Here is a 72089-nt window from a genome sequence, read left to right as displayed (position 1 = left end):
TTAGAAAACGCTTTTTAAAGGGCCTGAGAGTTTGCCCGCCCCCCCTCCCCCCCCTACAGAAACCCAAGCAGGGACTACGGGCCTGTCCCCGCCCGAGTCCCCGTTACGCTGGGCGGACGGCGTGGCCGGGTCCCCTCCGCTCGCTCCTCACCTCCCGGGAGGCCGCGAGCCGCCCCGCGGCAGCGACGCCGAACACCAGGCAGGCGGGGCTGGGGCTCTCCAGAAACTCCGCCAGGACCCGCCGGCGGTCCTCGCTCTCCAAGTGCTGGCGCCACTTCTCCGCCGGGAGCCCCAGCATCTGCTCCAGGCGGCCGCCGAGGAAGCGCACCCGCGCGTCTTGGGCGAAACTCCGAGCTCTCCTGGCCGCCGCCTCCTCCTCTTCTTCCTCCTCCTCCTCCTCCTCCTCCAGCTCCAGCACTCCCGCCGCCTCCAGGCCGGCGCCCGGGGTTAGGCGAAGGATCGGGGTTTCTCGCTCTCCTCGCGCCTCCCGAGCGACCCCCGGGGCTGCCATCGGGCACGTCCAGGAGACGCGGGGCTGGCCGGCTACCCGCGCGCCCCTGCCCAGCCCCAGGAGGGCGAGGACACCCCTCCGCAGAGGCGCCCCTGGAGGCTCCCAACTCCTCCCGTGACCACCGAGCGCGCGCCCGCCCGTCCCCACCTGCGGCTACTGGGCAGCCGGCGTCGGCGCGCAGTGAGCCCGGCGGGAGGCCCGGACCCAGGTTGAGCTGCGCGTCCCGTTTCCCGGGAGACGGAGTCCCCGCCCCGTCCCGCTGGGGGCGGAGTGAGCGCGGAGGGGAGGGGCTTCGGGCTCTGGGCCTCAAACCCGACGCGGGAGAGGCGTGTCCTCGGCTTCTCCGCCCACTGGGAGTCCCCGCGCTGCCAGTGAGGACGAGTCACAGCCCCGCACGGATTAACTGCTGAGGTTTAAGCAGTACCATCTTGGGTGGAGTTGATTGCGCTTCACAGGTGTTGAGTGTTTTACAAATGGAAGGCAAGACACCCCTCCAGCAAAAAGGGGACACCTGGCGGGATTGTGGTGGTCTCACCATACGCTGTGGCCCAGGTTTACCTGTAAAAACGTCAACCTCCACGCCTCCCATAAGACCTATGAAGGAGTGTTGCCCTCCATAATCCATTTTATAACTGGTTATTGATAAACAGGTGTTTCCAGCAAGATTCAGAGCCTCAACAATTTTTCTTTGGGGGGTGTTAATTGTCTCTTGTAGACACCTACCTACACGCTTTTCTAGTTATGTGATCAGAATCTTGAATTAATACGGGCTCCTGGAAAGCCTTTATGGTGCTGGGGCTCCAGGGGCTAGTTGCATGTCTGGGAATCCGTGCAGACACCTCACAGCGCTGCTTATTCCAGCTTTGCGTCCCCGACCCCCGAGTAACAGGAATTCTGTAAATAAGAGTTGTATTAAATTGAAAGTGAAAAATGACTTTCAGATTCAGCAGAAAAAGTTAGAAAGTAGTGCAAATATTAAGGTACAAGTTTCAAAAAGCTACATAAGTAACTCCAAATATAGAATGGACATGTCAAAGTCCCATTAAGCTCAGTATTGAGGAAACCAACAAGATGGAGAAGTTGGTTCCAACGAGAATTAGAAAGAGATTTATAGGCAGTGGAGAAAGTCTGTTGGAAGAAGATTGCTAAGCTAGAAAAATACTTTTTAATGTCCTCAAGGACGATAAAATCTTAACTTTCTGGAGGGGGTTCTTTTTTGGAATAATTTATATTTCAGAAATATAATCTACATCTGTAGTGAACAAAAATAAAAATATTACTTCACAGAGTCTGGCTCCGTAATTAATAGTAGATAACAAGTCAAGAAAGGTACATTTCCCTACATAATTAAGTAATCCTTTGGTGGACCAGTTAAACAATGTTAAAATGTGACACTGAAAAGACATGCTGCCTTTCTTTTACCCGATTCCCACATTTTCAATACTTCTCCTTAATAATAGGTAACATTTATTAAGTACCAATCAACAAGGGCCATGTACTGTGCTGAGTTCATTTATTTGCTCCACAAATATTTACTGAATGCCAACTAAGTGCCTAGCACTGCTGTCGATGCTGGAACTACACCAGGAAAAGGCAGACCAGGTTCCTTTTAATCCAGGTATAAGCTGGGTTTGTACTGGCCAGGCTGGCGCTAGACCAACTGGGCCTGCATTCCACCTCTGCTAGGTACTAAGTGTATGTGACCTCAGTCAGCGACCTGCCTTCTCGGTGCCTTGGTTTCCTTATCTGGAACAGGAATGCTATCTTACTATCATATTGTACACTTTCAATTTACACAATGTTATGTCAGTTATATCCCATCTAAAGGCCCTGCACTGGTGGGGTCCCTTGACCTGGCCTGCGGACAGACATCCCCCAAGGGGTCCTGGATTGTGAGAGGGCACAGGCCAGGCCAATGGACCCCACTGGTGCACAATTGGGGCCTGAGAGGGACTGTGGGAGGGCTCCAGGGCATGTCCGGTCTGTCTCAGTCCCGATCACCTGGACCCCAGCAGCAAGCTAACCTACTGGTCAGAGTGTCTGCCCCCTGGTGGTCAGTGCATGTCATAGTGACTGGTCCAAAGGTTGAACGAACAGTTGGACACAGCATATTAGGCTTTTATTATATAGGATAAAGCTGGAAAAATATTTTAATATAGTGTCTCATCTGGGTAGTGAGATGAGTATCTGAGGGGGTGAAGGGACAGTAAAAAGGATAGAATCAATGGGTTCTGAGACTGAGAGAGGTTAAATAACTTTATTCAGTCTCTCCTCTGGGAAAGTAGACTCCTGCTGAATACCTCCAAGGATGAATTCAGACGTAGCCCTCAGGTCCAGCCTCACATGTAAGAGGAGCGGATGATTTCCAGTCTCCATAAAAAGCTTCCTCAACCGTTTGCTATGCCTAAAACCCCCTCAACCATTGCTCCCATCACACAATTCCTCCGTGAGGGTCAATGATCCAATTGCACACGTCTTCACATTTGATGAACAGGAGATTTAAAAGAACAGGAAGGTCTCTGGTAATAAAGGAGAAAAGAGCGCCCTGGGGAGAAGAGTAAAGGGCAGCAGCAGAGGAGATGGACAGTCACTTCACCGTGTGTGTGTGTGTGTGTGTGTGTGTGTGTGTGTGTGTGTGTGTTCCAGCACAGGGCATAGTCCGAGGAGGCTGTGCACTCCAGGGCAGTGCACAGAAAACCCATCTCACAGCGGCCTACACTGAAGACGGTTGTCATCTCACATGACAGGTCTGGTTGTAGTGAAGTCGGCGGTTGGTTAATTCAATGACTCGGGGACGAGACTTGCTCACATCTCTTTTCTGTGGTCTCAAGAGCTCAGTGAGTTTCTATTCATGGTTGCTGAGTGGTAATGATGCTTTCTGGCACTCCGTGTAGGTGACAATGTTCAGAGGCAAGAACAGGGAACGTCTTCATTTTTGAGCGGAGCAAACTTTCCAAAACCTCCCGGGAGTCTTCCCCTTACACCTGACTGCCTAGAATTACATATCGTGCCCATGTCTCAGCCTTGCATTTGTCAAGGGAGATGAGACCTCCCAGGTGAGCTTTGCTTCTCAAGATCCAGCACCAGCCTCCTCTTGCGGATATGGCCACTAGGAGGAGCCTGCGCAACCTCTGGGCTCTGTTCCTGAGGGAAAAGGGGGGGAGCATGTCCATTGACGGGTATTTCTCTCAGATGCCCCCACTACATATAAACTAACATGATTTCCCATGAATTACAAGCCTTGATTACCTTTTTTAAAAAGTGTGGCTAAACATTAAAGGGACTTTATTCTTGAACAAGCCCTTGACTGAAGTCAACTTAAGATTTTGAAAGGAGAAAAAGAAAAACATGTGATTTGAGGAATTTTATTACCTAGATCTCAGAGATATCCAGACACAGAAACAAGGGGATGAAGGGCAACTGCGACAGGGAGCTGCTGTTTAGGTCCTCAGACACGTCACAGGGTCGGCAGAGAAGGGTGACATGCCACTGAAAACACATCCATGCAAGTCACAGGAAGGAAGGTCAATGGGAAGGTCAAGCCCATTCAAAGCAAAAAGAAGGAGCTCTTACCATTTGCAGCAGCATGGATGGACCTGGAGAGTATTATGGGAAGCGAAATAAGCCAGTCAAAGACAAGTACCATGTGATTTCACTCATATGTGGAATCTAATGAATAAAATAAGCTGATGAACAAATAGATCCAGAGACACAGAAGCATGGAACAGACTGACAAATTTCAGAGGGAAGGTGGGGATGGGATTAACTGGGGAATTATATGCATACTAGAGGCCCGATGAATGCAATTTGTGCAAGAGTAGGCCTTCCTTCCTCCGGCTGCCGGCACCAGCTTCCCTCTGGCACCCGGCACCCGGGCTTCCCTCGTAGCCCCAGCTTCATCTGGAAGGTCTAATTAGCATATTATGCTTTTATTATTATAGATATGCATAGCCCATGGACACTGACAATAGAGTGGTGAAGGCCTGGGAAGGGAGGGTGGGGGGGTTCAATGGGAAAAACAAACAAACAAATGTAATACTTTCAACAATAAAGATAAAATGTTTAAAAAGACCACTCAAAGCAGACATACAACAGTTATGTTTTCTTTCCACTGTTGGTTTTGACTTTTTTTTTTTTTTTTAAAAAGGGGGACCTAAAGCATCTTTGCAGAGAATGAGCATGAATTTAAGAATTAAAGGGGGAAATGCTGTAGAAAAACCAATGGATTTGCAGAAAAGCATAATTTTGCAATACAGGGTGAGGCAAAAGTAGGTTTACAGTTGTTCATGTAGAAAATACTGCAATAATTAATAATACAAGAATAAACTGTGTTTTGCATACTCACACCTGTAAGCCTACTTCTCCCCCTCCCCCTCCCCCTGTATTTAGAGAGAAAATACCGAGGTGCACTGGGAAGGACTGACAGAGGCCGGGAGCCAGACAGCAGCACCACAGGCTCTCGAGAGGAAATCCTCACCCACCACTCGGTCTCATCTCTTCCTGTACAAGTCTCTGTGCTCTACTGTGCATTGTAGTGATTTGCATAGCTTTCTTGCGTTTCCTTATTGGTAACTCAGCCCTTTGGAGGCAGGCACTATAAGGGACCGTGCCATTTTTAAAAATATATATATTTCTTTATTGATTTCAGAGAGGAAGGGAGAGGGAGAGAGAGATAGAAACATCAATGATGAGAGAGAATCATTGATTGGCTGCCTCCTGCACACCCCCTATTGGGGATCGAGCCCGCAACCCAGGCATGTGCCCTTGGCCAGAATCGAACTTGGGACCCTTCAGTCCGCAGGCTGACACTCTATCCACTGAGCCAAGCTGGCTAGGGCGGGACCGTGCCATTTTTTAAAATCCCCGGCAGCATCAAGCCTAGACCTCTAGCAATATTTTTGCTCAAATATTTGTTGAATTGAAAAAAGCCCTCTGATGGAAGGAGACTTGGCTTGGGATGGTGAACACACACACACACACACACACACACACACAATATACAGATGATGTGTTATAGAATTGTGTACCTCAAATTTATGTAATTTTAGTAACCAATGTCACCCCAATAAATTTTTTAAAAGGGAAAAAAGAAAAGCCCTTCTAAAAAAAAGAATGCCAGGAAGAAAAGGACTTCTGTGACCCAAGCAATTTCAGTCAGGGAAAGAGTTAGAGCCTCTGAAGGGAGACGGGGAAAAGAAATCTATAAAAAGAGACTAATTAAATTACAGGCGATCAGAACAAGAAGGAAGCTTTATTTTAGATGCACTAGTTCCAGAGAAGAAGATTTAGAGATTAAATAAATTCATCGAAAGAACATGGGAGTTAAGTTGTAGGGGGTACAAGCACAATCATTTGTGAATCTTCCCTGAATTGTTATTAAACACTAGAGGCCCAATACACGAAATTCACGCAAGGGGCTTGGCCCCTGCCGCGGCGGTGGCTGCCCACTGCGGCTTTGTCCGGAAGGTTGTCCAGAAGGATGTCTGGTCTAATTAGCATATTACACTTTTATTATTATAGATTATTATTTCTATTCCTGCTTGTTAAACCTTACCTTGACACCAGAAATGAGGAGCCAGCAGAGAAGGTGCTCAGAGTCCCACAGGTGGGAACTAAGTGAAGATTAGAGGTCCCTCCCAGAGTGAAGGCATCACCCATATATGTAATTAAGCATTGCATCTGTCTAGTGTCAACAGTTTACTAAGCCCTTTCACAGGTGATGGCCGAGTTAGTGGAGATATTTGAGGAGAACAGTGTCTCCTTTTTCTTTTATATTTAATTATATAGTACATCCTTTATATTTACATTATACCCCATTGTAACATCACAAAAGTTTCTTCCTAAGCCAGTAAGCACTATTTGCATTCTTGCTTTTCTAGCTAAATGTATATTTATATTCCTAACGTGCTGGTAGTGAATTGTTCCAGGATATAGGGAACCACACATAGCTGGAATATTCCCACATCTCCAAGGATTAGCATGTCCCCTTTACGGCCCAAGTCCTGCCAGCACCAAGAAGCCCCCACCACTGTCCCGGCATTCCCAGCCCCTTACAAGGAGGGCATGCCTCTTTGTGACACAGGAAGGGTGGCCTGGGCTGGGGAAGGTTAGGGTTACTAAAGCATCCCTTCAGATCACACCAGGGGTCTTTCCCTACAGCTACCCAAGCCCTTCACTCCCCACGTACACTGAGGGGGCAATCTGGTAATTCCCTGTGAACCTCAGTAGTTTTGTCCTGAAATGGTCAACGAAACTGCAATTGGCAAGATCAAAGTCTTGGTGAAGAAAGGGGGTTGATGGAAGCAGAAGGGAAATAGCAAACATAGCTCGACGTGTATCTCATCGATTCTATGCTGCACATCTTTTCACACTTCAGCATCTCTGAAACTGGGGTGTGTCTTACATTTGTGGTCTGCAGAGAGGCATGTCCGTTGTGGTTATTACTGCTCATACATCTGCAGCGAAACTTGCAGAACAGAATGTCACTGGCATGGAGGAAATCCCTAGACATAATAGAGGAGCATTTGATTAAGAAGTGCTGCATCATTCTGCTCTTAATGGCATAAATGGCGTTGGTTGAAAATTAATGACTCCTGGTGTAGTAGTCATCTCTTGCTGCATAACAAATAACTCCCAAAACCTAGTAGCTAGAAACAACAAACATTAGCTCACAGACTTCCTGTTGGTCAAAAATCTGGCAGTGGCTTAGCTGGGTGCTCTGGCCCCGGGTCCCTCATCAGATTGAAGTTAAGATAGGGTCTGGGGCTGTAGTCACCTGAACGCTTGCCTGGGCTAGAAGATCCACTTCAAGCCCACTTAGGTGGCAGTTGTCCAAAGGTCAGCTAGTCTCCGCAGTCGCACACTGTTGCATCCACTCCACTTGATTCTGTTCATTAGACGCAAGTCATGTGTCCACACACAAGAGGAGGGGAATCAGGCTTTCCTATCCAAGGGGGAGAGGATCAAAGAATTTATGGACATAGTTTTAAAACCACCACTCGTGGGCAAAAACATGATTGAAAAGTTAGTCACTGCATGGGGCTTAATTCTACAAGGTTATCTTCCTGCTGACATAATTATAGAAAGTGAGAGGAAGCAACTACAGTACAAAACCAGAGTAAGTTATACATTTAATTCTGACTTTTGAACTTGTAATTAGAAATATATGATGCTTCACCAAACACACCACACACATTTCACACATACATATATGAATCTCACAAATAAGTTAAAATAAAACATAAAGCTTCAAGACATAGTTCAGTTAAAGGTATAACCATATACAATATTTCTGAATTGAGTTAGAATCTTTTTCCAGTGAGCTTATTGTTTGCCTTGAAATTGTTTCCCTCACAGCAGTTTTCAAACTCATCAGGTTGACCAAACACTTGGAGATCATGATGGGCTTTACACAGCACCGTGAATTACTGATGTATTTAATTCCAACATAAAATTATATAAGCTAGGAATGATTTTACCAGCAGAAAATAGAACTTTATTATGGCTTCTACATCTCAAAAAATAACGCCACCAATAAAATATTTATTAAACCACATTTCATAGCAGGACAATAAATAACACAATTTGAGCCAAGCCAACCTTCTAGCAAGGCATGATTCAAAGACTAATGAATGTTTGAGACAACTGCTCAAGTTTAATTTCCTCCTCTTCCCTGTAATTTGCTTTTGTGTGATCTTCGCTCCCAGCGTCTGACTTCCTGGCTCTCTGACTCTGACTTGAAACCTGTTCATCTTCAATTGGCCCAACACGATCTGAGCTTGGGCTCCTCCCTGTAACTGCATGCTTAATGCACTTCTGCCTCTGCAAGGCCAGCCCCAGGAGCAGGGCAAGGGGATCGCCAAGTGCCCCGGAAACCTAGGGATGCAAGGAGGCAGGGTTAGTGCAGAAAAGAGGAACAGAGTCCTTTGTGCCTAAACCTGGCACAATAGATGCTCAATAAATGTACTGACTGACTGAACAACAGGATCTCCAAAGGCAAGCGTGGAAACGAAAGGGGCAAATTGGATTAAGTACAGGATCCGAAGCCAAGGTAAGAAAGTCAAATGGACAAGAAGGCTGGAAGAGAGCAGGATCTAGCCAGAGGTGCCTCTGAGTCCTGGCAGGACACTGAGCCAGTTTGGCTGATCTGTTTGTATCCTATCTTATTCCACAAAGAATCTGAAAAGCTAAGTGAAAGTAGCGTAGAGCTCATAAACGTAGAACAGCCTATTATTCTTTTCTGAACCAAGGCTAAGAGGAAGTTGCCTAGAATAAGAAAACCTTTGTACACCAAATTGGACATTTTCTTTTTTGTGACTGTAATTTGGTAGGAAGCTGAACACACAGTTGTACTTTATCCCTGTAAACTTGAGTCTGTTGATGATTTCAAATACAGAAAGTCATTCTCACATACATCCACAAAGTTATTGAACCACACGTGAGCAACTGTTTTTCAGTAACCGGGTTGCTTGGCTCACTCATTTGGTTGTTTGCTATCACTTTGAGGTAGGCAAGTTGGAGTTGGAATTAACATTTCAAAATTAGAAAATAACTAAGATTTGAAACCTCAATTTTGCTTGGCATTAGGGAAAAATAACCATCAGTTTTGAGATAGAGCACCCCAAACTAGCTCATAGACAGGCAGATAGTTTGAGAAAAATACACAAGTTTGGATCAAGAAATCCCCACTGAAATGTCTCCCTTATTTCTTTTCATACATTGAAAAGTATTCTTGCCTTTTCCCCCCAAAGCATTTGCACTTTGGACCAGCTGGGAAATATTCCATGCCCTCCATCTTTTGGGTTTCTGCTGAACATTATTGTCAGGGGCATGATAGAGTTCTCTTATTTGATCCTCTTAACAGACCTGTGAGTTACTATCCCTATTGTGAGTAGGCCTTGGCCCTCCAATGCAAGGACCACAGGGCCCACAGGTGCTGCTCTACTTCCACCTCTTCCCTTTCTCCTGCTCACCTCCATGTTGGTCCCTCTAACAGCGGTTCTCAACCTGTGGGTTGGGACCCCTTTGGGGTCGAGCGACCCTTTCACAGGGGTCGCCTAAGACCATCCTGCATATCAGATATTACATTACGATTCATAACAGTAGCAACATTACAGTTATGAAGTAGCAACGAAAATAATTTTATGGTTGGGGGTCACCACAACATGAGGAACTGTATTAAAGGGTCGTGGCATTAGGAAGGTTGAGAACCACTCTAGAGTCTGTTGTGCTGCAATCATGGTCCAGCCTTGGGCTCCTCCCTTTTGCTGGATTCCTCTTCCCCCTTGGACACTGATTTGCAGTGCTTGCTCCTCACTTCAGGGTTGGCTCAGACATCACTGCTGGAGGCTTTCCTGAGCACGCCCACCACCTTTGTCCTACCTGTGCTCCCTTTGAACTCTGAGGGCAGGGATAGGGACTTTTGTCTTATTCTTAGTCTATGTCTGACACCTGGTACAAAGTACACCCTTAATATTTGCTCGAGTGGAAACTCAAACTACCAACCGACTAGTCATTGCTATCGTTAAGTCCTGTAGCAAATCAATGTCCAGAAATAGGAGGGCTACATAAAAATGTAGTTTAATGAAGACTATTGGTACAAGTCTTTATACAGAATTGGTCATAGGCTATGGGTGCACATTTAGGCCTGTTTTTTTTAAAGCTTTTTCAGTAGCTTTAAAAACAAGATAGTTTTATTTTGAAATTTGAACTTCTTAATCCAACTCAAATGTTATGTTGCTACATATCTAAAATGTGATACATAGCATATATATTATCTATATAAGTGTACTTAATTCTATTAAAATATAGGGAACAAAAACCCCTGTTATGCTTCTATTGAACAAAATTTTAAAGTGCCACCATTATGCACTGGGGGAAACACAGCTATATGTTTCCTTGAAAATAATTATTCTGGTAAAATATTTTGTTTCTATGGAACATTTCAAATATAGACTCATGTGAAAATTTTGTTTGACAGCCACCCAATTTTCCTGGCTGACTTCACTGGGGAAAGGACAATGCACCGTGATTTTTTTTTATACATAAAAATTTGGAGTATATATTAATATTCTGAGATCTTCATTAATTGGAACATATTTTACTTCCAGGAAAAATTATCCAACATTTGACAAACTATTACCTTAGACAAAAATAAAGCCCTCCCTCCCTCCCTCCCTCCCTCCCTCCCTTCTTTGTTAAGTTCCTTGGCACTCTCAGGTATCCAAAAATTAAATTACTTCATTGCCAACTGATACCAAGAGGAACACAGCCTAAGGCCTATACCAATTAGCAAATCTTTAAAAAAAAAAAAAAGGAAATATATGCCTTAGAAATCCTGTTATGCAATTAAAAGTTAGCTGTGTGTATACCAACAGATATTACTCCTTGAGCAGTAAATACGTGATTCAGATGTTTTGAATAAAGTATTTCACGATTCTTGCATCTTAAGTTTCTCCACCCCTTTAAGAATCTGAACTTTTAAGTACAAATAACAAACAAGCTATACTTTTTTTCTGATTTCTTGAAGTTATCTTTGTTGAAGATAATAGTTTGTCAAATGTAGGATAATTATGAATGGCATTCTAAACCACACATTATATTAGCGTTGCTTTTAGCACAGCTTTGACATTCCTGTCAATAGTTTTATATCAATAATCTTATATATATATAAAAGCCCAAGCAACTGTTACTATGGACTGACTGGTCGATATGATGCACACTGACCACCAGGGGGCAGGCCCTCAATGCAGGAACTGCCCCCAGCCTGCAGGCCCTGATTGCCAATGGGGCCTGCCAGTCAACCTCCTGGTCACCCTCCTCCTCCCCTGCCAGCAGGCCCTGATCAGCCAATTGGGTCTGAGCCCTGGGCTGGGACTGGGAATCGGGTGTGGGTGGCAGCAGATGCAGGCAGCAAGGGAAGGAGGCGGCGGGGAACCTGATTGGCCCTGATTGCTGGCCAGGCCTACGGACCCCATCCATGCACAGATTTCATGCACCAGGCCTCTAGTCTATGATAAAACAAAAAGCATCACTCTCAGTTTTGTTCATGGTTATGTGGTTCTCAGAATTCCAAGAATCAAACTGGCTTTACTAAATTAAAAACAAAACAGCCTGGCCAGAGTGGCTCAGTGGTTGAGCATTGACCTATGAACCAGAAGGTCACAGTTTGATTCCAATTCCCAGTCGGGGCACATGCCCGAGTTGTGGGCTCCATCCCCGGTGTGGGGCATGCAGGAGGCAGCCAATCAATGATTTTCTCTCAACACTGATGTTTCTCTCTCCCTTACTCTCTAAAATCAAAATATATATATATATAAAAAACCACAAAATGTTAAAACTTTCTAATTGCATTATCCCTCCCTTTTATACAAGATCATCCTGATGCTTCCAAATGTACATTTTTTTCAGGTATACAACTTTAGTTTTCACACATCTTTAAAAACCTTACTGCTTCTTCACCAAAGTTGTTATAACATAGTTATTATATCAGTAAGGTTCTTCATGAGATTTGCAGGACCCTCCCAGGAGGAAAAGACAACAGCCTTTGCATACAGATTTTTGTAGCATCTCTGTGGCATACCTTGCTTCTTAGTGTATCTGTGACCTTAAATTATGTTTTAATTAGTTTTCAGTTTTAGCACTTCCTACAATTTCCTAAAATTCATTGCTCAAAAGTATTTAAGTTAAAAAGTGTCCCTAAATCAAATTTTAATTCCCATAAATGTCTACAGCAATGGTTACAAATTAGCATGAAATCTGAACTGGTGCGCTCTGGCAGTCTGTTCAGAGAAATGGGGACCAGATCTTAACATCAGGAATTATGAAGAGCTGCCAATACGTTTTCTAGTGAGAAGCATCTTCTTCCCAGTGTTCATTGTGATAAGAAGGTTGATAGTTCAAAGAATTTATTGCTGCTTTACGGTATACATTATTAAATGAAGAAACATGTTAAACTCAAGGGAATTTTTATAGGTTACTTGCAATTGTTATTGCAGGCAACAACTTGTACATGATTTTATTTCCAAATCCACAAAAAACAAAATTTATACAAATCAGCACTGTAAAAATGTCAATTACAGCCCCAGAGGCTTTGCTGGCAGAATATTTAACAGGATTTTTTTCTGAAGTCATCTTTTTTTTTTTTCCATTTTCTTTTTTTTTTTTTTTTCTTTTTTTTTTTTTTTTACAAAAAAAATTTACAAGTGAAATGTTACTACAAAACTTTTTATAAGGAATTTTTGCAAAACATTTACTGTTTTAAAATCATTATGTAGATTTAATACCCTATGCTGCACATCAATTTATGTGGGATGACAACTTAGTGACATGCATAAAAAAAAAACACCACAAGGCATTAAAATGAAGACTTAAATACAAATATTGTTGCAATAAAACAGTTATAAAATTGAAAAATAGGACCTAAACATCATGCTTATCTAAGTTTGACAAATTAACTTTTTCTCCTAGATTACACACTTTTATTACTGCTCTCATGAGAGTGTGATAAATAATGACTTAACATCAAGTTCTAATGTAATCAGCAACACATACACAAACCTAACCAAAGAAAGTATATTGTAAGAAAAAACTATTCTAACACTGGAGTTCTACCATGATAAATACATAGTTTTGCACTGATAATTACAATAAAGAAAAGTATTATAACAGTGGCAAAGGGAATGAACAGTGAAATGTCATTAAACAAGACTCTACTGCACATCTGTGCCCTATTACTTATAACAGCTATATCCCACTGAGTCAAATAAAGGACACTGAAATTTACGATTCTTATAAGAGAAAAGTGGATTCAGAATGGTATGCAGAAAAGACTGTCAGAATATTTCTAATTTCAGTGGTGAAATGTGCACCTGCTAACACAAATTAATATATTTTATATGCTATAAAGCTATCCAGACTCAGTTTGTTAAATTTATAATAGGCCTCATTGTTGATTAAAAAATAACTTCCATTTCTGAAGAGCATACATAGGTATGCATTAAAACTGGTTCATGGAATAATGGTGCAGAGAGCTCATACTTGGTATTATCAACAAAAAGTGTCACTCTGAGAAAACATGATTCAAACATTAAGAAAGTTTCTTTGCATAAAAAAAATTATAGCACTGATTGTGTAGCATAATGATAAAATATATATTTGATGTTTCAGCTCCTATATAATAAAATTAAAATTAACACTACCAAATGCTCCTCTGTACCAAACGAAACAAACTGATTCTGATGTTTTAAAGCCAGATACATCAGCTGTTTAAGAGTACATTAAATAAAATATACAAAACAATTTACAAAATCCAACTAAAATTTAAAGACTTTGTTACAAGTCTACAAAAGCTTTAAGAAACTTGAAATTTATAACCACAGTGTAAAATTTTTTCCTTTAATCTCAAAGCTTTTTTATACAAACTGAAAGCACAAAAGACCTTCAGTTTTATATAACGCTACAAAGGGCTGGCCTAAAGTGTACATAGTGTAAACAGTGATCATTACAGTATTTCTCCTTCATCAAAAATACAAGAAATATCACAATTTTGGAAGAGAATTCGCATGAGTAGTACTTTTCCTGAAATAATAGGGGACGCACAAGAAAACATGTACCTATATTCAAAGAGTCCCTAAACTGATGATGTTAGTAAACCAAGCAGTTAAAAACTTCAGTTTTCAAATGGTCAATTCCAATTCCATTATGATTCTGTGTAAATACATTTTTAAAATAGCAAATATCTTACTAATATTTAGGCTATCGATATATTCCAAATATTTTTCATATGAAACTTTTGGCCATCTTTCCTATAAAACCCTCGCATAAACAACAAAATACATTTTCCTTTAGTCATTTACTTAACTAAAAATGGTTCCAATTTTTAAAAAATAATTTTTGCTTCATAGTATCACACCTGTTACATTTTGTTAGGCTGCCTTTTTAGGGACAATTCAGTTACTGACATAACATAAAAACATTACTGTGTTATAAATTCTTAATCAGCCTTCTAACACAGTATATATAAAATAGGATTGGCAAATTTTTAGTAGAGAGGAAAACGGAAATTATAATGTAATTACAAGATAATTTTCTGCTGGACTTAAAAAAATTTTTTTGATAACTCTTTCTTTGGCTACCAAGTCAAAGCATAAAGAATTTTGCACACTGTCAACATAACTCATATTTACAGAATATGAAACTACAGACTGACTTATACTCTATGCAAATATTTCCTATATAAACATTTAAAATGAATTTTGTGGTACAACCCAGGGTTAGGAATATAATCAATCCTAACTTCAAAACCTTATATATTGTTGTCTCATTTTTCTGAAGCCATTATGAGTTTTGTTTCAATCATTTGTCACCCCCAGTATTTTCCTAAGGTTTTAATCTAAAGTTTAACCTATACTTTAGCTCTAAGTTCCTCTTGTGTCTCCAAATGGAGAAAGTAATTAAACTTCACTGATTGTCTGCATACACACTACTATAATGTAGTGGTAATAAAGATCTGAGATGCATCTCAGATTACTTTTTTGGAACTTTTCTAATTCAACTGTTGAAGAATTTCTAACATTTAGAAAAGACGGCCAAAACTATTTTCAGTTGATTTTCCAAAAATCAAACTAAGAAAATAAAGTATTTTCCCTACCGTCAGTTAACTATCTTGTTTTCTGTGCTATAGAAAAAAGAAAAAAAAAAGGATCCATATAAATTATTAGTGACTGGAAAGTATTTCAAAGAAAACAAATCCAATTAAGGTCCAGCCTGCAAACTACTAAGGTCTGTCTTTCTAAACATGTTAACACATGATGTTAAAAGAGGGGAAGATTCAGTTTAAACAATATGTGACACATTTCCAAATAACTAAAACTTATAGTGTGAAGGAAATACTTTTCTGTTTCCAGTACATCCATTTGATTTTTGTATTTTTAAAATTCAACACTTCACATGTTGACCCCAAATCTTGGAATACTTAAAGAAGCCAAGAATGAAAACATGATTTCCTACTCTGTAATCCACTTGACCAGCCCATTTCCAGATTTTCAAAGGTGTGTAAACTTAAGTGCAGCACGAGAGGTCTCTGTTATAAATAACTTTTCAGAATTCTTCCATGTTGGCCGAAACATTGGGAGTTGCTGGGTTTGAATCTTGAGAAATGGCTGCAACTGTGACAATTCTTGGGGAGCCAAGCACCTCTGTAACAGATGAGTCCAGTTCTCCCGAGGTAACAATGGCAAGAGCTGTCCCACCACCTTTTTTATTCTGATGCGTTTTGACATGTTTGGAGAGGTGATCACTCCGCATAAATCTTTTAGAACATTCTGGGCATTCAAATCTCTTTTCACCTAAACAAAAAAAAAAGCAAATAAACAATAATTCATTTTATTCAAATAAAATTATAATGTTAAATGATTTCTCTTCTGATCACACTACACTGTGTTTAACTTTTGACTAGTTGCAAAATACTTTATTTTTATTTTAAAACTAGAGGCCTGGTGCACAAAATTCGTGCAGGGGGTGTGTGTCCCTCAGCCCGGACTGCATCCTCTTACAATCCGGGACCACTGGTTCCTAACTATTCGCCTGCCTGCCTGATCACCACTAACACCTCTGCCTGCCTGACTGATCGCCCCTAACTGCCTCTGCCTGCCTGCCTCATCGCCCCTAACCACTCACTCGCCTGCCTGCCTCATCGCCCTGGTCTCTGGTCATTCTGGTCGTTCCACCTTTTCAGTCACTTGGCTTTTATTATATAGGATATAATCAAACAAGCAATGCAACACAATACAGAAGAAACAGCATGTGACTGGGAATAAGAGACACAAGTTAAAGTCCTAGTTTTGCTAAGAACTGGAAGAAAAAGCTGAAGCAAATAAAATAACCACTCTGGGCTTCAGCCCCATCTATGAAACAAGAGGGTTTCTAACAGATGATCTCAAAAATCTTTTCCTGATATCATAATATATAGTGTTCAAGGCATGTCTACTCTTCCTTAAAAATTCCTGTCTAGGTTTTGGTTATAATGCCAAAAAGCATGAAAATACCTTAGAACTACTTCAAATAAAATCACTTAATAATTTAATGGTATATTGAGTTTCCTCACAAGGCAAAAACAAGAGTTAGGCAAATACTCAATTTAAACTAATAGAGTTTTTAGGTTTCCAAAGAATCAGACTGTCAGATTCTGGCACACAAAGTGATCCTTAAATATGCTCTCTTTAACATATAAGGCAGTTCTACTGGAACTATTCACATCTATATTCTGGAATAAAAACTAACTTGCCCTGGCCAGTGTTCTCAGTGGTTAGAGTGTCAGGTCATGGGTTTGATTCCCAGTCAAGGGCACCTACCTTCGTTGCAGGTTTAATCCCAAACCCTGGTCAGGGCACATGAGGGAGGCAACCAATTGATGTGTCTCTCTCACATCAATATTTCTCTCTCCTTCCACTCTATCTTAAATCAATGGAAAAATATCCTCAAGTGAGGATTAACAAAACCCCTCTCCCCTACACACAAAAACACAACTAAATGTTACCAAAAGAAAAAACCTATTTCGATTTTATGTATAATAGATGAGGCACATAAAAAATTGATTAATTGGTATACCGTAATGTCCATGATGGATCAACTACTATCTTCTGTCCTTCCTTCTAAAATTGTTACTTAAGGGCCCTAGCTGGTTTGGCTCAGTGGATAGAGCGTCGGCCTGTTGACTGAAAGGTACCCGGATTTGATTCCGGTCAAGGGCACATGCCTGGGTTACAGGCTTGATCCCCAGTAGGGGGCATGCAGGAAGCTGCCAATCAATGATTCTCTCTTATTGATGTTTCTATCTCTCCCTCTCTCTTCCTCTCTCTGAAATCAATAAAAATATACATATATATGTGTGTGTGTGTGTGTGTGTGTGTGTGTATGTGTGTGTGTGTTTGTGTGTGTGTGTGTGTGTGTGTGTATATATATATACATACATATACACACATACATTAAAAAAATTGTTACTTAAGGGAATGAAAGTTTTCTCAGTCTGACAGTAGAACTTTGATAATAAAGTTCAGTTCAACTGACTCCTTTTCTTGGCCCTACTTTTGACTAACCAATAGAAAATCTATAGGTTCAAGTTTGTCCATGTCAAATATTTTTCCCTCTTCTTTATAAGTTTGCTTTTTTAAAAAATTGCATTTGCAGTATCTCATTAAACTTTTCTTTCTCTTTCAGTCTTGAAAAATTAAATAAAAGGATAAATAAATGGTTTATACAAAATTCTCAAAGAGATTAAAAATAAAAGCGGTTAAGCTTTAGGGTAAAGTCACTTGCACTGACAAATGCTGACACCTAGGCAAGGATGAAAAACAAGTAAATGAGGATTTAATTTTAGGATCAATTCTGAACTCCTTTTACCTTTCAAGTTTCTCATTTGCTTTCAAAAGAAAAATCCTGTGTACAATTTTTAAAGCTGAAAATAAATCTTAAATATATTGTTTTACATTTTCATTTTATTGATTTTAAGTTAAGGCTCCAGAAATTAATTTTCATGGGAATCATACAATTTATTAATATCAGAGCAGGATTCAAGGCACCCAATTTCTAGTTTGAGCTTTCTGTGCTACATGACCAGAGTGCAACTAGAGACTGCTGTTCTTTTATAGCAACAATGGCCAAGCATAATCAGAAAAATCAGATGGCACGATATCATTCAGTAATCACTAAATCAACTGGGTGATCAATCACACACAGTGGCTGTTTAATAAATATTTGTTAGCTGTGATGCTCATGAATTCAGTCACTTTTCAACGAATATTTGTAAAACACTTGCGATGTGCCAGGCACTGATGAGACAAAAATGAACAAGTGAAAATCTCTGACTTTAAGAAGCTTTCGTTTCATTTGAAAACATGTGGAGCTATGGTTAAGCTTCAATTAAGACAGAAATCCCCACCTACTCCATGGCAAACTGTAAGGTAAATGGGAAATGATGGTGACATGGTTTGTGTGGGCACTGTCAGGGCTGTCCATTCCTAAGTGGTGTGGGTGTTCAATTAATTTCAAGTAATGAAAATCTGACCAGAATCTCAAAATAAGTAAACTATGTTGTACAATTAAACTATCACTAAAGAAATGACATTTTAGTTTATTATCCTTTTCCACAGAAGTGTTTTTTCTATGGTGTCAGACAATTTCTAAATTTCCTACCCTTAGCAAACATTATCTTAAGGAGGTACAGAGTTCTTGTACTAATTACACATACTGCAATATCTTTTAAATTATTTAATTATTCTTAGTAGGTTAATATTTTTGGTAATTAATGTAATTACTTATCAAAACTATTGATTGGGTAGGTAGAATGGTAACCCGAATATGTCCTAGAACTTGTGAGTATATTTTATTATATGGCAACTAAAGTTACAGAGGTTAACAGGGGAAGATTATTCTCAAATACCTAAGTGGGCCCATCCTAATCACATGGCTCTTAAAAGCCGAGAGACCTTTCTTTAGCTGGAGTCAGAGAGATGTAGCAGAAATCAGACAGATTAGGAGCTGAGAGGGACTGGACCTGCTGTTGGTGAAGGGGGGGGCATATGAAAAGTATAAGAAGGAATGTTAGCAGCCTCCAGAGCAAACCCACCAGCCCCCCGTTGACAGCCAGCAACGAAACAGGGACCCCCATCCTACAATAACAAAAGCTGAATTTACCTGACAGTGTGAATGATTTTGGAAACAAATTCTTCCCCTGAGCCTTCTTTAAGGAACACATCCCAGCTGACACCTTGATTTTGACTTTGTGAGATGCTAGCTAAGCAGGCACAGGCAGAACTTACTCGAACTTCGGACATAAAAAAACTGGTACAATAAATGTGTGTAGTTTTAGGTTATTAAATTTGTATTTTGTTATGGCAACAGGAAACTAATAGTTATATAAAATATAACTTTAAAAAATTAAATTTTAGCTGATATTTAGTTCAAGATCTGTGGAATATCTTCATTAAAAGAACACAAAGCATTTTAAGGACAAATTCAAAATTTTGTTTCCTAAGAGAGCGGTTTGCAACTGGTATTTCATGGCATACTATTTAGTCAGGGGCACTGATCTCTTTTTCCTTAGATTGTTTAAAAAAAAAAAAAAAGACAACAGCCAACACAATAGCCATCCAGCATGAGGAAATCCAATTTATACCTTTCTCTTTTTTTGTCAGATTGGCAGATATTTCTTGGTATACTGCAAAATTTTAGTAATTAGTTATCTGTGCCGTGAGATGAAAAAGGTTGAAAAATGCTTCTCTAAGAAAATCTCAAAAACATAATCCAAACAATTTTGGTTTAATAAACTGACTTCAGAAAACACAATTGCTTCTTTGCCTAGATTACTAAGAGAAGGCCATGCTGTATTACATGATCATTAAAATATAGTAGAGTTTTTTAAGATAATTTAAGTAGATAATTCATATTTAGAAACATTAGATCAGTGGTTGGCAAACTGCGCCTCCCGAGCCACATGCGGCTCTTTGGCCCCTTGAGTGTGGCAACAAAATTTCAATTGCACTGTGTGTGGGCACCCGCACGTGGTATTCTGTGGAAGAGCCACACTCAAGGGGCCGCAGTTTGCCGACCACTGCATTAGATGACTCCTTAACATGATATTCTTAACAGTAATTTTTCTCAGAAAACACTTGGTTAGTTTTCTAATGGAATTGTAGATTTGAGGGATGCATGAAATAAATCAGATCTTTTAAGCCAGCGGTTCTCAACCTGTGGGTCGCGACCCCTTTGGCGATCAAACAACCCTTTCACAGGGGTCGCCTAAGACCATCCTGCATATCAGATATCTACATTACAATTCATAACAGTAGCAGCATTACAGTTATAAAGTAGCAACGAAAATAATTTTATGGTTGGGTCACAACATGAGGAACTGTATTTAAAGGGCCAGAAGGTTGAGAACCACTGTGTAAGCCTTATTTATTGGAAGTTAACCATTAAGAGCCAATTATAGCTGTCACAGTTCTGCCTATAACCTGGTTTTTAAAATGTTACCCTCAAACCTAAGCTAATACAATGTATAAAACATTTTATGAATTAGTAATGTTATTTCTAAATTTGTCATTCAATAACATACTTCCATATTTATATATTAAAATTAATTTCAGGGGCAAACTAGGGAACTGTATTCGTTATCTGGGGCTTCTGTAAGAAAATACCACAAACTGGGTGGCTTAAAACAAGAGATAGTTATTCTCTCACAGTTCTCTCTTTTGGAGGCAGATGTCCAAAATCAAGGTCTCAGTGGGGCAGTGTTCCCACCAGAGGCTCTAGAGAAGCATCCTTTGCTTGCCTCATCCTAGCCTTCTGGTAACGTCTGGCAATCCTTGGCACTCATTGGCTTGAAGCTGCATCTCTCCAATCTGCCTCTGTCCTCACACAGCCTTTCTTGTATCTCTCTGTCTTCTCCCCTTTTTATATGGTCATCAGTCATTGGCTTGAAGGCCCATTAGGTCCTAAAATCTAGGCATAGTATCACTTCATCTTTCCAAATAAAGCCACATTCAGATACCAGGGTTAGGACTTTTACAGAAATCATTTTTTTTATTTGTTCTAAGAAACCATTATTCAAACTAAGAGACTTGTAGTCTCTGGATTCCTCCAACCCTCCCCTCCAATATCCTCAACCCACCAATCCCTACTGAATACTCTTACCTACCCAGCCTAGAATATCTAAACTCATCTTTTCATGAGTATACTCTCCTCTATGATTACCTGTGGGTAAAAGTAAATTAAAAGGGGAAGGGATGAGCATTTGAGTGAAGTCATGAGGCTTAAATTTTCTTGGAAGGAAATGACTAAGAGTAAGATGAGGCTGAGTGGAAGTTACAAAGAAAATAAGACTTAAGTTTTAGGTAATTACTAAAGCTGACAAAAAAGAATAAGATTAATAGACTGTTCTGAGAGACTGGTTGAGATATAAGTCCATGAATTTATAGGAACATTAGTTTGCATAGTAATTTTTTATTTCCTCCGTCAGCAATGATCTAGTCAAATATAGAAGCCCTTCTGTCATAAATGTGTTTTTTAACCCCTAGAGTGCCGGGGAGTGCAATCGCGCTCCTCCTGCAGTGTCACTATTAGATGCTAGTAGTTCACTCTCCTCCTGCAGTGTCACTATTAGATGCTAGTAGTTTACTCTTTATTGACAGATGGCACCTAAGTGCAGATTTCCTAAACTGCTGTAAAATCAGCAAAAATGCCTTGGCAATTTTAGCATAGTTCCTAGGATATTGGTTGGCACCCAAAGGGTTAAAAAGCTATCTTATCTATAGTTAAAAGCTAATAGTTTTAACTATCATCTGTAAGTAGATGACCACATCAAGATCCAGACTTCTCAACTCAATTGTGAACCATAGGCAGCATCATTCAATATGACATAAACAGAACTTATCAACTCTTTCTAATCCATATAATTCTTCAGAAATAAAGAGGGGAAACAAAATCCAAAGGCATGAAAGAGGTAATGCCAATAAAGATGGTGACCTCCAAAAATTCACTCCTCTATGAAAATAATCAGAAAACGAAACAAAAACTATCAAAACCAACCCTTTCTGACTCTGGAAATTAAATAAGGTTTGCAATAACTCAGGGAGTGTTTTTTAAAGAAAAATGGCTGAATCTTGCTTGACTAGAACAGAATTCTTTGTGGTGTTTTAATTTGCTTAACTCCATTTTCTACTTCCCGGCAGCCTGGTAGCCACCAGAGAGAACAGAACAGAACAGAATGGAGTTCCTTCAAATTCTCATTCCCAAAGAATGATCATTATTTGATCTGTCTGGTGGTTCTTTGGAAGACCCCATGTAAAAGACTTGCATTTAACTTACTTGGAGGTAGCCCAATGTGAAAAGTCTTATTCAGGGTGGAGACAGGCATGTGTTTGTTAAAACCAGTTATAGGTAAATGTTTTAACTTCATGATGACAGAGGTAATGAATAATATTTAGGACACGCAATAAATTAACTAAAAGCCTAAAAGCAAAAGCTGGGAGATAAGGTATTCATAGGAGTATTGAAAAGTTCTGACATACTCCCTGGAATCTAGACAGCTACATACATGCTTAGGGCAATAAAGGCCCAAAATAGCCAAACTCTTACCTGTGCCTAACCTTTGAGGCTCTGCATAAGCAGAAAGTGAACTCTAAGGCAGAGTTGTCAACTGTCTGGCTGAGTGTTGAATGGTGCCCCAACATTCACACAGAGCCCCTCAGCAACGAAAATATTTATTGGTCTCAGGTATTTAAAGAAAAAATATTTGAAGGAATGATACTTAAAAACTTCTGAAATTTGATGAAAAACACTACCTTACACATCCAAGAAGTTCAATCAACTCCAAGTAAATTAAATGCAAAGAGATTCACAGTGAGACACATAATAATAAAAATGTTTAAAGTAAAAAACAAAGAGAGAATCTAGAGATTCTCTAGAGAAGTGACATCACCTACAAGGGATTATGGATAACAGTAACTGCTGATTTTCATCATAGATCATGGAAGCCAGAAACCAGTGGGATAATATATTCAAAGAGATTGAAGAAAAAAACCTGTCAACTAAGAATTCTATTTACAGCAAAACTATCTTTCAGAAATAAGAAATTAAGATATTCCCAGTTTAATAAAAACAAAAACATTTCCCACAGCAGATTGCATCTATAAGAAATACCAGGCTGAAATGAAAAGGTGATGGTAACTTAAATCCATATGAAGAAATAAAGAACACCAGGTAAGGTAATATATAATTATGAAAGTCAGTATAAATGCATTTCTGATTTATAACTCATTTGGTCTCCTATCTGGTTTAAAACACAACTGCACAAAGCAATAATTTTAAACCTATGTTGATGGGTACACAATATACAAAGATGTAACTGGTGAAAGTAACAGCAGATGGAAAGGCAGAGCTATATAAGAGAAAAATTTGTGTATACTATTGAAATAAAATTGGTATTAATCCAGACTACGTTGTTATAAAGTGTAAATTATAACCCCAAAGCAGGCAACCACTAAGAAAATAACTAAAGGTGGAGCTATTATTCTGGATAATTGAGTCAATTCTCTGGATGGTAAGAAAACAAAAACTAATAAAAAACCACCAATAATCTTAATTCAACTCTCTTTTCATCTACTTAGATACTGAAAAACAAAAAAGGGCCACAAAAAACTGGAATTCATCTTGTAAAATAAAATATAAGCAAATGAAGTAAATTCCAGATCATGTAATTATGCTGATGGAGTTGACAAAAGGTAGAAATATGAGTTAAAAAATTTTAAACATCTTTCATATAACTGCTGAAGTGAATTCTATTTAATTTCCATTATTTCCAATATGATAGCTAATTATCACTAAAATTTTCATGTAAGCACTGAAAAAATAAGTAGAATATACAAGTCCAAAAAGAAACCAACTAACCTGTATGGGTTCTTCTATGTCTCTGAAGCTCATCACTCCTTGTGAATCTTTTACCACAAAACATCCAGTTGCACACAAAAGGCCTTTCTCCAGTATGCCAGCGAAGATGTGCTCGTAAGTGAGATGTTTTGCCATAAACTTTTCCACATCCTTCAATATGACAGATGTGCTGTTTCTTTTTTCCGGGTTCATTACTGCCTCTAACAGAAACAAAAACCAAACATAATTACACTCCCAAATACCAAGCTTATAATTATGGGAAAGTAAAAGGGAATCAAAGTAATTAAATGATGCTCTTCTGCTCTAGCCTGTTTGGCTCAGCAGATAGAGCATCAGCTTGTGGACTGAAGGGTCCCAGGTTCAATTCTGATCAAGGGCATGTAACTCGGTTGCAGGTTCTATCCCCAGGGAACTCCGTTCTTCCACCCAATCCCAACTCCTGAGAGTGCCTTGGATAGGGCAAGATGAAAACACTGGGGTTTAGATCGCCCTTGACCCAACTCACCTGTAGTTCATAAATCAGAGGTCCCAGGCCATGAGAGGCAAACCAAGAAAACCTGAGTTACTGATGCCCCCCTGCCAACAAGCACTCAGCTCCTAGAGCAAGGATGCCACTGAGAGAAAGGTGCCACTCACTGTCTCAACCCCCACTATGACACAAAGATTTTGGCTAGAGGGAAAGCATACCATAAAAAGAGAGCTCCAAATACCACTATGACACAAAGATTTTGGCTAGAGGGAAAGCATACCATAAAAAGAGAGCTCCAAATACCCCCACACCTGCCCCAAATTGACTTTGAGAAGTTCTTAAAAGCAGTGGAGATTACTGCAAAAGGCAACTGGGAACAGACTAATAAATTCATTGGAGAAACAGGATAAACTATAGGCTGGCTTAGGTTGTTAGACAGAAACCAGAAAAAAGATAGCTGGGAGGAGCCCTCCAGAGTCAGAATAAATCTCAAACACAGACCTAGTGAGTGACCTAGCACTTAAAGGAATAAAACTAAAAAAAAAAAAAAAAAAAAAGACCGTACCCTTTTATGTAATGATGTTTACTTTGAATTTATATTAGTTCACACAAACACTCCATCCATGCTTTTGTTCCGGCCCTCCAGTCCAATTTAAGAACCCATTGTGGCCCTCCAGTCAAAAAGTTTGCCCACCCCTGGATTAGACTGTGGAGAAATACATGCTCCAGGGCATTGTTGAATACAACAGAGCAATCAACTGGCAATTAGTTGAACTTAATAGCTGGGGGTGGTCAGGGAAAAGAGACAATCAAAAGATCCCTGCCAAAACTACTGTCATCCCAGAGTCACCATCAGAATACTCAAGTCTGGATCCACTGAGGAGGGTTTCTAAAATAGCTGTCGCCAACTGGCTGTCGGTGAGGTCCGAAAGGTTGGCGACCACTGCTCTAAAAGAATCCAGCCAGTCCCTAAATAAATAAGCAAACAACAATAACAAGCTGGGGGAGGGGAAGGGCAGGGGCAGTAAGAGTTGCTACAATATATTACCTAAACTATCTAGTTCCCAACAAAAAATTATGAGATATGCCCAAAACAAAAAACACAAAACAAGAAAGTATGACCCATATACCAGAAACAAACAAAAAAATAGAGAAACTTCCTGTGAGAGTAATCAGATTTAACAAAACTTCAAAATAGCAATTATAAATATGTTGAAAGAACTAAAGGACACCATGATTAAAGAAGCATAATGACAATGTCACATCAAATAGAGAATATTGATAAACAAAAATGATTCAAGAAAAATCAATTAGAAATTCTAGAGATGAAAATTACAACTGAAATGAAAAATTCACTAGAGGTACTTAAGAGAAGGAAGAAATTGAGAAGTAGAACATAGATCAACAGAGATTATGCAATCCAAAAACAGAAAAAAAAAGAACAAAGAAAAATTAGCAGTGTCACAGAAATCTGGGACACCAACATACAGTAGGGGTGGGCATAAAAGGGGTGGACAAGGAGGACAGAAGGGGGCAGGAAAGAGGAGAGGAGAGAGTAGAAAAAAATATTTAAAGAAATAATGGCTGAAAAGTAATTGAAAAACATTAATCTACACATGCAGGAAGCTCAACAAACTCCAAGTATGATAAATGCAGAGATCTACAAATAAGATACTTTATACCAAAATCTTGAAACCCAACCATAAGGACAAAAATCTTGAAAGCAGCAACAGAAAAATGACTCATCATTTACAAGGGAACCCCACTAAGATTAAAGGCTGATTTCTCAACAGAAACAAGTTTAGACAGCAGTAGGAAAACATATTCAGAGTGTTCCAAGAAGAAAACTCAAACAAGAATCTTATATCCAGCAAAGCTATCTTTAAAAAATAAAGGTGAAATAAAGATATTCCCAGATAAACAAAAACTGACAGAATTTGCAAGTTAGCAGACCTGCTGTGCAAAAAATACTAAAGAAAGTTGTTCAAGCTGAAGGCAAATGATCTCCAAAAGTAATTCTATTGCACACAAAGAAAAGAGCACCAGCAATGGTAATTATGTGATTATAGAGAACACTATAACTGCATATTTCTTCTTACCTAATTTAAAAAGCAATCTACTTATATAAAAACCCTGGGTGTAACATCACATCCAGAAGCTCGACCAACTGGAAGGAAGTCAGTCCTGCAGGGGTCGTCTTGGAAACGGCTTCGCCCTCCCCCAGCTGTTTCCTGGAGGGTGAGGTTTCAGGCAGAAACCCGCCATCGGAGCGGAGCGTGAAAGTACTGAGTTCTGGGTTGCCTTGCAAAGGGCTGCACCCTCCCCGAGCTGTTTCCCCGCAAGGCCTGAGGGAAGAACCCACCCTCGGAGCGCCAGGAGTGTGCAGCAGCAGTCAGTCCTGGGTTGCTGAGGTGGAGGCCAGAACTCTGGTAGAACTCTGGGTCTGGCCCAACAGGGGGCATGGCCGCCTTCAAACCAGACCCTGACAGTAGGGAGGAGGCAGCCCCATTCCTCACAGAATCTGCTGTTGGATAGCTTGCTGTCAGGGGCCTGCCAGCCAGGAACCCCATATTCACCTGCACCCTGGACCCTGACAGGAGGAAGGAGGGAGCCCCATTCCTCACGGAATCAACAGGTGGCCAGCTTGCTGTCAGGGGCCTGCCAGCTAGGAATCCTATTCACCTGCATATCTGTATAAAGTTTTAATACATTATATTAGAGGTTGTGGTGGTACTGTTTTACTCACAGCGTCTACAGGAATTGCTGCAAATTTACTTCTTGGTGGAAGCACCTTTCATTCCCAATATAAATTACCGATTCCATTAAATGAAACTTCAATTTCTAGACTCAATATAAAGAGTGAAGTTGCTAAAACTATTAAAAAGGCCCAACTTCTCATTACTGATGAGTGCACCATGGCATCCAGTCATGCTATAAACGCCATAGACAGATTACTAAGAGAAATTATGAGTCTCAATGTTGTATTTGGTGGGAAAGTTCTCCTTCTTGGAGGGGATTTTCGACAATGTCTCAGTATTGTACCGCATGCTATGTGATCAGCCATAGTACAAATGAGTTTAAAGTACTGCAATGTTTGGGGATGTTTCAGAAAGCTGTCTCTTACAATAAATATGAGATCAGAGGATTCTGCTTATAGTGGATGGTTAGTAAAACTTGGAGATGGCAAACTTGATAGCAGTTTTCATTTAGGAATGGATATTATTGAAATCCCCTGTGAAATGATTTGTAATGGATTTATTACTGAAGCTACCTTTGGACAGTATTAAAAATATATCTAAACGTGCAATTCTTTGTCCAAAAAATGAGCATGTTCAAAAATTAAATGAAGAAATTTTGGATATACTTGATGGAGATTTCACACATATTTGAGTGATGATTCCATTCATTCCACAGATGATGCTGAAAAGGAAAATTTTCCCATCGAATTCCTTAATAGTATTATTCCTTCAGGAATGCCGTGTCATAAATTAAAATTGAAAGTGGGTGCAATCATCATGCTATTGAGAAATCTCAATAGTAAATGGGGTCTTTGTGATGGTACCAGATTTAGTATCAAAAGATTACGACCTAACATTATCGAAGCTGAAGTATTAATAGGATCTGCAGAGGGAGAGGTTGTTCTGATTCCAAGAATTAATTTGTCCCCATCTGACACTGGCCTCCCATTTAAAATGACTCGATGACGGTTTCCCGTGATGCCAGCATTTGTGATGACTATTAATAAATCACAAGGACAAACTCTAGACAGAGTTGGCATATTCCTACCTGAACCCGTTTTCGCACATGGTCAGTTATATGTTGCTTTCTCTCAAGTTTGAAGAGTGTGTGACCTTACAGTTAAAAGTTCTAAATACTTCATCATAAGGGAAATTAGTCAAGCACTCTGAAAGTGTTTTCACTCTTAATGTGGTGTACAGGGAGATATTAGAATAAGTTTAATCACTTTGTCAGTCATTGTTTGCATCACTGTTGTTTTTATATCATGGTTTTGTTGTTTTCATATCATGTTTTTGTCGTTTTTATATCATGCCTCTGTTGTTGTTATATCCTTTTGTTACTGTTTATTTATTAATAAATTTATATATTATTTTCATATACATTTTACTAATTTCCTTTCATCTCTCACACTTCTATTATAGAGAAAGGGCAAATAGCAATATTAAAATATCTCCGCTAATTAATTCTCTTTTAATGTGCACGAATTTCGTGCACCGGGCTACTAGTTTTATAAATAATATGTATAAAATGTATTATCAAACCTACAACATCACAGAAATGCAATACATGTAATATATTTGCCAAAAAAACACACACACAAAGAAACAAACAAAGGAAAAACAGCACAAAGGAGATGGATGAGAGCAAAGCTGTACTGGGCTAAGGAAATGACCCCAGATGGAAACTCAAGTTCACAGAAACAAATACAGGGAATTAGAAGAATACAGTTAACATAGCAAAACCTATACATACTTGCTTGTGTTCTCTCCACTTCTTTAAATGAAGTAAAGTTATATAAAATAATAATTATAACAATATATTGTTGAGTTTGTAGCATTTATACAATGTGTAAGAATAATACCACAAAAAGAAGCAAAAGGAGCCCTAACCGGTTTGGCTCAGTAGATAGAACGTCGGCCTGTGGACTGAAAGGTCCCAGGTTCAATTCCAGTCAAGGGCATGTACCTTGGTTGCGGGCACATCCCCAGTAGGGAGTGTGTGCAGGAGGCAGCTGATCGATGTTTCTCTCTTATCGATGTTTCTAACTCTCTATCCCTCTCCCTTCCTCTCTGTAAAACATCAATAAAATATATTTTAAAAAAATAAAAATAAAAACTTTTGTGCTTCAAATGACAATATCAAGGAAGTTAAAGGACAACTCACAGACTGGGAGAAAATGTTTACAAATCACGTATTTGATAAGGGATTTGTATCTAGAATATATAAAGAACCATTACAAAATAATAATAAAAAGAAATAAAATGAACAAAAGATAATAGATATTTCTCCAAATATACAATACACAAATTGCCTCCAAGCACATGAAAACATACCTATGTCATAAGTCATCAGGGAAATACAAATCAAAAGCACACTGAAATACCACGTCACACCCACTAGGTTGGCTATAATAAAAAAGTCAGATTATAACAAGTGTTGGCAATAATGTAGAGAAATCAAAACCCTCATCTAGTGCTGGTGGGAACATAAAATGATTCAGCCACATTGGAAAACATTCTGACAGTTCTTCAAATGGTTAGACTACAGTCACCATATGAACCAGTAATTCCATTCCTAGGCATATACCTAAGAGAAATGAAAACATATGTCTACACAAAAAGTTGTATAAGAATGTTTACAGCAAAAAAAAAAAGAAAGGAAGGAAGGAAGGAAGGAAGGAAGGAAGGAAGGAAGGTTGGTTCATAGCAGCAGAAGAGCCTATGGGTGGAAAATGCCAAATGTCCATCAACTGATGAATGGATGAGTAAAAAATTGTATATATAGTACATACAATTAAATATTATTTGTTCGTTAAAGAGATTAAAGTGCTAATGCATGCTTTAATACAAAAAAACATTAGGCTAAGTGAATAAAACCAGTCACAAAAGACCATATATTATGTGACACATTATACGAATGTTCAGAATAAGCAAATCTATAAAGCTATAGTGGTCGCCTAGAGCTGGGAAGGGTGGGAATGAGGGGGGTAATGGCTAAAGAATACAGTGTTTCTTTAGGGGGTGACAAAAATGTGCTAAAATTAATTGTGGTGATGGATGGATGTGAGAATATTAAAAACTATTGAAATGTATACTTTAAATGACTGAATTGTATGGCATGTAAGTTTTATGTCAATAAAGTTATTTGAAGTTTTTACACGATAAATGAAAAAATCAAACAATTGCAAAAAAATGTAAGGTACAAGGTGCAGAACTATTCCTAGAACAGCTCAATTTAATCCCCTTCATACCAACACTATATCTCAACTCTGGACTACAAAGCTAGTGCTGTTCTAATGATCAAAGTACCCAACCAATGGCATGGCTTTAACTATTATATGCCTGCCAGAGAGGCAGAGTTGGAAATAGAGCATTTACCTTCCTTCTCCTTCCCTACAATTCGGACAGGAACAGGCAACTCTTCGAAGCCTCTTGCCAGGCTGTACCTCTTGATCAGAAGCTTGCTGGCCTTGCTGCAAATGCACTTGTGTGAGTTGGTCAGGACTAACAGCACCTATCGTTGCATTAGCAATTCCTCCAACGGCTACAGTTACAGGAGCTATTGTAGCTTGTTGGACTTTTACGCCATCTTGTCCTTGCTGCTGACCTAAAAGTGGGGAGGAAAAGAGTATTATGTTTTCTACTCGAGAAAGGAAAACAATAATTTCAATGTAAACATTATAAAACTACCATATTTTTTCTAATAGGTACAAACAGCAAAGGGGTTAATGGTTTATACTCTGCCAATGCTCCTAAAATAGAATATTTTTACTTCAGGCTGCCTCTATAGCTGGTTGGTGGGACTATGTACATAAATCATCTAACCCTCTTGTGGCTTAATTTCTCCATCTGTAAAATGAAGATAATAATACTTGCCACCTACCTACCTCACTGAAGTGCTGTGAGGATTCATGAGACATTATTTGAAAAGCACTTTGAGATCCTCAGATGAAAGATGCTATATAAATACAAAGCATTATTATTACCATTTCCACAGTAAGCAACATATCTCATTCACTCCAAGAAAATGAATGAAAAGTAACTTGACATTTTCTCATTCCTAAATACTTCAAATTAAGCAAATATCTCTTTATTGAAGTATTTTTAAATTATGCACATTGAGTTAAATAGTTTTTTTAATGTAAAAACACCTATGTTTAATACATACTATTACTATAATCATAAAACAGACTTTTAGGACATTGACTTTGTCCACTCATTTTCTATAGCTTAGACTTCACCTCTCAGGTTAGCACATATACCAATTTGGCTTCTTCACTTAGGGAAAAATATAAATAATACATACTTTGACGAAAAAAAAAGCTATTTACATGGCTTAAATTGATTCTTATGTGCATGTGAGTATGCTTTATAATTTTCCTTTCTTTCAACACAATCTACTTTCTCCCCATCTGGTGTGGGAATAGAAAGTATATAAATGGAAGAAAACACCTATTTATAAAGGAATGCTTCCTCAGAGAGTTGATGAGGATTAAAAAGTTAATTTTTACAAATCCCTTATCACAGTGCCCAGCACAGAATTGTTCATTACATGTTAGCTACTGTTACTACTGAATAAAATATGGTAGCAGAAATAAACATGTGCCTACTGGGTATAAAATAAAAGGGATTATTTTAAAGCTGCATACGTAGTATTTTAACCATGTTTTGGATTGGGACTATTGGCTATCTGGGTGTGCATGGGGTGGGGGGTGAGGCAAAGAAATTTAGATAATCCCATATCACACACAAAAGTAAAATGCAAACAGGTTTGTATAAAAAATAAAACACGTCAAACCCCAAAATCCTAAATGTAAAAAAACTAAAACAAACCAGAACAAAAAATATTAGAAGAAAATACAGAAGAACCACAGGGTCTTTTAAACAAAACCCCAAAACAAAAAACAAAAGGAAATAATGATAAACTTGACCATTATCAGAATTTTACATTTCTTAAAAGTATACAATTCTACCTATCAATCTTTAGATCAAAATCTGTGGAGTAATCTTTATTTTTGTTTCTTATCTGTCTCTCATGCCCTGCTGACTGCTCCTTCAAAATAGATCTAGGATCCAAGCATTTCTCCACCACTTCCAAGATACTGTTTTCTCTTACTTGATTACTACAACAGTTTCTTAACTGGTCTCCTTGCCACCACTGCCCTCCGTCCTCTATAAATTTATTCTTTAAAAACATTTTTTTAATTTATTGATTTGAGAGAGAGGAATAGAGAATGGGAAGAAGGGAGAAAGGGAGGAAGGAGGGGGACAGAGAAAAGAGAAGGGGAGAGGGAGAGGGAGAGGGAGAGGGAGAGGGAGAGGGAGAGAGACACACACTTGACCTGCTGTCCTACTCATTCATGCATTCATTGGTTGATTCTTGTATGTGCCCTGACTGGGGATCAAACTCACAACCTTGATATATTGGGATGACACTTCAACCAACTGAGCTACCCGGCCAGGACTGTAAGTTCATTCTTAACACAGTTCCCAGAAGACTTGTTCTAAAATGTAAGACATATCATGTCAGCTCTCTGCTTAAAACCCAACAGGTTCAAAATGTGTGTGTGTGTGTGTGTGTGCCTGTGTGTTTTTACACATAGCCTAGGAAATAAGGTCATCTACTAGAAATGATCAGGAAAAACAGAAATTGTTGATTTCTGTAATAAAAACCTGCCATCAAGGGCTGGAGAGACTTCTTACTGTTAATCACAATTCTTAACTGAGCCTATTTAGGTTTACTTATTTCCTCTACAGATTAAATTCAGTCTGTCTAAACCAGTGGTTCTCAACCTTCGTAATGCCGCGACCCTTTAATACAGTTCCTCATGTTGTGGTGACCCCAGCCACAAAATTATTTTCGTTGCTACTTCACAACTGTAATTTTGCTACTGTTATGAATCGTAATGTAAATATCTGATATGCAGGATGTATTTAAGTGATCCCTGTGAAAGGGTCGTTTGACCCCCAAAGGAGTTGCAACCCACAGGTTGAGAACCACTGGTCTAAACAAATGTCTAAGGATCTCTGAAGATATATACAGGAAAGAATATGTCTCTACATTGCCAATAAACACAGTATGCAGTAGACTTTGGTTTGCTTTATAATCTGACTTAAAACAAACAAGGAAGCTGTATATTCCTAAACAACCTATATAATAAAAGGCTAATATGCAAATTGATCAAATGGCAGAACGACTGGTTGCTATGACGCACACTGACCACCAGGGAGCAGACCCTCAATGCAGGAGCTGCCGCCTGGTGGTCAGTACGCTCCCACAGGGGGAGTGCTGCTCAGCCAGAAGCAGGGCTCACGGATGGCGAGTGCAGTGGTGGCAGTGGGAGCCTCTCCTGCCTTCGTGGCAGGCGGACATCCCCCAAGGGGGGCACTGGCTGGGCTGAGGGACCCCTCCCAGTGCATGAAATTTCATGCACCGGGCCTCTAGTAAAACGATAACCAGGTATATCTACAGCTAGGAAAATGGGGAGAAAAAATGGGAAGTGATGGTTAATCTGTCATAATAAGACTATGAAAAAGTCCTAAAATTAGATCATAGTGATAGTTGTACAACTCTGTCAATATAGTAAAGGCCACTGTAAACTTTAAAAATGGCTGTATTGTATGATATATGAATCATATCCCAATAAAGCTTTTTTTTTAAAGGTAACTATAAAAAAATTTCTACTTTTGTTGGTTCTAAATCTCAACTAATGGTTCTCAATAAGGTAATTTTGTCTTCCAGGGGATATTTGGCAATGTCTTAAAATATTTTTGATCATCACAACTTGGGAAACTACTACTGTTATTTAGTAGGCAGAGAGTAGGGATGCTGCAACACATCAACAATGCACAAAACAGGCCCTCAAAATAAAGACTTATCTGGCCTAAAATGTCAACATTAAAAAGCCCTGCTTAAGATGAATTTCCAAATAACTAATGATCATGGCTCTCATTTATTCACATAATTATAAATAACCTTAATTAATTTTGAAGTATATGAAAACTTATATGGTACATTTATATACCTATAAAAACTATAAACTACGTGACTGTGAATTAACACCTTTACAAACATAGTAATATAAATCTGGAACTAAGATTTGACAGTATGTCAGACATGACTTGCACAGTGTAATACAGTGGTAGTAAAAAGAATATCACAAGTTTGGAAATTATGTTTATTAATTATAAAATATTTCTTTAGCATAGTCAAAAAATGTAACTATGTGTTTTTCTACAGAACCATAAACTGAAAATATTTATAATAATAATAAAAGTGTAATATGCTAATTAGACCAGACGCCCTTCCAGACGAAGTCAGGGCTGCGAGGGAAGCCTGGGTCCCCGGTGCCGAGGGAAGCCAGTGCCGGCAGCTGGGGAAAGGAAGGCCTACTCTTGCACGAATTTCATGCATCATGCCTCTAGTTAAGACATAACTGAATGCTCTCTGTACTTTTTAAAAAGTACATTTTTTTTAATTTCAGAGAGGAAGAAAGAGATAGAAATATCAATGGTGAGAATCATTGACCAGCTGCTTCCTGCACGACCCCCACTGGGGATCAAGCCTGCAACTCAGGCATGTGCGCTGACTGGGAGTGGAACCATAACCTGGTTCATAGGTCGATGCTTAACCACTGAGCAACACCGGCCGGGATCTCTGCACTTCTTAAACGAAGGTGACCATATTAGCCAATGACTGCCAGAACTATTTACATAGCATGGGTCATGTTAATTTGTAAACCAATATTGAGTTACTGAGTAGGCACAACAGACAGTTTAGCAATCTACAGATTAAACAGAGCTTTGGGGTCAGGCAGATCTGTCTTTGCATTCTAATTCTCTCTGCAGTTTCTTTGAGGACCTGAAAGTGATGAGAATTAGCTGAGATAACATATGTATGTAATACAGCACAATATCTCGAATATGACAAATACTCAAGAGGAACGTTAACTCCAATACAAAGAAATTGCATAATTTATTAAGTATAAATACTTAATAAGAGCCATTCAGATTTCTACAAGTCTTAGATCTCTAGATGAGAATCTAGTGTACAAGTGAAATGTATTCATTCAAAAAACATTTCCTGAGTACCTGCTATGTAAGTTTGCTCAAAATCCACTTCACTGATATGGTTTGAAATGGCTGTAATTTAATTTGGAGATTTTTCTATCCATCGATCTACCTATAATGCTTTTTTTAAAAAGTAGTGCAATCATCACAGGGATTAGTTTTCCAAAAGTGTTACACCAAGATTTGAGGACATCGATAAAAAACAGCATGTAAAACTGTTTCTGACAAGAAAGAACATTAAATAGATTAAAATAGTCACTGCAAAAATAATGTTTCCCTAAAGAATTTTATATGTAGAATTGTAACAGTTTAATTTTAAGATGCTCTTCTTGAGAAAATCCAATGACATTTTTTAATGTTCAATATAGAATAAGAAAAGTGAATAGTAAGCATAATCATTATTTATCTAGAACTATAATTTTTAAGACACTATTAGAAGGCAGCAATATTCTAGTTATTAGAATAAACTCGACAGTACTGGATATAGCTTCCATCCTAAGAAAACTCATAATGACCACCATCAGGCACCATGTTAGGCCCTTTCAGACTTCACACAATAACCTGCTGACCTACCTCCTAATGCTCTGATCCCATGTTCACCAATTCATTTTGATTATTTCATTTGTCAAATACTTTGATACCAGAAACAGAAGACTAAGAGCATTCCAGTAATTGGAAAGATTTATGTCTTAGCTTATATTAAAAATAAAAAAACAACAAAAAAATATTCAGCCTCTTGTGAATGATTTTATAAATCAATTTGTCTACAATTTGAACTTGAAAACCAGTTGCTAAATTTTTAAAGCTAGAAACTAAATCATAGATCTATTTTGACCCTATCAAAGAACACTTTGGAGAAGCCTAATCTAACACAAGAAAACTACCTAACCATGTTAAATACAAATATTATACATACACACTTCAATAATGCAATAAAAATAATTTAATTTAAAAACAGGCCGACAACTTTCAAAGTTTATTTAAAAAAATAGTTTGCAAATTATGCAAAAACATACAAAACACGCATTGAGTCATTACAATTAAATGTGCCTGTATAAAAACTCTGAAAACATAGTGGTAGAAACTCCCAAATCAATGTCCCAGATATTGGCAATACCTTAGTGTCATGGGAAAGTTAACAGACCTCCACAAATGCTTAGTTTAAAAAATATGTATGACACTGGCTCTTATAAATATTTAAGTGTGTCTAAATCATCTTTTTCTAGAGCCCATGTTCCACAATCTTGTTAATTTTCTTAACTTGCACCAGTATTATTCCTACAATCTTATCATTGAAATAATGATAGAAATATCTGATGTTAGTTTGTAATAAAAGTTCATATTTTCCTCCAAAATTATTGGGTTATAGAATATTACTTGGCAATTCTCAGAATTACAAATTCACTGGCACACAAATAAAAGGACTCAATTTGTATATATTCTTCCTCCTCCTAATTTAGGAGGTTGACACACAAATAATCCAATGTATAAAGCTGCTCCAGTTTATGTATTCAGTACAATTTACTACAATAAGCATTTATTGAGTGCCTCCCATGGGTTAGGAATACGCATGAGTAAGGCAGGAATTGGGGAGAAAAGCTTAGTCAAAACAAAGGCATACACTCCTCTCTGACTTCCAGTCATTTCTATTTACTCTGGCCTTTATCCAGATTAAGGGTCACCCTTCTCAATTCTTTGTTCATATAGGGAAAAGTTTGTGTTGTAGAAATCCTCCCCAGTAGGCAAACAACAGACCCCAGAAGAATCAGAGTACTTCCTTGAAACAGAATTGCAATAAAACAAACAAATAAAAAAACAGCTTCTAATTTTCCCAGGTTCCATTCATTCTTTAATGAAGCATACTCATTTAAAAGGGTGGTTAAAAAAAAAAATCAAAGGAAAACCTGATTACTTCTATGTGGACTTTTAATACGTAGTTTTTTAAAATCTAAAGCTTATTCCAGTTATTTAGAGGTAAACGGAGTCACCATAGGTAGGCCTCAACTGATATGGCCTCTATCACAAACTTTATCCTACTTTAGGCTCTCTTGCTTCTTGAAAACAAAAAAAAAGTATTAAAGTTTTAATAACTTGAAATGTCTACTACTGGAAATCTATGAAGGTTCTGAGGAAGGGAAAAGTGCATAATCAAATCTGAGTTTTAGAAAAACTCTGGAATGTCAAGTATGTGACAGAAAAGCTAGAAGCAGAGAAGCCAATTAAGAAGCTATTTGACCTTCTAGATCAGTGGTTCTCAACCTTGGCTGCACATTAGAATCACCTGGGAATGAGGCCCAGCAATCAGGATTTTAAAAAGATTCCCAGGTGATTCTAATGTGCAGCCAAGGTTGAGAACCACTGTTCTAGATGATGAGGCGCAGAAAAATAATACTGACAATAGAAAGGAAAATCTGGATATAAGAATAATCTATATATATAAAAAGCCAGTGTCTGTGATGACCAGGACAACCAAACGACCGGTCACCATGAGGTGGCATTGACCTCTCGGTGCCTCTCCGCCCCAGCTTGTGAGCAGGGCGGGGCAGGGCTGGGGTCAGGTGAGTGGGCTGAACAGCTGACCTCTTGGTCACTGCCCTCAAGTTATGAAGGATCAGCAATAGTGAACAGGGTAATCGGGGTGGGTGGCGGGAGGACCTGGCTGGCTGTCAGGCTGTTGGGATCACCAGCTCATCCCTGGCTGCTCAGGGGCTCAGACCTGCAGAAAAGCAGGCACCGGTGACTTCACCTCCATGCGTGTGTGCCAGGCCAGTCGCTCATAGAACATGCTGCCCGCTCGGGGCTGCTCATGCCAGGGCGGGTAGGTTGTGGGCGCGCCCCGCAGCTTCCGTCAGCATCTCAAGCCCTAGCAGTGGTGGCAGCGGCGCCCGCATGAGCAGCCCCAAGCCCGCAGAGTGTTCCATCAGCGGCCGGCCAGTGCATGCACATGGAGGTGAAGTCGCCAGCGCCCATTTTCCCACAGGCCTGAGCCCCCCAGCAGCCGGGAATGAGCTAGTGATCCCAATGGCCTGACAGCCCTGCGGCGGAGGCAGCATTCGGCCTGGGGACTGTCGAACGGGCAGAAAATGGAGGCTAAGCCTAGGGACCCTACCTGCACAATTTTGTGCCCTGGGCCCTGGGCCTCTAGTTATAACATAAGTAGCTGCTGGTATTTAGCGAAAACTTTTCTGTGTTATATGCACTGTGCAAACCACTTTACATGTACTATGCCACTAAAGTAACACCATTATTTCTACTGTATAGATGAGAACACTCATATCTAGAGAAATGCTTGATCAAGATTTAAGTGACAAAACCAAGAATTGAAGTGAGGTCTAATTTCAAGGTTCAGGTATAAAACTATAAACGTTAAAATCACAATTATAAAGATGAAATCAGATAAGAATGCTGGTCTGGGTCACAAGGAGGACGGTGAGCCATTGACTGAGACAAAGGAACCCAGGAGGGGAAGCAGCTTTGGAAACAAAAATCAGTTCTACACTCAAGGCGTTTCCTAATAAGCCCCAGCTCAATCTCTGTGATCAATTAGAACTCTCCACCTCCAAGAGGTAGGCTTGGCACTGCCTCTTCTCTGACCATTGTCATTTCACCTTCTGTCATTCCTCTTCCCAACACTTGTGAATGTCATTTTCATCAGCACCTTGTCTTCTAGCCTATTGACTGGAAACATTCTCAATCCAGCAATCCTCTTCTGGCTTCATTTGGCATTCTTTGCTAATCCCTTGCCTCTTTGAACTTCTGTCATATTTAGTGGTAATTTGCCTCAAAAAACAATCTGATTTCATCTCCTACTGCTGCTTCAGAAACCATAGTTTTCTCCTTAATCTCCATTCTGTCTCTCCAGTACTTCCCTCTCCACTATGTTTCTATTGAACCAATCTCCTGGTAGCCAGATTAGCCTCCTGTCCTCCATGTCCAATCTGTGCAATCTAAAATGTAAATTTGACCATGATATTCCACTTCTTAAGGTCCCTCAAAGGCTCCCCATAGCTTTCAGAATACCATTTAAATTTCTTATTATGGCAAGGGAAGAACCTCCACAACCTTGGCCCCTTGCCATCATGACCACAGCACATGAACTCTTGGTCTGATCACACGAAACTATCTGTAGTTCCCTGATCACATCATGCTATTACATGACTCTGACCTTTTGCCTGGGATATCCTTTTTCTGCCAACCTGGCTAATTTCTAGTCACTCTACCTGAGCTATCTGGTATCACCTCCTCGAGGAAACTTTCCTCACAAATTCCCTCATATGATTATACTAGAGGCCCAGTGCACGAAATTCATGCACAGGTAGGGTCCCTAGCCCTTCATTCCGTGCTGCCCCCTGGTGGTCAGCGCACATCATAGCAAGTGACTGAACTGCCAGTCAGTTTAACTCCCAAGAGGACACTTTGCATATTAGGCTTTTATATATAGATCGTATACTTCTATGTTCCCACAAAAGACAGGTCCTTCTATTTAAGGCATAGTCACACTATATCATAACTAACCTGATATCTAACCCCCAACATCCTTGTTCCAATTATATACTTACATACTCTTTAATGCCTTCTTCAGTACTGTGATAAAGATACTTAGCAGAGTACTTGGCAAGTAATAGGCCCTCAATTGATATTTTCTAAATGAATGCACATAATCATGGTCTGCCTTTATCAACCCCCAAGATACTGTCCTTTTCCTATTTTCACCAAACTCTTCCAAAATGTATTCTACATAGGCTTGGTCAATATTTTTAGAACTCATTCATCAATTTAAATGCTTTCAGTGTTGCTATAGCATTAAGCTTTATAAAGTTACACTGTCCTACAGAACTTTCTACAATAATTAAATGTACTTTATCAAGGCTGTTAAATGCTCAGCCTCTAGCCATATGTGGCTGCTAGTTATTAAAGTATGGTTAGTACAAATGAGGAAATAAATTTTTAATATTAATTAATTTTACCTTAAACAGTCACATGTGGCTGGTGGCCTTCATACTGAACAGCACAGTTCTCAAGTCTTATCAAATGATTCAAACACTACATCCAATAACCTTTTCTCAACAATCATTCTCCAAGTCATCTTTTCAACATTCAATATTCTGAGATTCCTCTTTGTTGTTGACATACCACCCTGTTCTCTTCCTATCTCTCTGACAGCTCTCACTTTTCTTGACTTCACTCACTTTCTCCTTTTGTTTCCAAAAGTCTGAATATAACCCTAAGACCAGTTGCACTTCAAATTCAAAACTCTCCCTCTCACCAATTTCACGTACTGCCATAATTTCAACCATCAGCTCTATGCAGACTTCACAACTAGAATGTCAACTCTGATCCCTCTTCTCAGATCCAATTTCCAAAAACAAAATGGGTATTTCCAATGGAATACTATTAACTCAAATTTAACAAATATCAAATTCAGATTCATCATCTTCTTTTACTCAATGTCATGTCTTGTTTTTTGTTAATCCTCACCTGAAAATATTATTTCCATTTGGTTTTTTAGACAGAGGAATAGGAGAGAGAGAAACCAACCAAGACACACTGATTGGTTGCCTCCCCTTAAGTGCCCTGACGGGGGGCCTGCATGCAACCCAGGTATGTGCCCTTGACTGGGAATCAAACCAGAGACCATTCAGTGCATGGGCCGATGCTGTAACCACTAAAGGACACTGTCCAGGGCTCAATTTCATCTTTCAATGGTACAATCACTCTCATGGTCAGATAGGCTCATAGTCTAAAAATTACCGTTAAATTATTTTTCCTCTCCATATTCATGCATTGAATCCTGTCAATTGTTTTCTTAAAGTTTCTTGAATCACACACTTCACATCCAAGTTCATATTTCCCATCACTGATATATGAACTAACTCTAATGCTCCCAAATTTACTTCAGTTTCTCCTATGTCTGCTGATAATAAGACTAAAATAGCACTTTATAAATTAAACTTCCCTTCCCCTAACCCTCCAAAGACATTCACACACCTTCAATGACCTGTCACCTGTCACCTGTCCTTGTTCAGACTACTACGAACCTTGCCAACTTCATCTTCTACCATTTCCCTCAAAGTCTTCACTAACTTAAATGGTCTACCAATTATTTCTTAAACATGTAAAGCATATTCCAGCTTCCTCTATTTTATACCTATTGTTTCTTCAGTCTATAATGCCTTCTTTCTCTGTTACGTTTTTTTGGGCTTTCCTTTCCTTCAACAATCAGTTCAAGTCCCCTAAGCTTCAATGTAGCCTTTTATTTCTGCCCTGGTTCCCAGTGACTCCTTGTTTTTAATTTCAATATCACTACCTTTTACCATTCAGTTTGCTTTTGGTATGTGCCACTGTACTTTTATGTAATATCTTTAAATTTTAATGAACATCTTGAATCAATTAAAATAGAAGCTTTTAGAAGGTAAGGACTGTGTTTTATAGCATCTTTATGTTCTAGAACAGGGGTGGGCAAACTTTTTGACTTGAGGGCCACAATGGGTTCTTAAACTGGACCGGAGGGCTGGAACAAAAGCATGGATGGAGTGTTTGTGTGAACTAATATAAATTCAAAGTAAACATCATTACATAAAAGGGTACGGTCTTTTTTTTTTTTTTTTTTTAGTTTTATTCATTTCAAACGGGCCGGATTCGGCCCGCGGGCCGTAGTTTGCCCACAGCTGTTCTAGAAACTTAGCTTTGTTCCTATACTTAGTAGAAACTTAAGGAATAATCACACAAAAAAAGATGTATTTGAGAGGTTGCAAGTAATAAGAAAAAGAGAAAATCAAGACCAAGGTCACTAACAACTAAATGGGTAAAACTGGAAGTAAGAGAGGGAAAAGCAATTTGACATGAGAGCAGAGAATATGGGCAAAGGCATCACCGAATCAGGCATTAGTGTATTAACCATCTAAAAATAGCAAAATCTTATAAAACCATCATCAAATGACTTTTGGGGTTTTTCTGTTTTATAGGCAGTTCATCTGAATAAGCAATGCTCAAAATAAATAGGTAAATCATAGGGTTTTTGTTTTACCTTTTATTCACCTACAATGCTATTTTTAAAAAAGAAATTTGATATATTAAGGCAAGCTATTAGCTTGTGCAGGTGGGTATGAGAATTCTCAAAACATTAAAATGATAGCATTAACTGCACAGAAGTTTGTATCTGATCTGTCCAGCCCTGGAAATACAGAACTGGCATTCAGTGCTATGAGGGTACAGTATGCGCTGTCAGTTCTTAGGGTCACAGCTTAAAATAGTTGCATAGTTCATGGCCAACAGAGGCTGGTCCAACACTGTTAGGCTGCCATGGATCAGTCTAACTTCATAGATGACTATTTTAAGCTACATTTCTAAATAGCAAATGGAGCAGCCAGGAAATACTAGCTTTCTACTTTCAAGTATAGGTGAACTAGCCACAGGTTTTCTCTAAAAAGGTGGAAGAGATCATTCTGACCATATAAGAACCATTCTACATCCTTCTACCAAGCAATCCAGACCCATCTTCAGTTGTAGGGAATTCAGTTCTAATCATCTCTTTTACTTCCAATTAAGATGAGGAGAGTATGAGCACACCTTTGGGGAAAAGAGAAAAATTTTTAAATTATATTGACTTTCTTGGACACAAATAACATCTGGCATATTTGGGGGCCGGAGATGATTAGAACATAGGCAAAGAAAAGATTTTTTTCACTTACATGAATTTACAATCTGATTAACTTTTTAAAAACCTCATTTATTAAAGTACAACACAGTTAATTTCCTTATAGTCAATAATACTATAATAGCTATGTATGGTGCCAGTTGGATACTCTAAATATGAGGGGAAACACTTTGTAAAGGATACAATTGTCTAACTAGTATGCTGTACACCTGAAATTAATACAAACTAATACTGAATGTAAACTATAATTGAAAAATTTTTTTTAAAGAAAACCTCATTTATAAAAATAAACCTTAAGAGACAGATAGAAGAACTGCTTGTGCATTTGATAGGAGAGACTAACAAACCACTGAAAGACATGTGCAGACAACGAAAAGAATAAACTTCACTGTAAAATTATAATAAAGCCAAATTTTCTTAACAAATGATCTCTACATTTCCTATTCAAAATAGTTATAAGAACTCTTAAGTTTAACTATTTTGTCCTTTTAATTTCTTCACCACAATAAAGCTGCAAAAGGCCATGAATTTACAACACCTTTACTATTTTAGTGGTTATTTCATTAATTGCTCACAGTTAAGATACCTCAATATTATTTCCACATATGTACATTTAATCATGATACATGGTAATAAATGGGAAATAAAAGATAAAGTAAAATAACTAATAGGAAAAAAAACCAGTGATCACATATCTCTTCTCCCTTTGTCACAGTAGAGAGGTTAATTATTATTTTCTATTTCTGTCCCTTAGAAAAATTCAATGTGCTTTATCAGCTTGGGCAGACAATGATCTATTTATTATCAAATACTCTTTGCCTGCTTATCCTTGATGATTCTAAAAAGGAAAGGGTCATACAAGTATTCTTATTTCTAGACCTAGCAAACACTATGTAAACTTAGAGAATGGCATGAAAAAATGCAACAAAACTACATTTGGTTACATTTTTTAAAAACTTAAAATATTACTAACAAGTTCTTTCAATGACTGCCAGTAGATTGTATCACATAAAATTTTTAGTTTTAACTAGTAAACAAATAATTGAGATTAATTTAAAATCCTAAACAAAAAAGCATAAAATATGGCCAGATTTACAGTACCTGGAGTATGGCTGTCCAGGTGAGTATCTAACGTTTCAGTATGAAAAGAGACTATACTGCTAAAAGACAAGAAAAAACTTATATGCTTAATGTAACGTTCAGTAACAGTTACAAAACACAAAGTCAATGTAAAACTGAAACATGTCATTAAATAAAATCAGGAGATTTTATAGTATCACAAAATATTGAACTTTTCATACTCTCAGGAGACTAATAAAATGATCATCTTTTACTCAATTACCAAAAAAGGCAAAAGCATTCCAACATGGTGAAACCCAAAGTGTCTGCTTAGCACAGCTGAATAATAAATACTAGAATAATAAATACTGACAAGTTTTTTTTTAAATTCCCACATACTCATGGAAAATGGAATCAAATAATTAAGTCAAAGCAAATTTTTTCAACAGAATTACATCTACTTAGTCAAATATTTATTAAGTACCAACTATGTGCAAAGCACTATCAATGCACACTGGAGGAAGTAAAAATAATCACAGTACTATTAAAAGTAGCACAATAGACCATTACTTAGCTCCCATTTATAGCTGTTTATTTTTCATTACAAAAGCTGAAACTTTGTGGCAACAAGAACATCTCAGGGCCTCTGGCAGACCAGGTATAAGAGTTGGCAAGAAAAGGGTACATAGTAATTCTGACAGGGAATGGAAAAATGATTTTAAATCTAGGAGTTCCCACCTTGGCTGGGTAGCTCAGGTGGTTAGAGTGCCGTCCCAATACTCCAAGGTTGCGGGTTCGATTACCAGTCAGGGCATATAATAGAAGCAACCAATTAATGCATAAGTAAGTAAAACAATTACTTTCTTTAAATGTGGAAAACTAAATACTTATAGAAAGACCCAACAATACAGAACACAGCAGAAAGCTATTTCACCCCAAATCTGATCTCAACAATTTTTCCCCATATTATCTCAGTTCACAATATGATTATTTGATCCAGTCAAATTTAAGATAAAAGTACATACTGGAAAATGGTTAGAACCAAGCACCTAGCTGAAAAGTTGTTAAAGTTTCTAAGTTTGTAACACCAAAAACAAAATTAAGAATAAAAAAAAGAGGTGAGATACAAAAACGAGTGAATTTTAGACATAAAATATCTGGATTAATTAGAAGTTTATGAAATAAAATTTAAATAACTATATTAAATTTTAGTTTTGCTAGATGAAAAAAACTATCAACTGGAATAGTTACTTAGCAACCAAACCACAGCCATTTGGGACAGGAGAAAACAAAATTAACTTATGACTGTACTCCCTTAAGAGAGGGAAGAAACAAGAAAAATGTGCCTATAATTTTCTTCCTAATAAAAAAGCTTATGACACTTGCATGTCTATTTAAGCCTCAAGGAGTTAGACCTGGGTTATCCTACTTTTCACAACTACAGGTGTGAACTACATATCCACTTTGGGCCTGCCTCTGTTTTTTCAATTTTAAACAAAAAGAGCTAAACCAAAGATGATCTATAAAAATATCTTAAGAGCTCAGAATTTCTGTCATTTTCTAATGAGGTTAAATAAAATTTTTATGTGCATATATACATATATGTGCATACACATATACATGCACATATGTATATATTTACATACACACAAACACTTATATCTCAATACCATTCTGAATCTCTATTCAAGTTACTTCTAAAGAAAACTTGAAACTTAACAATATTTAATACTACCTCTATTATAAAAACCCCTTGGTCGTGACGCTGTCATGCTGGAATGACCGAAGACTGGTCACCAGGAGGCTGCGTGCGCAGCGAGGCGCATGCGGGTGGGCAGGGACTTGACCCTGGGTCTCGAAGGCACCGGTGGGACTTGACGCTCGGTCCCGGTGCACTGGGCCTGGGTCTCGCGCGATTTCACGCGTTGGGCCCCTAGTTTCTTAATAATAAGACTCTGCCATAGGATTATAAAATGAATCAGTAGCCTACAATTTAAAACATAATGTATTAATAGAAAACCTGAGGTGTAGTAAAGTTAACAGATGAGAAGACTGCCACTGAAAAGATAGTTGGCTATTCACCTTCCCAAGAGGAGGGGCCACACCATGCCACAGGTGCTGCATTAGGGATGCACCAGGTTTGGTCAGGAGGCAGGGGGAGTGGGAGGAACTGTGGGCAAGAGTCTTTATTGTGGTTTCCACAGGGGGAAAAATAGGAAAGACAAGAGAAATAGGCTTAGGATTGGCGGCTACTAAATTTCAGGAGGCTCTGGGGCACAGGGGCTATCTCTAGTTGGCATCTGACTCTGGGATGGTGATTAGAGTGGGGGAACAGTGGCCTGAAGTGTGAGGGCTGACAAGGATGTAGTTGGGGATTGAGCTCTGGCTTGTTTGGTTTGTATTTGAAAAGCACATTCAAGGAGGAGTTGTTTACTATCTCTAGGATTTGGTTAACCCTGAAAGGGGCAGTCCCTCCGGAATCAGAAAGGCCCCAGATGTCAAAGCATCCAAATACAGAAAATAAAACCTATAGTTAGCACACCCAATTAAGCTAAGTAATAGAGAAGTCTCATTTCTACTGGATATCTATTGAACACTCCCTATATACAAGCTTTGCACTATATGCTACAGATACAAAAATGGCCATGTAATAGAAAATGAGACTGCAAAATGCTAAACACATACACATATTAATTTAGAAAAAAAATAAGAGTAAATTTATAAAAATTAACAGTAGTTTACAACTACTTAGTGCTTTGCCATTTACAAAAGATTTTCACAGATACTAAACTTAATCCTCAGAAAAAAAAACCTGTGCAGTAGGCAGATTGTTATATCTTCATTTTATAGGTGATTATGACTAAGACTCAAGAAAGTTAAAGAATATTCCCACATTACAGACCAGGGAACTGAAGCCTAGTCTTAATTCTTGTCCCTTGCTATTTTCGCCAATACCAAAACTCCTTCATTTTACATTAAAGCTGTAATATTATTATGTAGAAACAAACAGTTAGCTATTCCTAATCACTGAGGATTGATTACTCAATGGTCTTTACTATAACAACTGGGCTAACATGTGGAAAAGCATGTAGGATTCTTAATAACTTATGAAACAAATTCTTTACTGGGAGTACTTGTAAGTGGTATTTAAAGGCACAATTATCTTTGGTTTTTTTCCAACTTACGATAGTAGTAGAGGGCTAAAATCTCACAAAACCTTTCTAAGACGTAATTTCCAAACAGCTCTTTTATTTCACAGCAATCATGGGTGGAATATACACTTTTAAAAGAGTTTCTAGCATTTAAATTAACCTGTCAAATGAAATCCAAGCAAACATTACATTGAAAATTCTTTTGAAATCAGTTTATAAAAATTTGTTTTATCATTACTTAATTTTTAAAAATTTTTCACAGAAGTCATTCTATAAGTGCATGGTAACCTTAGTGCAAACCAGCATTAAAAGAAGTACTTTCATATGTGTACTACTATAGCACCACTGTTTAGCTACTGGATCAACCCCTAAAGATAACCACTAATTCTTTTTTTTTTTAAATATATTTTATTGAGTTTTTACAGAGAGGAAGGGAGAGAGATAGAGAGTTAAAAACATCGATGAGAGAGAAACATCGATCAGCTGCCTCCTGCACATCTCCCACTGGGGATGTGCCCGCAACCCAGGTACATGCCCTTGACTGGAATCGAACCTGGGACCTTTCAGTCCGCAGGCTGACGCGCTATCCACTGAGCCAAACCGGTTTCGGCACCACTAATTCTTTATTACCATAGATTACTTTTGCCTGCGTTTGAACTTCATATAAATGGAAGCATATAAAATTAAACAAACAAACAAACAAACAAACAAATAAAAGAAGTACTTTCTTGCCCAGCCAGCGTGGCTCAGTGGTTGAGCGTTGATCTATGAACCAGGAGGTCACGATTTGATTCTGGGTCAGGACATATGTCTGGGTGTGGGCTGGATCCCCAGTGTGGGGTGTGCAGGAAGCAGATGATCAATGATTCTCTCTCATCACTGATGTTTTTATTTCTCCCTCCCTCTCCTTTCCTCTCTGAAATCAATAAAAATATGTATTTTTTAAAAAGTACTTTCTTCCCCAGGTAACAGATGGAATTGATAGGAAACTCCATTTGTTCCAATAGTTGTGAGGCTGAAAATGGTGCTCTCTCTGCTTTAACACCACTAGCAAATTCTAAAATTCCAGCAGATGAAGATACTACTGCTCTTAAGAGACCTCTTTAAACTACAAATCAGCTGTCATATTCTTCACATTCTAGAATCAGGAATAAAAGTTTTCTCCTTTGAAACTGAGACACAAAGATCCACCCAACTCTCCTACTTCTAAATTTCTAGATTTTACACTATTATTCCTGAGGCAGGCTGATTAATCTGTCATGACAAGCTAAGGTAATAAAATGGATTGGTGGTTGGGATGGTTACTATATAGTTGAAGAGCAAAGACAGCAAGGACTCCAGTAATAATCTTTGGTCTGAAGATCAGAAACTAGCTTTTGGAAAGGTGAGGCAGTAATACTGGATAACAGAGCTCTCTGCAAAGTTACTGTGGCAGTGTTTACTCTCATAGGGCTATCTATGCTGCTTGTTAGCTAGAGCAGCTCTGGCCTAAGCATATTCCCAGGCTAAAAGGCAGCTGGTCTCTGACCAGGCTTCCTCAGTGTCTATATCCACCGGCAAGGGCATTTTTAGTAGTTAGATGAGGTCCCAGATGGCAATCTGAATGCCCAAGGGTTTAGGGCCCTGGCCCTCATCTTTGCTGTTGCTGAAGGCTGGGCATGTGCCTAGTTAAAAGGATGATGGCGCATCATTTTCTAAAAAATTTTGTGAATTCTTAATAATGACTCAAACCTAGAAGACTGACCTTTAAAGGACAACATTAAATTCATTATTAGATTTGGCTTCAAAGATTTGTCAAAACAAAACCAAAACCTTATATACTTTTAAATACTGACAAATCTCATTCACAGTTTTTCTCCAAAAAAATAATTTAACCAGTTAACTGCCAAGCGTCCAAAACGGAAACCATCCCCACACGCCATATTTTTAATTTAATTGTGTCTATAGACGCTTATGGCATACATAGGGTTAAAAGCTAGAAATATTATTAAGTGATATTTTTACCTGAGTTTTCCTCTTAGGTCACTTAAATAAAAAATTTAAGCTCAATTTGGTTTGCACACATTTGTGGTTAAAATTATAGAATTTTAATACTTCATTTTATAAATACATACACACATACATATTTTATTTTAATAAGAGGAAAAACCCAAGACCTCCATTCCCAAAGGCAACACACTATTTAATGATAGATATAACCGACATAAAGAGCACAGAACTCTTTTCCTAAATATGTCATAGTTACTTCTACTCCTCACAAACTGCTTAGGGAATAAAACATGTTTGCCTTTAAGTCTGAAAATTATACATAGTTATCACTACTGGTTCAGATAGTTGCCAAAGAATCCTTTAAAAAGCCCTGAAAATTGTCTGCAATCTTTGATTTCAACAATCAAGTTGTCATTGTAACTTCATGTAAAGATGGGAGTGTGAGGTGTGCTAACTTTTTAGAATTACACCAAAATGAGTTGATATCCTTAATTACAGGGTAGATTGGGAGAATAAGATGATGATGAGTAGGTCACAGATATAAAATATAATCCCTTTAAATTTTTACTCAATATGTTAACATAACGAGTAAAAACAAATATGTAAATGTGCCCCCCCACACATAGAAACTTACAAAAAGACAAAATGAACTCAATCATGTATTTTGCAAATATGGACTAAACTAAATTTACTCTATTCTCAAATATTACAAATTTACTCTGGTGTATCAATCTCTTGTAAAATGTAAACTGGGCTTTAATTTCTTCAGTAGTTACAATAAAAATGAGGAAGAAAGTATTTTAAATATTCATGAAAACTGATTTCTCTGGCTCCAAGGATTTATGATGAAACATAAAAGAGTTGTGAAGTCAGATGGAAACTGGGTTCTTTTCCCAACATCCCCATGTGTTAATTCTGTAACAATGAGCAAATTATTTAACCTTTCTCATCTATTAAAAACATCAATAATCTAAGACTGAGATAAAACAAAACTCACTCAGAACAAAATATAAGCCCCATGAGTAGAGAACATGTCTGTTTTGTTTCTCCAGCACCTAGAACAATGTGTGTTATACAGTGGCAGATATTTCTTATTTATTCACTAGACAACAAAAATAAAGTTATAGCACCATCCCTGTCAACTAAGATAATGTTCTATAAAAATGACATGCAGGATTATCTGAAGAACACAAATTCTATACATATAATTCTTATGGTCTTTGGTTTTTCTTTTTCTTAAGATTTTATTGATGTGAGGAGGGAGAAGGGGAGAGAGGGAGGGGAGAGAGGGAGGGAGGGAGGGAGGGAGAGAGAGAGAGAAAAACATCGATTTGTTGTTCCACTTATTTATGCACTCATTGGTTGACTTTTGCACATGCCCTAACTGAGGGTTGAACCTGTAACCTTGGTGTATCAGGACAATGCTATAACCAACTGAGTTCCCCAGCCAGGGCTCTTTGGTTTTTCTTAAAATTATTTCTTAATGGTATCTCCTTCAGAATATAGATAAATTCATATCTACTGACATGTCACATAGTGATCAAGAAGCAAGTCATGAAATACAGGCATCATAAATTTGACAATTTTATTACTTTTATATTAATATAGTTAATATTAATGTATACAAATGAATATTACTATAAGCTGGCTATATTTAATATTGCTTAATATACATAATAATACATTAAATGTTATTATTAATAGTTTACAAATGTTAATGAAAACAAAATACAAGATTCCTTTATGGCTTATATTCCTGAATGTTTTAAAAACTCATTCAAAATTGGTTTGTAATATACATGTTACTAACATACATACACTTAATAAAAGCAATGTTCTTATTAGCCTCATATTCCCAATCAACACAGGATACCACAAAGTAATAAAACCTTTTTAAATTCTAACTCTCTGTGGCATATATGTCCCTTGCCCTAGAGCAGTGATTTTCAACCCGTGTGCCACAAGCATTTTTAAAACATGAAATACCTGACTATTTAGTCAGGGGCACTGACCTCTTTTCCCATTAGACTGTCAAAAAGAAAAAAAAAAAAAGGCAATAGCCAAAACAACCATAGCTGTCCACTGTGAACTGTCTTGAGTCTTAAATATATAGATCATATAATAGAATTGCATCTTATCAGTCATGTTGCATAATAAAATTGCATCTTATTGATACTAGAAATCCTTATATACAAGTTTAGGCACCGGAATTTTTAAAAAGTCACTTTGGAGCAAAAAGTGTAGATAATTACTATTATTCTTTTTCTTTTTGTAAATCAACCACAATTATATCTATTATATTTTTTGGTGTGTTGCAGAATTTTTGTAATTAGTTTATGTGTGCCATAAGATGAAAAAGGCTGAAAATCACTGCACTGGTGAATAGAGTATTCAGCTAACGATATAGGAATCAGTGCCTAATGAATATACTACAGTTACAGTAAGATATTTAGATAGTATTGCTTAGTTGTAAAGGTAGGCAACAGTCCTGTCCACCTAGACCAGCCATATAAAGTAGTCTCACTTACTAGCTGCCTAACATACTGTATGACCTTGGTCAAGATAGTAACCTTTGACAGCCCTAGTTTCCTGTTCTATAAAATATAGTTACTATCATTACATTTTTTATAGAATTGCAAAAATTAAATCATATACGTAAAATGCTTAAGTACAGTGTCTGACACATAACAAACAATCATAGAAAACACAGACATAGGAAGTATATATGGAGTGACAGTAAGTGGTAATGGTTAAAGTACAGGATTCTAGAAAAAGAATTTGTTTGGATTATATAGTCTTGAGCAAGTTCTTTACTACTGGGCCTCAGGTTTTGTACCTCATAATGATAACTTTATAGGGTGTTCTGAAGAGTAAATGAGTTTATCAAGTGCTGCATACAGTTATCTAGCATACTATAAACAAACATGCAGGAAATATGAGCCAAATATAAAACAAACATAAGGGTTAAAGAAGAACCCTTTTACTTCTTGTTTCATTCATGAAAGAAAATTAAATTACTTCTTTCCCTATTAGAACATTATGGAAATAGGAGTTCAATCCCATGTCATTCAACTTTAAAAAACACACACATTTTAATATGTTTATACTCATTTTGGAGAGAGGAAAGGAGAGGGAGAGAGATAGAAAAATCAATAATGATAATCATCGATTGGCCACCTCTGCACACCCCCTACCAGGGATTGAGCCCACAACCCAGGCATGTGCCCTGTCCAAGAATCAAACTGTTATCTCCTGGTTCATGGGTCGATGTTCAACAACTGAGGTACAATGGCCAGGCCATGTTATTCAACTTTATAAATGAATACAACAAGCCTCACACACAAAATACAGATGCTGAATACCTATTTGCTGACTAAATTAAATGGATGCAGTCTGCCAGCAGGGAGTCCATGAAATGGATGAAAGTCTATCAAGAGGTTACTAAAATCATTTACCCTGCCCGATCATTAAAATCAATATGGGCAATGACATCGTACTAATGAGGACAAAAGGTGAGAGAAATTCTAGAAATAAAAACACAGTGTGCTTTAACTTTATAAAACTGTATTAATAAAATCACAAATCAAATTACTGCTTCAACAAGCATATTATAGTTTTTAGTATTTATGACAAATATCTGTCCAACGCTAACATCTCAAATCGGTTAATATGCATGCTTAACTATATGGGAAAACACATAGAATTTACAAACCACTTTAAGTATAATGATTTCTCCTACATAAATCCAGTTAGAACTCATCACCATATGCATCTAGTCTTTACCTCTTCCCTCTTCACCCTCAACTACAACCGAACAAGAATTTTCCACCTCCCTCAACCCCACACCAGGCACAGGTACCCACTTACCACAGCACAGATCACTATCTGGTTCCTATACTCCTCTGCAAAAGCAGCTCCGCCTCTGTGAACAAAAAGCTATGGTAACTTGACTCATTATTTGCAGAACTGTACTAAACCCTCTCTGGCCACATTAAGAACAGAAACTACCTAGACACTTTACCTTCAATTTTTCTTACCAAAACTCCAGTCACTGCTAAGATTCTTACCTGCAACTGTCTAACAAAACACATGAAACACAATCAGATGTAAATTCCTTTTATTTCATTTTACTAATCACTTTTCCTTTTATGATCATAAACTCTTTCCTTTTCAAATATGCATCTTGAATCTATTGCAAGGATCCATCCATCCTAGTCTCCTATGAAATCAAAGTTCTCCACCTGTGTCCTGTCCCCTTGTTTAATATCAGGATATGCACTGAGCAATGTTCATCAATGTATGCGAATATATATAACACAGCTCCTGCCTACAGCAAGTTCACAATTCAACTTTAATGTATACTAATATTCCTTGATCTAAGTCTTATAGAAGATTCCTTAACTGAATTTCCAAACTGCATGTAAAATCCAACATAACCTGAAATGACTCTTATTATCCCAACCTGGAAAACTTTCAGTTATTCTTTATAGGCAAGCCCAGTTATCACCCTCTGCATGAAACATTCCCAGAACCCTATAAGCACAACTAGTTTTTCTTTTCTCTGGGTTTCTATAACACTTTATTCATAGCCTCTGTAAACCAAACGCCACGCTGAAATTTCATTAACTATATATATTCATCATATTCCATTGAGTCTAAGATACAAGTGATCATAAAGAAGAAAAATTCTGCTAATTAAACAGTGACATGCCTATGGTTATAAGGTGCATTTCAATTTCAAAGATGTTAAAATAGGGGGAAAAAAGGTATGTTTCAGAAGCAAAGAAATACCACCATAGATAATATATTCCATGAGAGCAGCAAATACCTCATTCATCATTAGCTTCTCAATGCAAGAACAAGCAACCTGATATTTTTACTAAATCCTTTACCATTTCTTTCATGTCAACATTCTGTGTACTAAAGAGAAGTTGTTTTTCCTTTTTACTAAATTTATTGGGCGGCATTGGTTAATCTAAAGAGAAGTTTAACAACTTATTTTTTATATTAAACAACTTCACTGTCATATCCATTCTAATCTAGAATTTTGAATTCATGACTAAATTTCCCCAACAACCTCTTTTTACTGGGCTCCTGGTTTATAACTTTTCCACACTTTTATCTATAGAGAAATACTCTAAATATCATTTGCATCTCAGATCTTTCCAATCACTTCCATCGACTAGATTCATGTTTTTCAAACTTATTTTTATTATTTTGGCAGAATCTCTTCTTCAAACAAAATGTTAGGAAACTATCCAATGATCCAATGAACACACATCTTCTCTGGCTGAAACGGGCTGTTCACTTAGCGTACCCTCAGATACTCTGAGAAACCACTGTGTGTCTCTGGCGTGCAAAGACAAAGAATACCACTCCTTCTGTGAGACATAAGCTTCTGTGTGAGTGCTTCATGCTTTTCATTCCATGTTCCACCACTTGGCTCAAGGAATCCTCTCTCTTTTCACCTCTCTATCCTCAAATCTCAAATGTCCACTTTCCAATCTGATCTTGAAGGCCTGTTTCAAGTCCTATGTCCATCATAGAAAGCCTCTTTCCTTGTTTACTCCAATCCACTGATCTCACTTGTCTCTGAGCTTGTGTATTCATTTTTCCATACTTCAAAACCCAGTACTTTACTAAAAACTCTTATATGCATTTGCAACTGCCATATAATTGTTTCACGTATGGGAGCCTTATCTCCCCAACATAAGCATTCTTTTAAGACAGGTTAGTAAAATCAGAGCCTCACACAGACTGAGCAGACAGCAAACGTTTAGAGTTCTTACTATGCCAAAACACACTGCTACTTTTCTACCTGTAGATACACCTCTCCCCATATCCTTGGCTGCACTTCAGCGAAGCCCTCAAGATATTCCTTATATACAACTCTCTCTTGTTTAGCTGTGATATTTAACTCAAGCTAATATCCATATCTAAAAAAATTAATTCTTCTAGTGCAGTGGTCGGCAAACTCATTAGTCAACAGAGCCAAATATCAACAGTACAACGATTTAAATTTCTTTTGAGAGCCAAATTTTTTAAACTTAAACTATATAGGTAGGTACATTGTTATTAACTTAATTAGGGTAGTCCTAAGGCTTAGGAAGAGCCACACTCCAGGGGCCAAAGAGCCGCATGTGGCTCGCGAGCCGCAGTTTGCCGACCACGGTTCTAGTGGGCATTGCTATATAGAGATTTTACCAGGTTACCAACTTCCATATATAGTTTTCGTTTAACATTCAAAGCCTTTTTATACATAATGTTTCATCTGATCTTTGCAACTCTATGAGTTAAAGAAGGAAGAAATTAATACCACTAATTTACAAATAAAAAAGAGATAAAGCTTCATTATACCATGTTTGCCAGGATGGAAAAGCTAATTGGGAGCAGCACCCAAGCAAAAATGTAAGAGTTCTAATTCTTAGTCCTGTTGTAATATAAATTTTAAAATGTCATTTTCTCCAACTGCCTCAACATCCCCACAAGCAAGCTGTGAGCACCCAACCCAGGAGATCAGGTGCGCCAGTGTGTAAGTGGCTCCTGTCAGGTGTGTTTCCTTTCCTAACTTCCCCTGACTTTGATCTAGTAACATTTATACACATCAGTAAAATCCCCTCATACTTTTCTTGGGTACTCCACCCTGACTCCTCCTTCCTGCCCAACCCCAAGAAAGGACCATGGGTCCTGGCTCTCTTCTCTGCTCTCCACATGTTTGGTTGAGTAAACTCCCATGATGCTCCCTCACATGTGACCCTCTAGGCATACAGTAACTCTCTCTCTCTCTAGACCAGTGAGTATGATAAATTTTTTTCTGTCTCCTCTTGTGGTCAAATCTGACCAACCAACCAACACAAAATACAAAATACCTGTGCTCTAGGAGGCCTCTCCATACACATCTGCTGTAATAACAAACTCACTACTTGAACCACACCTCTGATCAAGCAGATAGTTCCAGCACCTAACTCTCTTACCATACATAAGGAAAGGAGATCCTTCACTTGCTTGAAGTATTACTTTTTCTATTCAAGAATCTCAAGTCTCAAATATTGTTTTAAAAACACCTATATGTTAGATAGTCTGAGCCAAAAAGGCAGGGATACTGGATTTGCTTACTCCACAGGGTAAATTAACAACTCTGAAGCTGTGAGTGCTTCCCAGAGTTTAAAATCCACTAGAATCCTAGATTTTCCAACTGCTCTCCAATTCCACTCAAGAAAAAGTAATTACATCGTTCTTACTAAAGTGACAGTTTCAGACACATGACTGTGGTTAAAGGGCTACTGACATCAACTATCCTAACTGCAAATTCAATGTTGGATACTGAAGTATATATTTAAAATACTAAGGCTTTGGTAGACACCAAATAAAAGTGCTAATGACTTAGAAAAATAGCATCTAAGAGTAGAATCAAGAACAGAGAAATGTATTAACTTGTGAATTTAAGTACTACATTTATTAATAGAATTCATCTTAATTATACTGCTTTTTTGTAACAAGAAAAATGGTAAATGTGGTCCCGAAAAAAAATCCTAAATACTTAGTTAATCATGTAAGTTTAACTAAACCTATAGAGCACTCTCACCACATGCTGGATGGAAGTACCCAGAACAGGATCATGTACTCAAATATTCACAGAATCGTATATTTTAGAATTAGATGAAGACTCATACTTTATCTAATCAAACTATATCAGTGGTCACCAACCGGTGGTCCGCAGACCACTGGTGGTCCGTGAGGTCTGAAAGGTTGGCGACCGCTGTTCTATATAATACAAAAAAATTCTACATTCCAGTGTTTCTGATATCCTCCAGTCTCAGATGGTAAGATGATCATGAACCAAACCATTCCATTATTGTACAGCTCTAGTCCATGTGTATACAGAAATACACACTCCACTGTTTTCCTAAGACCAAACAAAACAGGAGTATTTCTTTTTTTATATATATAATATATTTTATTGATTTTTTTTTTACAGAGAGGAAGGGAGAGGAATAGAGAGTTAGAAACATTGATGAGAGAGAAACATCGATCAGCTGCCTCCTGCACACTTCCTACTGGGGATGTGCCCACAACCAAGGTACATGCCCTTGACCGGAATCGAACCTGGGACCTTTCAGTCCTCAGGCCGACGTTCTATCCACTGAGCCAAACCGGCTAGGGCAACAGGAGTATTTCAATTACAAAAAACCCAGCCCTTCATCCATCTGAAGACAGCTGTCACACTTTCTCTTGTGTTCTTGAACAATGAAAATTACTCTTCAATTATTGCTCGTAAGAAATGTTTTCCACACTTTTCATCCTGGGAATCCTTCTTGATATGATTGCCAGTTTGTCAATGTCCCATTTAAAATGTGCCACCAAGTCTGTACACAATATTGCACAAATGGTTTGACTAGCACAAAGTCGAGAGCTTTAATCTACTCTTAGTTCATATTAAGTCCAATAAATCCCAAATTATCTTCATATATTCTGCTGCCAAGCCAGGTTTTTCATCTTGTAGGTATGCAATACCTCTTCCCCTTGAGGATCTTTCCTGTTATATTTATCTTGCTAATCCTGGCCCAGCATTCTAGCCTATTAGGATCACTCAGAACCTCAATTCTATTTCCTATCATAATTATTAACAACTTCTCCCAGCCTTGTCTCATCTTTGAATTCAGTAAATATGGTATCCTTCAATCTGGCACTTAGGGGTGAAAATAGTTAAACAAGACTGTATCAAGAATAGAATCCTATGCCACAATACCAGAGGCCGCTATTGAGGTGGACAATCAACATTTTTCATATAATTGAGCAATCAAGTATGAGCCTTTATAGAAATCATGATTATCAATACTGAAATCAAACTACATTGTGTTGATGTTATTTCCTCTATATACTCACTCATCTGGAAACCCCAAAGAAAGAATAGATAAGTATGGAAACTATTCTTAGTGAAACATAATGGCTCCCAATGATCCCTGAAATTTTTTAAATACTCAAAGGACAACCACTTGATAATTCATTCAAGAAACTTTGTGAAGGATGGTATCAAACTCATTTGTCTGCGGTGTGGGATGTTTTTAAAAAGTGAGGTGCTTATTCATGCTCAATTTTTCTATGATGTGTAATTTTTAAGTTACTGATACTGGTCTTAAACTAAATCTGAAAATTCCTTCTGAACTCTAGGATAGCATTCATCTTGATCACTGTGATCATCCTGAAAAGCAACTAAATGTCCTTTATCTCCTCACTTACTTTGCACAAATATCTCTGAGAAAGTTACAGCTCTAGTCATTTCAGCTGGAACTGCATTTTCCTTGCTGGTTAACAGAAGCAGAATGGAGATGCTCTGCCTTTCTCTATCTTCTCCATATTACACAATTTTGCTCAATGAGTGTATCCTGCTTTGATGTAAAGCCTTAACAAGTTGTTTAAAATAATTTTAAAAGCCTGGCTTTATTATGGGTTTTTGCTTTCCTGATATTATTCTTAAAATGTCAAGCTGCTTTTCCTTTTCATTCTTAGTCCTATGTGCCTCCTTCCATCTTCCACATACAGTATTTTAAAATCTGAGTTTAACACAGAGGTCTCCATGCAGCCACCCTAGTTTCTATTCACCATTTTTTTTTTTATCACATTTGGTCATAATTGTCAGTGCCACACAATGTTAGGGTTAGAAGAAATCCTAACTGTACAGTCAGTACTCAATTTTCAAAATTGCTCACCCTTTAAGTATGCACCAGACAAAAAGAGTTTAGAAAATAGCCTTTATTTGTGGACTTACCCTTTTAGCTTGTCACATAAATAAAAGCCTCAGAATCAGAGATGATTTTAAATCATGGCTCTACCACTTACTGGAAGGGCAGATTTGCTTACAGAAATTGGAGCTCAGTGAGGCTACCTGTAAAATGGGCACAGTAATACCAATCTGATTTTGTGGGTTTTAGAGAGTTATAAATAGCTAGTCCAAATTTAACACATACTAGGTAAACAAATGTTTGTTTTCTTCTTCCACAAGTTGTTTTTTTTAAATCCATTTCTAACTATAGTTTGGGGAAAGATACACTATCTCAACAGTGTGAGGATTTGCTTACCTACACACAAAATTTACTGATCTCTAGTTCTCAATTTGCTCTTTCAAGAAAGAACAAAATAGTACCATTTTGGTTCCACTGATGAATTCAACAACAAGGAAACCTAGAGAATTGCACTTTTCACCAATATTGTATTCAACATACTAAGGCTGAATACCCAGTGAAAATAAATAGGCAGTCTATGCGAAAAGACCAACTCAAGCTGGATACTCTCCCTCTCAGGTCCCTAATCTAAGCCTCCTTACTAGAAAAGGCCTTGTATAATAAAGTCATAAATACAGCAGAAAGACAACTGGAGCAGAAGTCAAGTTCCCAGCCCTCACTTTGCCACAAGGTACCAGGAAGTCATTCAATCTTTCTGGGCTTTGGTTTCTTTATTTCTAAAATACCACTAAGGAATAAGGGAGGGGGAGAAACAGTCAATTATCTTTAAGTTACCTTAGATGACAAGCTCATTAAGCCTTTATCTCACCACATACTTCTATAAGCCAATTTGTGGTCCAACAGGTTACCTTTGCCACAATTTGCTCATTCACTAGGTAGCAGAATACAAGCATTACAAACATCCTATCACATCTCATACCTAAATCAGAAGAGTACAGAAGAACCTACATGTACATATGGTCTGGTATCAGGCCAGGTTCCCCTTTTACTGTCAATCCTTATTATGTCTTCTCTACAGTACTTCATGTAGCACTACAGAACCTCTCACAAATATTTCTGCTTTCACTCATAACAGTAAAAACACAAAATTCCTTTATAGACTTCAGCAATACCAAAATGCTACTAGTGAGAAATAATCTCGAAGATCCTTTCAAAATAAATTTATCACTTTTGTATATCTGTTATTTCTACAAAATCTACGTATAGCAACTTGTCCCTATCTTCCTTTTTTATCAAGCTTAACCTTCCTTTTCTTTTTTCCTCTTAACTTGCTTTGTCTGTTCCAATATTCCTTAAGTATTACTTGTTATATATTCTCTGATTTGGGTTTCAAAAGCAGATGATTAAAACTCTGTTTTTCATTGTTTCTCTCTCTAACCTGAAATCCTTCTCAAAGATGTCCTTTTAAAAAATTAATGTGGCTCTACACAGTACTTTTTTTTATCTTTTATTAAAATCTTAAAAATAGGCAAGAATACTGTTTTGGCAACATCAACAAACTTAAAGGCCCAACTTGGTAGTTTAGAACCTAAATCACTTGTACAGGGTGCAAGATATAAGTTCTTCATAATGAATTCCAATCTATAAGGAACAGAATTAGAAGATTTTAAAGAAGATTAAAGGAGTAAACCTGACTTCTCTAAAAAAGGAAATAACCACCAAACACAGGAGCATATGTATATGTATATGTCCCCAAAAAATGTATACACACTTTGAATACCATTATTAATTCCAATGGTTTAAAACTGAAATAAAAGAAACATCAATTGAGCTACCAACTGTTAAAGTGTGTATACATTTTTGGGGGACACCCTGTTTAAGTGTATATGCATATATGTGTGTATATTTATATAACATATATGTACATGTTATATTAAGATGCCTACTAGGAAAATCCAAATCAATAGATTTGGCAAAGGAAAACCATACTGTATTAAACTTCAAGTCAATTTCCTACTTTTAATACCTCTGGAAAAATGTTTCAAGTAAGAGGTTGATTAAGTTAGGTTTTTAATTTAATATAAATGTCAATTATTTTCTTTGTTCCCATTTTCAGCAATAAATGAAAAACTGGCCCTCCCATTCCTGGTTCTGCCACATCCACAGGTTTCATAATTTAGATCCCCCCAAAAGTAAAGGAAGGTAAGAAAGTCAAGTTCTTGAAAGGCTAACATATTTTCCTCAAGTATGAACTACCTTTCTGTGAGAATTAGCATAAAAACCGTAACTGTCATTGAAATTGATAAATATCCACCCATTCAGCAAAAGTATGACCTGTTACTATATATGATGATTACAGTCCCCCAAAAATCAAATCGCTGTCCAATGCAAGTTAATTACAGATTTAAATACCAATGGTCCCCGCACATTCCACTTCCTTTAAAGAGATAACTGCTAAGTTTGCTTTATCTAGGGCTCTTTGGCTACCACAGTACATTGTGAAAACAGGTAGTTCTTTTTCAGCAAAACATCTTCCATTTTCTCACTTATTTAAAACAAAGGATGTTCTTAAACTAACAACAGTATGATTGGTTGTTACCTTTGCTCTTAACTTAAAATAGGATTTCTGCTTTTCCTTTAGTCAAAGTCAAACTCACAATCCCAACAAGGAAACAAATAATAGTATGTAGGGGGGTACATGTATTTAGTTCCTACTACAAGTCTAACTAATTAAATGCTAGATGCTCAGCCTGGAACCTGAGATTTCAAGCTGAGACCAAACCACAAAAACATATTATGCTGAATACATTATTAAGGAAAGAGGATCCACATAGGTTGTCATTATCAGTCTCATTTCATAAAATCAAGTATTGAGCTCCCCAGCCTCCAGAATTGTTTCCTTCAATTACCTTGTATAATTTTTTTCCTTTTCTGCCCATATCATGCAGTCCCTTCCCTACAACATGAGGATGGATGGCAGAAAACTTTCAGTCCCTTGTTCTTGAGCTAGCCATTACATTCAAAACTGACACTAATAATTTTTTCAAGCCCTTGTAATAGATGTCATGAATATTTGTTTAATTTTCCGCCATAAATTAAACAAAACTAAACAATACCATTCTCCTGGGGGGCAGGAGGGCATGAAATAACAAAAAAATACTAAAAGGTGAATGGGGACACAAAGAAAAGGATCTAACTTCCAGGGCTCATTTATAAAAGGAATATAAAGGCACTTATTGCTCATACTCCCCCTTCTACAGACAGTAAAGTACCTCGTGTCCCTTTTAATGTCTTTAAAACTCAAAGCCAAAAGAAACGAATGAAATCAGAGCTATTTCATTAGCTCCATTAAAACTACACCAAGGCATTGCTCCCAATTCCAAACTGCAATCTTCTCCATTATCTTCTGTACCTTAATTCAGCAAACATTCGTCAAGCCCTACTGTGCTAGGAAGGTAAATCTGCAAATAACTAGGCCCAGATTAACTGCAATGACTTGTAGAAATCAGGGTACATTTCTGGTCTTAGTAACATGCTATTGTTTTAAAATTATTGAGCCTATCTATCAGAAATATGCTCTTCAACAACAACAAAATTTAAGATCTTTGGTTTCAGGAGAAAAAGAAATCCAATTATGTAAAGTTCAAATTTCCTCATACATTTAAGTGCCCCAACATCATGTAAACTCTTTAAATAAAAAAAAAGTATACTGGGAAATGATGGACTAAACACAACTACTGGAAGTGCTCAGCACGCAACCAGTCAATAAATATTTATGGAATAAAAACTGTAAGTTTTATTTGCCATCAAAATCCATTCTCTGAGGCACATATGAACTCACTTGACAGCCACCTGCTTCCACATTTTGCCTTCTGGTTCACTAATGACTAGACCTTTGTTTCTCAAATTTCAATAAGATTTAGAATCACCTAGAAAGTCTGTTGGAAAGGCAAATCCCTTGACCACTTCTTCCCCACAAATCGCAGTTCCAGAAGCTGGATCCTGCATTTGTAATATTCAAGTGAATCTCAGACGGTCAGATCATATTCTCAGTTAGCATTGGCTTACCCTCGCAATGGGCAAGGGGAAAATTCTGGGTTGTAAATGATATTAATTAGAGAACAAAACTGATTATATATAAACTAAACTATGTTACTCGATTCTTTTAAAAATTCACTAATGCTTAATAGACAAGACAAAATATAAGTAAAATAATTTTTGCTTTGAAAATGGAAACTATCATTCAATCCACCAAAACAGACACTTTTCTGAAATACTTAAGTGATTGTCGATATTTAGAAAAAGATTCAGAACAAAGCAAGTTATGGAATGTAATTCAGGGAAGCACTTATATAACTGTGCTATAATAGTTTTAGGGGGAAAAATACCACATTCAAAATACTCCATGTCAACACAGGAACCACTAGCCACATGTGACTATTTAAATTAAAAATAAATAAAATTTGAAATTCAGTTCCTCAGTTGCAATAGCCACATTTTAAGTGATCAAAAGCCACACATGGCTTAGTGGCTAACATACTAGATAACAGATATAGACCATTTCATCATCACAAAATTCTACTGGATAGCTCTGGTTTGGAGGTAATGGTATCTAAATAAAATATGTAATCTGTCTCCTGAATCAGAGATCTCTATCCAGCAATTTCCAATTTTAAATATATACATCCACTTTAGGTAATTCACTTTAAAAAAACAAAACACCCAAAACCCTAGCATAATTTTTTTGAAAGTTGTTTTAAGAAAGGTCACTCAAAAGTGAATGCTTATTCATGTCAGATTATCAAAACACAAATATTTAAAGAGGTCTGAAAATATCAAAGACACTAAAATGACAGCTAGGTTTTCACTAAATCAGAATCAATGAAGAGTGTTTAATTATTAGAAAACAAAAGGTAGTAGGTAAGTAAGACTGGTCCAGAAAGATGAAAATACTTAAGACTAGTTTTCCAAATACTTCAGAAATATTATTTATATGCATAACAAATAACTGCTTTACAACTGGTTTTAAAATGATCTTGCTACAATTAATTCTAGTCAGTGACATTTTACTATCTTCAATTTCTTTCCACCAACTTAGCACTAAAAATATCTATAAATAACATAACTACCATAAGACTTACTTAAATGTAATTTTATATGTGAAGGACTATTAACTCAAAAGCCTGAGCAACTCCTGGTTTTAGCAAAAAAGTAGCCAAAAGTTAATCAAACAACTTGCAACGTAAAATTTTATCTCTCAACTGCATCAATACCTAGTTTAAAACAATACTGTATAATAAAACTCAAAAGCATGGGCAACAAGATGCTGAAGCATGAGAAGTAACTACCAATTTAAGAAAAAGTAAACCTTATTACAAAGTAGAATTAAAACTTCAACAGGCTCACAACTGTATACTAATTCAAATTTAGACCTACTTTCCCTGAAGATAAAAACATCGCTTTGACTAGGGTTCTTTTAGAAGAGTTCAAGTGTACTCAAATATGATCTCTAAATTACAGAGGACTATACTGATTCTAATCAGGAAGTTTTGCTCCATGGAAGAATTTTATAAAACTGTCTTAACAAATTTAACACATAAAACCTAACATTAAAAATGTACAAATGTGAAAAGGTCACACAAATGATTAGTTATGATAGTATAGCATTCCCTCGTATTGTAGACGCCTTAAAATTATCTGTTTACTTCAGAGGTCTACATCAAATCTAAGAATCAGCAAAGAAAAGCAATAACTGATGGTTACTAAAAACTGTATGAAAGGCCCCTAAAGAGAAAAGACTGTAGTAACTTACCCGCAACACTAGTGATTGTAACTGGAACTCCTTGCACTTGAACGCCTGCCGCACCCAGGTTGGCAACACTCACTGTCTGAAGGTTAGGCACTGATGCAAGCTGGGCAGTATTCAAAGTTATTGGGGCACCAGCAACAGCCACAGGAGCAATCTGAGCAAGAGTTGTGCCACCACTTGAAGACACTGGGGTGATGGTTAACTGTTGGGATAACCCAGCATTCTGAACTTGCAAATTGGAAAGACTCTGAATATTCTGAACCTGTACTGTTTGCCAACTGATTTGCCCTGAAGGTGTTAAAGTTGGAGCCCTGATAAGCACCTGAGTCGGATTTACTGCTTGAAGTTGAACATTCTGCAAAGGCTGCTGCTGGATGGTCTGAATTGTCTGCCCTGACTGGAGTTGAAATGACTGTGGCGGAATAGCCTGAATAATCTGTTGCTGAGGCTGTTGGATCTGGATCTGTTGTAAAATAGGCTGGCCTACAATTTGCACCTGCTGAAGAGAATTTGATTGATCCTGTGTATTCTGTATTCCATTCGACTGAAGCTGACTGGAGCTCTGGGCTTCAGACTCAGTAGCAGCAGGTGTTTGAGATTCTTCAATCGTGCGTTCTGAATTATTGGCTGATGTGCTTGCATACTGGCCCGTATCTGCTGAGCTCACTAACGTGTCACTGCTGGTCAGAGAAGTTGAAGCAGTGGTTGTGCAGGTGGTGGAGGAGGAGGGGGATTCTGGCATAGTACTGGAAGAAGCAGTGGTGGTGGTGGGTGTGGAAATTAACTGACTCCCATTAGAAGTCCCACTCTCAGTAGTAGTAGCAGGCTGGCCAACCTGTCCCGTCCCGCCTCCTGCAGCCACGTTGTTTATCACTGGCAAAGCTAAAGTCACTCCTCCAATGTTAATTGGCAGGGTTGTTACAACTTGAGCCTGAGTACCAGGAAGGGTCTGTAACTGCAGTGGTATTGAAACACCAGGTCTAATTTGGACTGGAACTGTCTGATTTGCCAGGTTTTGAGCAAGAATATTCCCAGAAGCTGTCCTGTTAGCAGCCGTGAGGATAGCTTGATTATTACCTGCAGAAATGAGCTGAATTTGACCCTGCAAATCCTGTAGAGATGAACTACTAGTTGGATTGATCTGAATTTGCTGGCCTTCCACTGTCTGAAGTTGTGGAATCACTTGGTACTGTACGCTACCACTTGGATTTTGTACTTGGATGACTTGAAATTGACCAGGGGTGGAAGAATTACCTGATTTAGTTTTTGTAGGAGATGCACTCCCGTTATTACTGCTGGAAGAACTAGACGAACTAGAAGCTGGTTGAGAAACGTTATTTTCTTTTGAAGCAGGAGGAGTGGAGGCAACAAGTTGCCAAGCGTTTCCAGCAAGTTGTGTTGTGACCAGTTCTAGCTGTTGTGGTTGATTTTGAAGTTGCACCAATCCTTGGCTTGGATCTATAATAATTTGCTGTTGTCCAGTTGCTTGATTTTCACCAGGAGTCCCTATTTTGCTGCAAGTAGCTGCCAGTAAAGCCAGAGGAGAGGGCTGAGAGTCCTACCCAAAAGGGGATGGTAAAGGAGAGGGGGGAAAAAAAGTGGGCGGATTTAGTGGAGGCCAGTAGTTGGGAGGGGCTTAGTTATTTATTTTGACAGCTCTACATTTAAGAACTTACTCAGGAAGTGGCAGAAATAAAAAAGAAATATTAACAAAATCAGTAAGATGTAGGAATAAGGAAGCTGATCCTGTAATACAAAGTTTAAATAAAAGAAAATTTCTAACAAACTTCCTTAAAAGTGTTATTCTCCTGAACTCAAAATGTCCTTGGGAAAAATACACACCGGTTTGGTTTTTTTTTTATATAGTCTGAGTTCCTAGTGTAATTTTAACCAACGTTACCCTCAAACGTAAAATCTTTATAAATTTACAATTTAACTTCCTCACTCTCAGAAAGATGCTTTGAGTGGATAAACATTTTTATCCTGGTCTTAACTTCTGGGCATTTAAAGGGCATAACTCCCTCTTTCCCCTTACGTTCCGTGATGACACGTTTAATATGTTTCCTTTTACCTGGGAGCCTGAGGTTTTGGTTTTTTTATTGTTATTCTCTGGCTCAGAGGGTTTCCCTCCTTCTGTAGCCATCGCCGCTGCCGCCGCCTCCTCCTCCTCCTCCTTCTTCTGATCTGCAACAAACCCCCCCAACACACAGGCACGACAACAGGTTACCAGGATGATTAGCATTCGACTCCCCCCTTCTCGCCTCTCCCGCCCCTGCGAGCAGCAGTCTCCATACACCCGCGGTCCACGCACGCCGGCAGGGGGTGGGGAGGAGGAGGGCAGGGAGGAGGGGGTATCACAAAACGTGGTTGGAAACCCGACCCATCGGCTCCAGAGCGACACCCAAAAGGAGGCTGTTCTCGCTCAGACATGAAGACAAAACACAACCCTCCTTCCCTCCCCCTGATTCTCTCCCGCCCTCTCCTCCTCCCCTTAAAGCATCTCAGCAGCCCCGGGGGAGGGGGGAGAACCGAGCAGGGTCTGGGGAAGGAGGGAGAGGGAGGCGGCGAAGGAGACCGAGGGGGGTGGAGAATACGTACCGCTCATCCCGCATTAACAGGACAAACCCTCAGACGGAGACGCTGGGAGAGAGGTGGGTGGGGGTGGGGGTGGGGGCGAGGCGGGAGGAGAGGCCGGTCCCGCCCGCCCGCGGTGGCTCGGAGGAGGCTGTAGCTGGCACAGGCTCTGCCTCTTTTTCCGCGAATGGCCGCCGCTGGGCTGTGGCGTAGCAGCTCCTCTCTCCGCCCGAGCCCGGCTGACTCGCCCTTGATTGACAGCGGCGGCGCGCGGCGCGGGCGGCAGCGCGGGCCAGGGGCGGGGCCAGGGCGGCGCGAGCCGGGCCGACTCCCCACCCCCCTCGGCCTCTCTCCGCCAGAGCCGCCGACTCTCCACCCCTTCCCCCAGCGGATTGGCCGCCGACCTGCCGGGGGCCGGGGCGCTGGGGCCGCCTCCTCTCCACCCCTTTCTCGGGGTTATTCTTTTTGCAGCTTTTCTGTTCCTCTCTTGGCTCCTCTGTGCTCTTTCTCTCGGCGTTCTAGCTCGGGCGCGCGGCCGGTAGGCCCTCCATGCAGCCAAACTTGTTGTCTCAGGATATCCCGCCCCCTACTCATTCCCCTGCGCCCTCCCCTCAAAACCCCGCTCCAGCACCCCTCGGAATTGCCAGTAAGGAAAAAAGTAGGGCTACCGCTTAAGGGGAGCCGGAGGGGCGGATGCAGGGGCGCACTGGCCACAGACAGCTTGGCGCGCCGAGCGAACTGGCCGCTGCCCCGGCGCAGGGAGCATGCCTTTCCCGAGGCGCATCCGGACCCGGGCGCCCTTTTTCCCTGGCTTGGCCCCCATTGGCTGAGCCCCTGGTGACGCGCGCTGAGTGGTGGAAGAAAGAGGGCGGGGAGATGCCGCAAAGGCTCTTGGCCCTTGTAGTTTCCGGCTGCCGCGGCGCCCCTCCCTGGCACCGCCTTCCCTCCCGCCCCCGACAGAGGCCGCGCTGCCGAGCGGAAAGCTGCCCGAGGGGGCGGTGGCGGCAGGGCGTGGCCCGGGCAGAGTGGGAGTAGAACTGAGAGAGGAGGGGGAATGGGTGTTGTTTGCCTGGGCCTATCCGCCGCGCGGGGCTGCCCAAACCACCTCTGCCACCGCCTCCTCGGCTCCAAGCCGCTCCCCGCGGGGCGAGCTCACACCCGGAGCGCTCGGCGATTGAGCGGGCGGCAGCATGGAGAGGCGGGGTTTGCTGTCCTCCGGGTTTGAATGAACCCGGCTTCTTGGAGAAGTGCTTTCGCCTTTCCTTTCTTTGCTCACCTCCCTCCCCGAGGCCCCCCGCTTCAAATCCGGGGCCTGCTTTCCCACAGAGAAGGATCTTCCATTTTATTTGTTCTCTGGCTGACTGCTGGAGCAGAGCAATGGCCCTCCTTCTAACGCTGCATCATGTTTTGCCGAGTAGCCCTTATGGTTGGTGGACTTATCAGCCTCACAAGATTCTCGAGGTTAAAAAAAACCCCAGCTCCATTTGGGTCAGCACCGGTCCCTGTTCAGCCTAAGCTTCTGGGCAGGCGGAATTTACATATGACCTACAAAGCATTTTATTGTCCAATGCACTTGAGCAGTCTCCTGGCCCCAGCTTTCCTCCAAAGTCCTGAAGTCAGGACGATGCCATGGGGTATAATAGGCGCCTGGTTAAGTGTCTCAGAGGTGGCAGTGAATAGCTCATGTAAACACTGGCCTTGGGAGTCAGGAGCCCTTGCACACGCAGGCTCACTGCCACTCACTCCCTTTTGACCTGGGCTCCACACACAGCTTTGCGCATTCTTGTCTCCTGCCCAAGGCCTGCCATGTAGCAAGGGTGACGAGATCCCAGGGGCTGCTGCACTTGACTGGCATTTCCTTTGCTTGTTAAACTAATTGCAACATCCGCTGATGACAAAGCCAGCAGTGCAGCAAGACAAAGCAATTCGAATAACGAATTAGATACTATTGTCTACGCCTTCTTTAAACAATGAGCCTAAGATCCTTAGAAAACCTGCTTTCCTGCCAGTACAGTACAGAAAGCTCAAAAGTACTTCTTGCATTTACAGACATGCTATCTATCCTCGGCTCTAACCAGGAGCCTCCCCAATTCACTATGATGAAGGAAGGAAGACATTTTGCAGCCTTATGAATTGGGGCATTCCCTGTAGTTTTCTTACCTTACAAAACCTGGTTCGGAGGGGCAATGCCGCTAGCTCTGAACCACAGGTTAAAAAAGAATACTTATCCATTCAGTATGGATCTACAAAGTGTCCTAAATATGTGCACCCTAAATTTAACAGGTATTTGTGAAACATAGTGTAAGGGAAGAAAATAATTTTTCTCTACCCCTTTTAGCTGAGACTCCTGTAATGAAAGATTAACGAGAAAAAACAATTTTATTAACGTGTATACCTTATGTATACACGTGAGATAAATGGAAAAATGAATAATTCCCCATGGTAGCTTAAAATTTGGGGTTAAATATCATTTTAATAGGAAAAGTTAGAGATGGGGATGTATGCCTCTTGGAGGGAGAAAATAATTTTTAGGAAAAATGAATGGGCCTATAGCAAAATAGGCCCACTAAATCCAGGGGTGGGCCAGGGAATAATGATAACTTGTGACAAAGTTGTCTGGATGTGGTATAGACTTCTGGTTTCTTCTCCTGTGATAAGAGTCAGTCTCCCATGGTTGATGAGACTCCCAAAGAGGGGATTTATGACAACTGAGTTCCTCTTGGAGGGGCAGATAAAAGGAGTTGAGAGAAAACCTGCATTTGCTGTTTTTCAAGTGCCTACAGCTGAACATAATCAATATGCCAAAGTGGCATATTCTGCTACCCTTCAATAGTTAATAAGCCCTGATTTTTAAGGTGGGCCAAAGCTTCTGATCCCTGGCTGAGCCATGAGACCTGGGACAGGTGACTAATTACCTAAAATTAATAATTTCTCAGGCACCATCTATACTAATAAAAGGGTAATATGCTAAGTAGACCAGACATCTATCCAGACGTCCTTCTGGACAAAGCCACAGTGGCGGGGGCCAAGTCAGAGGCGGTTAGGGGCGACCAGGCTGGCAGGGGAGGGCAGTTAGGGGCAACCAGGCAGGCAGGCAGAGGTGGTTAGGGGCATCAGGCAGACAGGCAGAATGGTTAGTGGCGATCAGGCAGGCAGGCAGGTGAGCAGTTAGGAGCCAGTAGTCCCGGATTGTGAGAGGGATGTCTGAGGGGTCCTGGATTGGAGAGGGTGCAGGCTGGGCTAAGGGACTCCCCCCCATGCACGAATTTTGTGCACCGGGCCTCTAGTATCTATATAATAGAAGGTTTAGCTAGATGAAAGAGCTCCAAAATTACAATCATTCTTATACCACCTTCCTAATTTAAGCTATGTACCACCTACATTATTAAATGTTATTCTTTAAACCAATTTACTTTTATTCCTGACCCAAATAATTTAAAAAGTTGATATCACCATAGTAAAGGAAAAGCCAGTGTCTTAGCTATAAGAGTAAGTATAAATATAAAGCAACAAAATCCTCAGCTTCAGGCCAGTGAGGGTGGTTTATTTCCAGAGGAAGCAGTTCGTTGAAAAAGATTTCTTCCTACATTCATATTTCTCATAGAACAGTAGCTTGCAATTTTTTTTCATGATGATCCACAAGAATATATTTTATATTGTGACCTAGTGTATATACATATGCAGAAGAAATTAGCATTTTTATTCAAAATATTTAACAACATTGAGCACTGACCACTAAGATCAAACACTGCCTCAAAGCTCTAAAAGGGTATCCTAGAGGCCCCCTGCCATGCATTTCCCTTGCAGTTGCTGGGTGGAGAGCTCCAGAGGGTGGGCAAAAAATGTTGGCCATGGGGAGAGGGGACCAGACAGGACTTAGACACTATTTATTTGTTCAGGGGTAACAGCTTTTAGAGCCATATCAATATGTATTAGTTGAGTATCAACCAATTATGTTAACTGAAACAAAGCTTCAAGAAAAATTATTCGTCTCCCTACTCTCCCTTTTATTATTATTTTAATAAATCCTCACCCGAGGATATTTTCCTATTGATTTTTAGAGAGAGTGGAAGAGCGAGGGAAAGACAGAGAAATATCGATGTGAGAGAAACACATCGATTAGTTGCCTCTTGCAAGAGCCCCAACCAGGGCCCAGGCCAGGGAGGAGTCTGCAACTGAGGTACATGCCCTTGACTGGAATTGAACCCAGGACCATTCGGTCCACAGGCCGAAGCTCTGTCCACTAAGCCAAACCGACTAGGGTTCCCTCCCTGCTTTAAAAAAAATTTTAGTAGCAACCCAGATTTTGAAAAAAACAAACAGTGTCCTATGGTCTTTTATAAGTCTCCCCCCCAACACCTTTGTGGAATAGAAAGTTCATATTCTACTTATATGGTAGAATACATCTAGATTCCAGGTAGATTTTTTGCCCATAGCTCTGAATACCTAATTGAACTCTCAGTCTGCATTTGGGAAAATGCTGCTGGAATTTTTCACAGGTCTCTATCAGGTATATATCTCCTGGTCACCACTTTCTAGGGCCTGGCATTTCTCAACTGACCATTCATTCAATCAATCAATAAGTCATAAAATCATACTGAAAGCACTATTCCTCCGCCCCCAGTGCAAGCCATTAGGTGTTTTTTTTTGTTTGTTTTGCTTTTTTAGGTCCTTAGCTTTTTTAGGGCAAAGGTCAGGGCTTTTAATCCCCCACAATGCTGAGGATAAGTTTAGTAAGACTTTAATAAGTATGCTTATGAATGAATATAATAGAAGGAGCTCCAGAGAATACTTAATTTGAGAGGAGAAGAAACTGAGGCCCAAATATACAGATGACTTGAATTTTAAATATGAAAGGGACCAATTTTTAAAAAATATATATTTTTATTGATTTCAGAGAGGAAGGGAAAAGGAGAGAGAGATAGAAACATCA

General features: G+C 38.8%; 2 protein-coding genes across 7 annotated transcripts in view; both read right to left on the bottom strand.

Moving 5' to 3' along the window:
- Positions 1-298, bottom strand: part of DNAH11 (dynein axonemal heavy chain 11) — a gene marked incomplete at its 3' end in the record, with an annotated part of 169262 nt that extends 168964 nt beyond the window's left edge. The window contains exon 1 of the mRNA XM_023750793.1: positions 152-298. Coding sequence (XP_023606561.1) covers positions 152-298 — 147 coding nt within the window. The remainder of the gene's footprint in view (positions 1-151) is intronic.
- Positions 299-12699: 12401 nt separating this feature from the next.
- On the bottom strand, positions 12700-67411 carry SP4 (Sp4 transcription factor). 6 transcript variants are annotated; one of them, XM_006085064.3, is made up of 6 exons: positions 67181-67411; positions 66654-66766; positions 64586-66140; positions 30542-30770; positions 23957-24156; positions 12700-15858 (listed from the first exon to the last, which is right to left on the bottom strand). In XM_006085064.3, the coding sequence occupies exons 1-6, from the start codon at positions 67185-67187 to the stop codon at positions 15611-15613; spliced, it is 2352 nt and encodes a 783-aa protein (XP_006085126.1). In that variant the 5' UTR covers positions 67188-67411; the 3' UTR covers positions 12700-15610. The 6 variants fall into 6 exon arrangements, with proteins under 6 accessions (XP_006085126.1, XP_014307974.1, XP_006085127.1 ...); XM_014452488.2 differs by having other exon boundaries at positions 64586-66131; XM_006085065.3 differs by having other exon boundaries at positions 66654-66761.
- Positions 67412-72089: the final 4678 nt, after the last annotated feature.

Source organism: Myotis lucifugus, unplaced genomic scaffold (assembly GCF_000147115.1).
Source record: "Myotis lucifugus unplaced genomic scaffold, Myoluc2.0 scaffold_15, whole genome shotgun sequence".
In the NCBI taxonomy this organism is placed as follows: Eukaryota; Metazoa; Chordata; class Mammalia; order Chiroptera; family Vespertilionidae; genus Myotis; species Myotis lucifugus.
The sequence above is the reverse complement of the archived record's forward strand: the minus strand, read 5'-3'. Positions and strand labels throughout refer to the sequence as shown.

Bases quoted from the DNA above. Each gene is read 5' to 3' on its own strand.
- SP4 (XM_023750782.1), bottom strand. From the start codon at position 66,824: ATGCTAATCATCCTGGTAACCTGTTGTCGTGCCTGTGTGTTGGGGGGG. The intron at 24,157-30,541 runs GTAAATGCTCTA...TGTTTCTGTTAG, and splicing joins TGTAGGGAAGGAGAAGGAAG to AGGCAGTAATGAACCCGGAA. The intron at 15,859-23,956 runs GTTAGTTGGTTT...TTTTTTGTTTAG, and splicing joins ACATAGAAGAACCCATACAG to GTGAAAAGAGATTTGAATGC.